Below are 72,089 nucleotides of genomic sequence, written 5' to 3' on the forward strand. Positions count from 1 at the left end.
CACAGCCTGCTCTACAGTAGGGCTTCTGGCCCAAAGGTAGGCGTTGGTCAGGACAAATACTTTCAGGTCAAGCTGCCATAGAATCACCAGAACATTTCCTAAAACAAGATTGAGGGATGACTGCTTTACCTCAGAGCAACACACACAATGCTGGAGGAACTCTCCCCACCGTTGAGGACATCTTCAAGATGCCCAAGAAGGTGGCATCTTTCACTAAGGACCCTTACCAACTGAGACATTCCATATTCTTAGTACTGCCATCAGGGAGGAGGTATAGGAGCCTGAAAAAAAATTATTCATCTGCAGAATGTGGGCTTCACCTGCTAAGCCAGCTTTTATTGCCCATCCTTAGTTGCCCTTGAGAAGGTGGTGATGAGCTGCCTTCTTGAACCGCTGCAGCCCCTGAGGTGTAGGTACACCCACTTAATGATTCAGAAATAGCTTTTCCCCCTCCACCATATGATCTCTAAACTGACCATGAACCCATAAATGTGTGGCATGGTAACGTAATGGTTAGCACAACATTTTACAGTGCAGGTGACCTGGGTTCAATTCCTTCCACTGCCTGTAAGGATATTCTTCCCATTATTCTTGTATTTTATAGTAATTTTGTGACTTTACTCTGTATTGCTCCCACAGCAAATTTCATGTCATTTAAATCAGTGATAATAAACCTGATTCTGATTCTGAAATCGTCCATGCCGACTTGCAAGCGTGCCCAGCAATCGAGTTCCACCTGCCCGTATCCCTCTAAACCTGTCCTAACCACATACTTATCTAAATGGCTTTTCATTGTTGCTGAAGGTTAACTTGCAAGTTGAATGTGTGGTGAGGAAGGGGAATGCAATGTTAATTTCAGGACAACTAGCATATGAAAACAAGGATGTAGTGTTGAGGCTTTATAAGGCACTGGTGAGGTCTCACTTGGAGTATTGTGAGTAGTTTTGAGCCCCTTATCTAAAAAAAGATGTGTAACATTGGAGACGGTTCAATGGTGGTTCACAAAAGCAATTCCAGGATTGAAAGGCTTATCATAGAAGGAGCATTTGATGGCTCTGGGCCTTTACTCACTGGAATTCAGAAGAATGAGGGGTGACCTAATTGAAACCTATTGAATATTGAACGGTCTTTTTAGAGTGGATGTGGAGAGGATGTTTCCTATGGTGGGGGTGTCTAAGACCAGAGGACACAACCTCAGTATAGAGATCGTCCTTTCAGAATGGAGATGAGGAGGAATTTCTTTAGCCAGAGGGTGGTGAATCTGTGGAATTCATTGCCACAGGTGGCTGTGGAGGCCAAGTCATTGGGTATATTTAAAGCAAAGGTTGATAGATTCTTGATTAGTCTGGGCATGAAGGGATATGAGGAGAAGGCAGGAGACTGGTGTAAATGGATCAGCAAAGATCAAATGGCAGAGCAGATTTGATGAACCAAGTGGCTTAATTGTGCTCCTACATCTTATGTTTTTATCGTCTTATGTGCCTGCCTCAGCTATCATTTCTGGTAGCTCATTCCAAATACATACCACCCTTTGTATGGAGTTTCACTGATGTCCCATTTAAATCTCTCTTCTCTGATCTTGAACCTACACTCCCTTGTTTTTAGCACCCCTTCTCTGGGGTAAAATATCCAGCTGATTTCACCTTGTCTAGGTCCCTTTTGATCAGTTAAGACTTCAATCAGGAAGATCTCTATTCACTCAGATACATCCTAACTGAAGTTTATAAATTTAAGAGAGCCATAGATAGAGTAGACAGACAGAATCCAAAGATAGAAATGCCAAATACTAGAGGACATAGCTATAAGGCGAGAAGGGGAAAGTTAGCAGGAGATGTGTAAGTAAGTTCTTCACACGGGGAGTGGTGGATGCCTGAAATGCACTACCAGGGCTGGTGCTGGAAGCAGGTACAATAGAGGAGTTCACGGGCATTTAGACAAGCACATGAAAATGCAGGGATGGATGAATCTAGATCATGTGCAGGTGAAATGGATTAATTTAATCTGTCTTCATCCTCAGTGTAGACATCTGGACCCAAGGGCCTGTTCCTGGGTCGTACTCTTCTATGTTTTTCACAGAGTTACAAAGTTATAGAACATCAAAAGTTCAAAGTAAATTTTTTATCAAAATACATATACTATGATATACTACCTTGAGATTTATTTTCTTACAGATATTAACAGGAAAAAAAGAAATATAATAGATGTTTATGAAAAATTATACATAAACTGACAAAGACTGACAAATAACCAACATGCAAAAGAAGACAAACTGTGCAAATAAAAAGTACTGAGAATGAGTTGTAAAGTATCCTTGAAAATGAGTCTGCAGGACATAGAACCAGTTTAGAGTAGTGGTGATTGAAGTTATTAACTTAATTCAGGCCACCGAACAATTTGCTGGAAGAATTCAGTCACCAAGCAACACCTGTGCTGGTTTTCAACTCAAAGCATTGACAGCTCCTTACCCCTCTACCACTACAACCCCCCACCACAGATTCTGTTCACCCTGATGAATTCCTCCAGCAGACTGTGTTATTCCAGATTCGAGTATCTGCAGCCTCATGTCTTCATGGAAACAAGCCTTTCAGCCCATCTCCTCCATGCTGACCAAGGCACCTTTGTTGAGCTAGCCCCATTTGTCTGCTTTTTGGCCGAATCCCACTAAACCAGTGGTTCCCAATCTGGGGATCACAGACCCCTCAGTTAATGGTAGGTGTAGATGCCATGAGAAAGGTTGGGGAACCCTACTCTAAATCCGTCCTTTCGTACTATCCATGCTCCCGTCCAAATGTCTCTTAAATGATGTAAATGTATCATTTCCTGTGGCTGCATGGATAACTTCACATGCCTCAACTCTGAACTGATCACATAACCTGCAGACTCACTTTCTAGGACTCTGCAACTCGTTCTCAGTGTTGTTTATTGATTTATGCATTCATTTATTGTAATTAAGCAGCACATCTTCTTTTGCACGTTGGATGTTTGTCAGTCTCTGTAGTTTTTCCATTGGTTCCATTATATTCCTCAGGTCTGCTGTGAATGCCTGCAAGAAATATTGCATATGGTGACATATTTGTATTTTGATAATTAATTTACCTTGAAGTTTTGGACTTTATAATAGAGCTAGGGGGGATCTGAGGGCGAAAATTTGATACAGAAATTTGTCAGATGTACATTGAAGCATACAGTAAAATGCATCATTTTGCGTCAAAACAAATTAGTGAGCATGTGCTGAGGTCAGCTTGCAAATGTCGCCACACAGCACACACCAGCACAGCATGTCCACAACTCACCAACCCTATCCCATATGTCTTTGGAATGTGGGAGGAGAGGAATCCCCACGGTCATGGGGAGAATGTATAAACTCCTTACAGACAGTGGTGGGAATTGAACCCCAGCCTTACAACTGGTGCTGTTACAAAGTTATGCGTCACCTTAAATGCTGAAGTTATAGATGCTGTATACAAATTTCACAGGATTTACAACAAGATGGATGGATGAATTCATGGCCCAGAAGAGTATGATCTCATTGCCATTACAGAAACATAGCAATGCAGTGTCCACAGCCAAAGTCAAGGTCAAAGCAAATTTATTGTCCAAGTACGTATATGATGCCATGTACTCCTTTGAGATTCATGTTCTTGCAAGGATTTACAGGAAAGTAAAGAAATATAACAGAATTAATGAAAAATAAACAAAGACTGTCAGATAACCAATGTGCATAAGATCCCTAGAAAGTGAAAGGTTTAGAGTTGGGTTGAGTGAAGTTATCTCCACTCTGGGTCAGGATTCTGATGGCTGTTCCTGACAGCGAGATGAGAGCATGGCCAGGATGGTGAGCGTTTTTGATGATGGATGCTGCTCTCCTTTAGCAGTGCTCCGTGTAATCGTGCTCAACGGTGAGGAGGAAATATATTCCAGGAAATTCAGAAGCACAGAGATTAGTGTAGGACTATTGATTAGGATAAAGGTTAGTGAGATAACAAGAGCGATCATGACTGGATCATGATGTAGAATCAATTTTAGTCAAGCTGAGAAATAACAAAGGACAGAGAGCATTTGTAGGAGCTATCTTTAGGTCATTAAATAACAGTTGTAATATTAGGTGTGATATTAGGTGTGACATAAATCAAAAAATTAGAAGTGTGTGAGAGTATGTGTGTAACAAGTGTAATGGAAGTCATGGGAGACTTTGACCTACAATGTAAACTGGACATATTCAATTTGGTCTAACAAAAGGTGGAAGATGACTTTATGGAGGGTATACAATTTGCTTTTCTAGATCAGTATTTGAGGAAACAGCTAAAGAGAGAGCTACACTCAATAGCCACTTTTTAGGTACACCTGTATATCTGCCTATTACTGCAAATTTCTAATCAGGCAACCATGTGGCAGCAACTCAATGCATAAAAGCATGCAGATGTGGCCAAGAGGCTCAGTTCTTGTTCAGACCAAACATTAGAACGGGAAAGAAATGTGATCCAAATGGCTTTAACTGTGGAATGATTGTTGGTGCCAGATGGGATGGTTTGAGGATCTCAGTAACTGCTGACTTACTGAGATTTTCACACATAGTTCTCTAGAATTTACAGAGAATAGTGCAAAACAAATATCATCCAGTGAGCGAAAGTTCTATGAGTGAAAGCACCTTGTTAATGAAGGAGGTCAGAGGTGAATGGCCAGACTGGTTCAAGCTGACAGGAATGTGTTACAACAGTGGGGTGGAGAAGAGCATCTCTGAACACTCAACACATTGTACCTTGAAGTGAATGGGCTACAGCAGGAGAAGACCACAGACATTTACACAGTGGCCACTTTACTAGGTACAGGAGGTACCACTAAGTGTATTTTGGATCTTGTTTTATGTATTGAAAAGTTAATTGATAATCATGCTATCGAGGGCCCTATGGGAAAGAGAGGTCATAATATGATGGAATATAACTTTTTTGAAAGTAATGGGGTTCAAGCCTAATTGAAAGCCTTCAAGCAACACATTCAAAATGCTGGAGGAACTCAGCATATTAGGCAGTATCTCTGAAAAGGAATAAAGATTTGACATTTTGGGCTGAGACACTTCATCAGGACCCTTCATCGGCCTCAGCCCAGAATGTCGACTCTACTCCTCTCCATAGATGCTGCCTGACCAACTGAGTTCCTCCGACATTTTGCATCTGTTGTTCTGCAAAACCTCTTGTGTTTATCAAAAACTTTGAAGATAGCTGATGGGGAGAAAAATATAGCAATTTTTTTTACTTTTTATGATTAGGAAGGAGGTTAGGTGGCCATCCCTGAAAGCAATGCGATGCCTCCTATACTTCCACTTCATTTCCAAGTAATCTATTGTCTCGCCCCGTAATTGCACCTTGGTTTACCTACCACCCACCTATACTAGGGACAACATACAGTGGCTATCAACCCAATAACCTGAGACACAAGAGATGCTGGAAACCTGGCTCATAACACACACAAGATACTGGAGGAACTCAGCCGGTCAGGCAGCAATGTGGAGGAAAACAAAGCATCTCTGGCAAGATTTATGATATTGACTGTTCATTTTCCTCCATGCTCCCTGACCCTCTGCATTCCTCCAACATCTTGTGTGTGTGAACCTAATAATCAATATACCTTTGGAATGTGCAGCTATATGTGGGAAAAACACACAGTCACAGGGAGGACGTGCAAACTCCACACAGTTAGTACCAGGAGTCAGAGTCCGATCCAGGAGCTGTAAGGCAGCTATACTGTCTACAGCAGCATCGTGTTGCATATATAATATACAGTGCCTGTTATATACGCCAGCGGCCACTTTAACAGGTACCTCCTAATGTTCGTGGTCTTCTGCTGCTGTAGACCATCCAGTTCAAGTTTCTATGTGTTGTGTGTTCAGAGATGTTCTTCTGCACACCAGTGCTGTAACATGTGTTGTTTGAGTTACTGTCACTTTCTGTCAGTTTGAACCAGTCTTGCCATTCTCCTCTGACCCCTCTCATTCACAGGGCGTTTTCTTCCCCAGAAATGCCGCCTACTGGATGTTTTTTTTTGTTTTTGCACCAGGCTCTGTAAACGCTAGAGATGGTTGCATGTGAAAATCCCAGGAGATCAGCAGTTTCTGAGATACTCAATTTGGCAGCAACAATCATTCCATGGTCAAATTCGCTTAGTTCACATTTGTTCTCCATTCTGATGTTTGGTCTGAATAACTGAACCTTATTGACCACGTCTGCATGCTTTTAGGCATTGAGTTGCTGCCACTTTATTGGCTGATTAGATGTTTGTAATAGTGAGCAGGTGTGCAGGTAAAGTGATAAATACTAACTAATAAAGAGGTCACTGAGTGTAGGTGTGTTGTGTTGATTGTTAAAGCAAACAATGCATTTGACTGGATGTGATAAATAACTAGATCTGAATCTGAATGCAGTCCCACTCAGTTAACAGCTTTCTTCTCAATCAACAAGTGCCCTTTACTCAGAAGAACAAAGTACAGTACTGGAACTAGTCCTTCGGCCCTCAATGTCTGTGCAACCATGATGCCAATGCAAACTTATACTATCTGCCCATAAATGGTTTATGTTCCCCATTTCCCTGTCAGTTTACTTGTTTATCTTCTTTTCTTTATCAATCTTTTTATTGATTTAAAATGAGCATATATACAGACAGGAGGAGAATTATCTCAAATATGTCTATCAATATCAATACAAACAGAAAGTGAAATAAGCATTATCAAAATCATACATAGTGTTAAGCTGGTATATAATATATAATAAAAAAGACAATGAATTCTCCTCTTATCAGTTCATGAAGAAAGAAAAAAACTTTTAAATTATTGATGGAAAAAGAGAATAAAATGGCGGGCACAAATAGATGAGTTATTAACCAAATAAAATTTTTTACTCCATTGACTATCTGAAAATGACCCTTGAAATTCCAATTCCCAAGCACATTTAAGTTTATTGTTAGATATCATTCGTAAATTCAACAGCTGTTAATAAATTATAGCTATCAGCTCTTTTTGAAGTAGTTTAAGATGAAAGAGAGCATCTGTCATATTAGGCGGATAAGCAGAAGGATCATTTGGCAGCAGACCACGTAAAAAAATTCCTAATTTGTAAATTTCTAAAAAAGTGTACATTAGATAAATCATATTTATCCACTAACTGAGAAAAAGACTTTAAACAATCCCCTAAAAACAAATCTGAAAAAGTTGTTATTCCCTTGGTTTTCCAAATTAAAAAGTCCTTATCCAAAATTGATGGTTTAAAAAAATAATTTAAATAGATATTACTAGAAAGAACAAAATTATTTAACTCAAAAAATCTACGAAACTGAAACCAAATTCTTAAAGTATGTTTATTAATAGGATTAAAGTCTTGTCTACTAATCTTAGAAAACAAAAAGGGAAGAGGAGCACCCAGTAAAGAGGCCAAAGAGAACCCCTTCACCGAGTTTGCCTCCAAATCCAACCATGAAGGACATTCATGTATGTCTGAGTAATGAATCCAAAAAGTAATATATCAAATATTAATTGCCCAATAATACATTCTAAAATTTGGCAAAGTCATACCACCATCCTTTTTTAATTTCTGCAATAAAGGTTTATCCAATCTAGGATTTTTATTATTCCAAATATAAGATAAGATTATAGAGTCTATTCTATCAAAAAACGTTTTTGGGACAAAGATTGGGACTGCCTGAAATGTGTATATGAATTTCAGTAGAGCTATCATTTAACTAGCATTAATTCGACCTATTAATGATAACATCATAGGTGACCGTTTAGAAAGCATTTGTTGGGTGTAATCAATTAATGGGAGAAAATTATATTTATATAGGTCCTTAAAATTTTTTAGTAATTTTAATGCCAAGATAAGTAAAGTAATTTTTAGCAATACTAAAGGGTACCTCATGATATTGATCTGAGTAATTATTAATAAGAAATAACTCGCTTTTATGTAAATTTAATTTATATCCAGAAGAACTACTGAATTCAGAAAATATAGATAGCATAGAGGGAATAGATTTCCTGGGATCTGAAATATAAACTACCAGGTTCTCAGAGGATATAGAATCAGTGAAAAATTGACATAAATGAGGTGTAAGAATTTCAATGAAAGTCTTATAAAATTCCACTGTATATCCATCCGGCCCCGGAGCCTTACCTGGTTGGAAAGAGGATATTGTCTTTGCTATTTCCTCTTGTTTAATAGGTGCATCTAATGTATTCATACCTTGGATAGAAATTTCAGGTGCATTCAATTTTTGCAAAAATCTCTTCATAAAAGTAATCTTGTCTGAAAATTCAGATTTATAAAGGTTAGAGTAGAAATCCATAAATACCTTATTAATTTTGTAAGGATCAGTTTGCTTGTTTAAATGTCTCTTAAATGGCATAGTTCAGGAAAGGGTCTAAAGATATGGACAAAACAAGAGAGTGGGTAAGAAAATAGCAGATGAACTATAATGCAGGGAAGCTCTAAATGCCTTTGAACATGAACCCAGCAGCCTGTCTTAGCCAACAGGGCAAAGTCAAGGTTAAGGACTCCCCTCAGTCATGATAAGATTATTAGACATAGGAGCAGAATTGGACATTAATCGTGTCCAAACAAAAGTGGGAATAATGGGGGTCTTTTCTGGCTGGCTGCTGGTTAATATTGGTGTTCTGCAGGGGTCAGTGTTAGGACCACTTCTTTTCATGTTATATGTCAATGATTTGGATAATGGAACTGATGGCTTTGTGGTCAAGTTTGCAGATGGTACAAAGATAGGTGGAGAGGCTGGTCGTGTTAAGGAAGGAGAGAGTCTGAAGAAGAAATTAGACAGATTTGGAGAATGGGCAAAGAAGTGGCAGATGGAGTATAGTGTAAGGAAGTATATGGTCTTGCACCGTGGTAGAAGGAATAAAGGCATAGACTATCTTCTAAGTAGAGAGAAAATTCAGAAATCAGAGATGTGAAGGGACTTGGGAGTCCTTGTACAGAATTCTGTAAAGGTTAACTTTCAGGTTGAGACATTGGTAAGTAAAGCAAATGCAACGTTGGCATTCAATTTGAAAGGACAGGAATATCAAAGCAAGGATGTAATGCTAAGGCTTCCTAAGTCTGGATATGGTAAATGTTTAATACTAGAACAGTGCGGATGAGGCTGATACTACTGAGGCACGAAAAAAGATGAATGGACTAGATTCATCCTAGTGAATGGGTTATTGAATGAGATAAGCTAAGCAGAATAAGGCAGCATTGTGTTTAGGTAACATTAACATTTTAATATCTGGATCAGGAGTTCCCAACCATTTTTTATGTAGTGGATCCCTACCAATAATCAAGGGGTCCATGGTCCCCATGTTGGAAAACCCTGATCTAGAGGCTTTGCTTACCACAGAGAACAAATAAAGATGTCAGAAATAAGTTACCAGTTAGTCAAAGGGATTTTAATTCACTGTAGAATACATGAACTGACATTGCCAAAAGCATCAGCAATTTCGATCTCAGTCCCATATGTTTGCGTACAATCCAGATCAAATACACTGTTATTGTAAGGACATCTGATTATTCAACAGTTGCCAATAGCCTTTTGCTTAATTTTGCTTTTGAGGGACAGTATGAGAGCAATGCAGGAGGTCGTGCTCAGCATAGCCACCTCAAAGGCTCAGACAACAATATCATAAAACATAGGAGCAGACGTAGCCAATCAGCCCATCCAGTCTGCCAGCCATTCCATCATGGCTGATTTATTATCTCTCTCAACCCCATTCTCCTTCCTTCTCCTATTTTAGTATATTCTTATTATCATTTATAGTAATTTTTATGTATTACACTCCTGCTGCAGCAAAGCAACACATTTTACAACACTCATCAGTGATAGTAAACCTGATTCTGATTCCAGCTGGGAGGGTTCTATCACGCTCCTCGTTTGAGAGGCAGAGAGGTTGTGCTGAAGCAGGAGTCAAGGATCTGTTCAGCTTCATCGACTTGAGATTGATGAAGGCAGCTTAGACACTCAATACTTACTGACTGAGAAGCTCTCAGGTGTCAGTGAAGAGTTTTAAGAATAAATGCACAGCAAAGATGAAAGAAAGCAAAGGGACATCTGATAGTGATCATGTGATGTTCCATTGTTTCCTAAGTTCCTTTTACAAAAATATACTTTATTCATAATATATGCCACCATACAATTAGGACATGCCATTATCTTCAATCACTGTAGTAATTCAATGCATATGTCAACAACACTATTGTTTCATTAAACCTTGCACCGGTGGAGTTCTGTTGTACATAACTCCGTGGCAGTGGGGGTCTGGAGTATGGTCATTCTCCGCAAAGTATGCTGAGAAGTTTTGGGCCCCTTGTCGAAGAAGGGATGTGCTGACATTGGAGAGGGTCCAGAGGAGGTACACGAGAATGATCTCAGGAATTATAGGATTAACATATGAGGAGCACTTAATAGTTCTGGGCTGTACTTTAGAAGAATGAGGGTAGATCTTAGTGAAAGCAATCAAATATTGAAAGGCATAGATAGAGTGGATGTGGAGAGGATGTTTCCTATAGTGGGGAAGCTAGACCAGAGGGCACAGTTTCAGAATAAAAGGACGAACATTCAGAAAAGAGATGAAGAGCAATTTCTTTGGCAAGAGAGTGGTGAATCTGTGGAAATCATTGTCAAAGATGTCTATGAAGGCCAGGTCAATGGGTATATTTAATGTGGATGTTGATAAGTTCTTGATTAGCAAGGATGTCAGAGGGTATAAGGAGAAGGCAAGAGAATGAGAGGGATAACAAATCAACTGCGATGGGATGGCAGTGCAGATTTCATGGGCCAAATGGCCCAATTCCTCACCTATGTGTTATGGTGCTCAGAGGAGAATATTCACCACCATCTTCTCCAACCAAGTGGAGTCATAGAGTGCTACAGGCCCTTCAGCCCAACTTGCCCATGCCAACCAAGATGCCTATTTAAGCTCATTCCATATACCAGTGTACCGCCCATACCCCTCTAAATCCTTCCTACCCATGTACCTATCCAAAATGGACATGCATACTAAATTATGAGGAGTATGGACAGGGTAAATACATGCAGGACTTATCCCCTGTGATTGGGTGACAGTGAAACTAGAGATCATTGGTTAAGGGTAAAAGGTGAAATATTTAAGGGACTCTGAGGGGAATTTCAGTCAGAGGGTGCGAGGGTGGAATGAGTTGCTAGCGGAAGTGGTGGATGAGGTTTAATTGACAGTTGAGAGAAGTTTGGATAGGCATGTGGTCAAGAGGGGTATAGAGGGCTATGGTCTGGGTGAATGCAGATGAGCCTAGGCAGAAAACCAGATCAGCACAGACTAGATGGGCCGACAGGCCTGGCTTCTGTGCTGTAGTGGTCTATAACTCTCTGACTATAGTGAATTCACACAATAATGTTTTCTTTAACTTGAACATAGAGACAACCACCCTAACCCTAATCCAGCCTGTCTTGTTGAGAAGGGCCATCCCTCGAATCAGGAATATTCACAGTTTGTTTTCTACTTCCAGCCCAGGTGCCTAAAACTGGCTGGAGGCTGACTCAGTCTGCTCAGGCATTTTGAGCAGAGGCATTAGTGTGTTGCTCTAGGTGACACATTCTATGTGCATTTTGCAAGGGCACTTTCATCTCCCAATCACACTCAGCTGCCAAGCAGCATCAGAGGAGGAGAATGAATGGTCAATGTTTTGGGTTGACCCGGACTGAAAGGTGGAGAAGGGATAGCCAGTACAAAGGTGAAGGGGAAGGGGGTGGGACAAGAGCTGTAGGTGATAGATAGATCCAGGTGAGGAGGTAGAGAACAAGCAGGCAGAGGAGGAAGGAGTGAAAATAGCGACAAGCTCAAGGTGATAGATGGAGGTGAAAAAAGGTATTTTTTTGGAATGAGGGGTACTGACACTCATCCCTCTATCATTCAGACTAGGTGAAGAGTCTCAATCCAAACTGTCCATTTTCCTCCATGAGCACTACTTAATTTCCTGCTCTCTTTTTTGCACTTTTTATTTATTTTTGTTATACTACTTATCGTAACATAGTGTCTTGCACTGTACTGTTGCTGCAAAACAATAAATTTCACAACATATGTCAGTGATAATAAACTTGATTCTGATTCCACAGAATTCCTCCAGTATCCTGTGCCCACAATTCCAGCATCATCTGTATCTTGTGTCTCCAAGGTGTTGAAATATTTGCATAAAATGTAATAATCCCGATGAGCTGCTGGAAAGCTGGCACAGAGATGACAGATCCAGCCCAGTGCTGGCTGCGTTTCAGCTGGTGCACAGTTCAGCCTCATTCACAGCCCCACTGCCGGAGCAAAGCGCACCAGAACGTATCAACAGATGTACCAGCCCAGTTCCTCTAAATATCCCTACCCCACAAATACAAAGCTACACTCACACACACACACACACACACACACACTCTCACTCACACACACACACACTCTCACACACACATACACACTCACTCATACACACTCACACACACACACTCTCACACACACACACACACACACACACTCACACACACACACACACACACACACTCTCACTCACACACACACACACTCTCACACACACATACACACACTCTCACACACACATACACACACACACACTCACTCATACACACACACACACACACTCTCACACACACATACACACACACACATACACACTCACTCATACACACACACTCACTCTCACTCACACACACTCACACACACACACACATGCACTCTCACACACATACACACACACACTCACTCATACACACACACACACACACACACTCTCACACACACATGCACTCTCTCACACACACACTCACACTCACGCACACACTCTCACTCACACGCACACACTCACACACACACACTCACACGCACATACACACACATTCACACACATACACTCACATGCACTCTCACACACATACTCTCACACTCACACACACACTCACACATACACACACACACTCACACGCACATACACACACACTCACACATACACTCACACACACTCTCACACACACACATGAACACACACACACACACTCACTTATGCACAGTACTGCATTTGTCAACATGGAGCAGAGAGCGAGGTTGTAATTCTGGGGGGATCAAGGTACGTTGGGAATAGTGAGGGTGGAGCGCTGTGGGAGGTGTGTGGGACAGGAGGCAGAGGTGCGGGTGGCTCGGATTCAGATACAGCCAGTCCTGAGTCACTATTGTTAATTTTATTCCAAACAATTGTTAATTGATCATTACGGAATCTTACAGAATGTCTCGCTAGTGCTTCCTGCTCCCTTTCCCTTTTTCCAAACACGATTCCCCTCTCCCTGCTCCTTCGCACTCTCAGTCCGCCTTAGAGATCTATATCAGAATCCGTTTATCATCACTCACACGTGCCATGAAGTTTTTTTTGCAGCAGCAGAACAGAGCAATACATAAAATTACTGCGGTCCTGGGGTATTGGTGTACAATAACATACAAAAGTCTATGTATATGTGCTTAAGACTTTTGTATGTTATTGTGCACCAATATGTACACAGACTCATACACATACACACGTGTACAAACCCCATTTCCAGAAAAGTTGGGATATTTTCCAAAATGCAATAAAAACAAAAATCTGTGATATGTTAATTCACGTGAACCTTTATTTAACTGACAAAAGTATAAAGAAAAGATTTTCAATAGTTTTACTGACCAACTTAATTGTATTTTATAAATATACACAAATTTAGAATTTGATGGCTGCAACACACTCAACAAAAGTTGGGACAGAGTTAAAATAAGATTGAAAAGTGCACAGAATATTCAAGTAACACCGGTTTGGAAGACTCCACATTAAGCAGGCTAATTGGTAGCAGGTGAGGTATCATGACTGGGTGTAAAAGTAGCGTCCATCAAAAGCTCAGGATGGGTTGTGGCTCACCCCTTTGTGCCAAAGTTTGTGAGAAAATTGTTAGTCAGTTCAAAAGGAACATTTCCCAACGCAAGATTGCAGAGAATTTAGGTCTTTCAACATCTACAGTACATAATATTGTGAAAAGATTCAGAGAATTCAGAAACATCTCAGTGCATAAAGGGCAAGGTCGGAAACCACTGATGAATGCGTGTGATCTTCGAGCCCTCAGGCGGCACTGCCTAACAAACCATCATGCTACTGTGACAATTATAGCCACCTGGGCTCGGGAGTACTTCGGAAAACCATTGTCACTTAACACAGTCTGTCGCTGCATCCAGAAAAGCAACTTGCAACTGTATTACGCAAGGAGGAAGCCATACATCAACTCTATGCAGAAACGCCGGCGAGTTCTCTGGGCCTGAGCTCATCTCAGATGGACCGAAAGACTGTGGAACAGTGTGCTATGGTCAGATGAGTCCACATTTCAGCTAGTTTTCGGAAAAAACGGGCGTCGAGTTCTCCGTGCCAAAGATGAAAACGACCATCCTGATTGTTATCAGCGAAAGGTTCAAAAGCCAGCATCTGTGATGGTATGGGGGTGCATCAGTGCCCACGGCATGGGTGAGTTGCATGTATGTGAAGGTACCATTGACTCTGAGGCGTATATTAGGATTTTAGAGAGACATATGTTGCCATCAAGGCGATGTCTCTTCCCGGGACGTCCATGCTTATTTCAGCAGGACAATGTCAGACCACATTCTGCACGGGTTACAACAGCGTGGCTTTGTAGACACAGAGTGCGTGTGCTTGACTGACCTGCTGCCAGTCCAGATCTGTCTCCTATTGAAAATGTATGGCGCATCATGAAGAGGAGAATCAGACAATGGAGACCACGGACTGTTGAGCAGCTGAAGTCTTACATCAAGCAAGAATGGACAAAATTTCCAATTGCAAATCTACTACAATTAGTATCCTCAGTTCCAAAATGATTAAAAAGTGTTATTAAAAGGAAAGGTGATGTAACACAATGGTAAACATGCCTCTGTCCCAACTTTTATTGAGTGTGTTGCAGCCATCAAATTCTAAATTTGTGTATATTTACAAAATACAATTAAGTTGGTCAGTAAAACTATTGAAAATCTTTTCTTTGTACTTTTGTCAGTTAAATAAAGGTTCACGTGAATTAACATATCACAGATTTTTGTTTTTATTGCATTTTGAAAAATATCCCAACTTTTCTGGAAATGGGGTTTGTACATTCACATACAGACACACACACGATATGCAAACACACACAAGCTCATATCTGCAGTTCTTTTTCACAGGCTCACTCCTTATATTTTGTACATCATCACATGCATACACAGGCAGGCACACACACATTACCACATGTAGATATGCGTACACTTACACAGTTCTGTGTGCGCACGGAGGGTGAAGCCGCAATTACACCTCAACCCTCCCCCCTCCCACACACCTCACTACTCCCGCCGGGTGAAAGTCACAGCCTTCTGTCACCTCTCAGGACAGAACCTGCACTTCCCACTCTGATCCTGAACTGTCTGAGCTCCACAACGGAGGAGAGAGTCGGCTGAGATTGCCAGTGTTAATCAGAAGAGAGCGTCGACCCCAGTTACACCGCTCCTTCAGAGCCAGTGCATTTTCCACTTTATAAGCACTCTTAAATAAAACAGGCACGTCCCATAATATGTAATGAGTTAATAGTTCAGATTTCCTGTAGGTTTTGTCTTCTAGCTGACTTCAAAGAAATCTGAATTTAATTATAATTATAGTTCAAGCGTAACAGTTTAAGAATAGAATATATAGAGCATTACAGCACAGAATGGTCCATGATGTTGGGCTGACCTAAATACAAGTACTCCACCATCTACCTCACCTTTCCCTCCTATACAGCCCATAACCTTCCGATTTTCTCTCATCCATCTGTCTACGTGAGGGTCCCATTGTATCAGCCTCTACCACCACACCCAGCAGAGATTTAAGGAGATTAGCTCTATTTGTCACATGTACATCGAAACATACCAATGACTCATTATTTGCATCAATCAAACCAGCGAGGATTATGCAATGTGGCCCACAAGTGTTGTCACATCTTCAGCACACCCACAATTTACTAATCCTAACCTGTACATCTTTGGAATGCGGGAACAAACTGGAGCACCCTTCACCTGGACTGAAAGAGCCAGTGTAAAGGGGTGGAGAAAGAGCTGGCGACCAACAAGTGGATCCAGGCAAAGAAGGCAGATGGAGGAGGGGAGAGTGGGCACCGGCTGGTAGGTGATAGGCAGAGATGACAATGGAGAGGAAAGTGGACTATGGAATCAAGGGAGGGAGCTGGGAAGGGCGGAGTGTGTGAGTGATGGGCAAATGGAGAGGTTGGAGAAAGGGAATGAGACAGGATGATTGGGAGGGGAGGGTAGATCAGGAGGAGAAAGAACAATACAAACTCACAGAAAACAGCGAGGTGGATCCAAATTCACCTAGAACCGTTCCTGGATTGTTCTACATCACTTCAAAAATGTGACCTAGTTCATGCACACGAGAAGTGATCTCAGCCTCGGATGAGCATCATTCCATGAGAACTAGTCAACATTGTCCTGGGACATCAATACTGATGGACTGGGATCCTGTTTGGGTGAGTTCCTCCATCCCTCACAACCACCCAAACTCATTGATCCAGACCCCAGTGCTCTGAACCAACCCTCAAGAGCTCCATCTGACCTCTCACCCACCCTGATCACATTCATCCGGCCACCTCTCCTGTTGTCTGGCTTTGATCCTGGGAGTAGACCACTATTCTCCTAAGTCAGGTCCAAACAGGACATTGCAGCATACAAGTAGCACATAGCAATCGTGAGGTACTGGAATTAGTTTATTATTGTCATATGTACCAAGTGCAGTGAAAAGCCTGTCTTGCACATTGTTCACACAGATCAAGCCATTACACAGTGCATTGAGGTAGAACAGGGTAAAGCAAAGCAAAACAATGCAGAATAAAGTGTAAAATCTACCAGAAGCAGTGCAGTGTAGGTAAGCAATATAATGAGGTAGATTGTGAGGTCAAGGGGCCATTTTATCATTAAAGAGATTCATTCAAGAGTGTGATAACAATGGGATAGAAGCCAATCTGGTGTCATGGAGCTATAGAACACTGCAGCACAGAAACAGGCCCTTTGGTCCATCTAGTCTGTACCAGGCAATTAATCTGCCTAGTCCCATTGACCTGCACCCAGTCCATAGCCCTCCATATCCTTCCCATCCATGTACCTATCCAAATTTCTATCAAGTATTGAAACTGACCCCTCATTTACTGGCAGCTTGTTCCCTCCAAGTGAAGAAGTTACTCCCATTCTCCCCTTAACCATTTCATCTTTCACCTTTATCCATAACCTCCAGTTGTAATCTCACCAAACATCAGTGGGAAAACCGTGTTTGCATTTACCCAATTTATACCCCTCATAATTTTGTATGCTTCAGCTGGTCCAGATCCTGCTGCAAGCTCTGATAGTCTTCCTTGCTATTCATGACACCCCCAATCTTGGTGTCAACCGTAAGTTTGCTGAACCAGTTAACTACATAATCAACCAGATTATTGATATAGATGACAAATAACAAAGGACCCAGCACCGATCCCTGTGGCACACCACTAGTCACAGGCCTCCAGTCAGAGAGGCAACCATCTACTGCAACTCTCTGGCTTCTCCCGCAAAGCCAATATTTAATGCAATTTACTCCTTCATCTTGAATGCCAAGAACTGAACATTCTTGATCAACTTCCCAAGTGGGACATTGTCAAAAGCGCTGCTGAAACCCATGTAGACAACATCCACTGCCTTGTCTTCATCAACATTCCCACTAACTTCTCAAAAAACTCTGTAAGATTGGTTAGACATGACCAACCATGCACAAAGCCATGCTGAATATCCCTAATCAGTCCCTGTCTATCCAAATACTTATATATCTGGTACCTTAGAATACCTTCCAATAACTTACCCACTACTGATGTCAGGCTCACCAGCCTATAATTTCCTGGTTTATTTTTAGTGCCTTTCTTAAACAGCCGAACAGCATTAGCTATCCTCCAATCTTCCAACACCTCACCTGTCACTAAGGATGATTTAAATATCTCTGCTATTGCCCCTGCAGTTTCTGCACTTGCCTCCCACAGGGTCTGAGGGAACACCTTGTCAAGCTCTGGGGATTTATTCACCCTAACTTGTTTCAAGATAGCAAACACCTCCTCCTCTGTATAGGGTCTATGACCTCGCTGCTACTTTGCCCCACTTCTATAGACTCTGTGTCCATCACCCGAGAAAATACAGATGCAAAAATTCCACTTAAGGTCTCCCACATCTCTTTTGGTTCCACACATAGATTGCTATTCTGATCTTTCAGAGGACCAATTTTGTTCCTTGAAATCCCTTTGAACTCATCATATATGCAGAAGTCCTTAGGAATCTCCTTCACTTTGTCTGCTAGAGCAACCACACGTCTTCTTTGAGCTCTCCTGATTTCTTAAGTGTTCTCTTGCATTTCTTATACTCTTCAAGCCCCTCATTTGTTCCTACCAGCCTGCACCTAATATGCACTTCCTCCTTTTACTTAACTAGGGACTCAATATCTCTTGAAAACCAAGGTTCCTGAAAACTGTTCTTTTCACCTTTTCTGATAGGAGCGTAAAAACACTGTACTTCACAATTTCACTCTTGAAGGCCTTCTACTTACTAAGCACACCTTTGCCAGAAAACAACCAATCCCAATCCACAATTGCCAGATCCATTCTGATACCATCAGGATTGGCCTTTCTCCAATTTAGAATCTCAACCAGAGGACCAGACCTATCCTTGTCCATCATTACCTTGAAACTATTGGCATTAGGCACAATAGCACAACTCTGTACAGTAAATGTTCAGTTTCCGCTGCTGCCTGTAAGGAGTTTGTACCTTCTCCCCATGACCAAGTGGGTTTCCGACCACAGTACAAAGATGTACCAGTTGATTGATCATTTTAAATTGTCCCATGATTAGGTGAGGATTAAATCCAGGTGGGGGGGGGGGGTCATTGGACAATGCGGCTCAAACATCAGAAGGGCCAATTCCTTACTGCATCTCCATAAATAAATAATCACTAGATGCAGTGTTCCCCTACACAAACTTCTGCCAGCTGCCCCGCCTCATTCCCTGCTAGATCTAGTATCACACTCTGTCTAGTTGGGTCTTCTCTGTACTGATTATGAAAACTTTCCTGATCACATTTGACAACCTATTTCGCATCCAGCCCTTCTACAGTATGGGAATCCCAGTCAATGTGTGGAAAGTTAAAATCTCCCACTATCACAGCCTTATGTTTCTTGCAACAGTCAGACCTCTCTCTACAATTGCTCCTCTAAATCCCGTGAACTGTTGAGTGGTTTATAATATAATCCCATTAATTTATCATACTTTTCTTACCTCTACTATAAAGGCTCACAAGAGGAGCTCTCCAGTCTGTCCTGACAGAGCACTGACTTGAAATTTTCCCTGATTAGGAACGCCGGCCTTTCCCCTTTAATCCCTCCTGCTCTATCATGTCTAAAGCAACAAAATCTCAAAGTATTGAGCTTCCAGTCCTGCTCCTCCTGTGGCAATAATGTCATAATTCCAAGTGCTGATCGATGCCCTGAGCTCACATGCCTTTCCTACAATACTTCTCCCATTGAACTTTACACAGCTCAGAGCATTAGTCCCACCATGCTCAACTTTTTGATTTCTGACTTTGTATGTAGGCTCAATAGCATCTTTCTCCACAACCACTCCACTATCTGTTCTGGCATTCTGGTTCCCATTCCCCTGCAACTTTAGTTTCACCTCCCCCACCCCGCCCCCACATACCCCCATGCAATACTAGCAAACCTTCTCACTGGGATTTGGTCCCTCTCTAGTTCAGGTGCAAATCTTCCTTCTACACAGCTCAGCTCCTACCTTCCCTGGAAGAGAACCCAGTGATTCAAAAATCTGAACCCCCCCACCTTCTGCACCATCTCCTGAGCCATGTGTTAAACTGTTTGATCTTTCTATTTCTGACCGGCGCGTGGTATGGGGAGCAATCCTGAGATCAAAACCCTGGAAGTGCTGTCCTTTAAGTTAGGACCTAATTCCCTGAACTCACTGTGGTGAACTACATATACCTGTCTGGACACGCCCTCCTGCTGACTGCTCCTGTGGCTCCTCCCACAGACCTCTGTATAAAGGCGATTGGAAGCACTGCTAGTCCCTCAGCCTCCAGGATGTTGTGTGATGGTCTCTTGCTGCTGACAGTGCTTTCTTCCAGCTAATAAAAGCCTATCTCTCGCCTCACGTCTCCGAGAGTTATTGATGGTGCATCTCTCACTTTGTAGGACATCATCACCTTCCTCCCATGTCTGTGGTTCCGATGTGAATCACAACCTCTAGCTGCTCATCTGCTCATGCTGTGGACACGATCTGAGATGTTCCTGATCCTGGTACCCAGAAGGCATCAAACCATCCAAGAATTTCATTCTCATCCACAGAGACCTCTTCCTGTTCCTTTAACCAATGAATCCCTTATCACTAGTGCTCGCCTCTTCTCCCCTTTGCTCTTCTGAGCCACAGAACCATACTCAGTGCTAGGGACCTGACTGCTGTGGTTATCATCTACTATGTCATCCCCTACAATGGTAACCAAGGTGGTGCACCTGTTACTGAGGGGAACGACCACAGGGGTATTCAGCACCAGCTGCCTATCCCCATCCCACTCCCCGATGCTCCTGACTACTTCCCTGTATATCCTGCTTATCAACCCCTCAGCCTCCCAAATGATCTGGAGTTCATCCAGTTCCAAATCCATTTCCTTAATGCGAAGTGTTGGAAGCTGCAACTGGATGCACTTCTTGCATGTATAGTCATCAGAGACACTGCCTTCCAGCATTCTGCATGAGGGTCATTCCAGTATCCTGTCTGGCAAAACCACTGCTCTAAATGTGCAATTAGTAAGAATAAATAACAAAAAAAAAACTCCCTACGGCCTATGCCTGTCCTAAGCCTCGATGAGCCAAAGCCTCAACTCCCAACTCACACAATGGCTGCTCCACTTAAACTTAACTTCTTTTTATTGGTCCTTGCCAAGTGCCTAATTATGGGCAATCCAATGTCTCCTTGGGAACTGTGGCACACAGAAAATACCAACTGTCCCTGCTCACTACTTTTAAACTCTCTCTCCCTCGACATAATCCAGTGTCTCCTTGGGACCGTGGCTTACAAGAAGCCTATATTGAGGAGGATCTGTGATGTTATATTCTGTGTTCTTCTTTAACACCAACTACAGGAGATACTGCCTCCCCCCATTTGTGTCATGCCCTCTCCTCACTGGTATGGAGGCCTGAAGTCCCACACCAACAGGTTCAAGAACAGCTATCAGATTCCATCAGATGCTTCAACTGACCTGCTCAACCCTAACTCTACCGCAGCAATAGAACACCTGACGTGTGCATCAAGTTGCTCGTCTTTAGAACAATTGCAGTCAGTGACGTCTGACATACTTACTATGAGCACCCCCTTTTGATCGAGAGAGGTACTGCCAGAGTCGAAGCTAAGTTTATTGTCAGATCTGAATCAGAATCAGTTTTATTATCACTGACATATGTTGTGAAAAGTGTTGTCTTCTGGCAGCAGTACTGTGCAACGCATAAAAAGAAATTCAATAATATGAAAGGAATTTCAATACATAAAAAGAATTCAAGAAATCAATAAAGTGCAATAGAGGAATAGTGAGGTAGATTTCATGGACTATTCGGAAGTCTGATGGCAGAGGGGAAGAAGCTGACCCTGAAATATTGTGTGTGGGTCTTCAGGCTCCTGTACCTCTGCCCTGATGGTAGTAAAGAGAAGAGGGGATGGTGAGGGTCAATATTAATGCATGTGAATTTTTAAGACATCCTCAATGCTCAGGTGCATGAACAAAATATTGCAGCAGCATCACTGGCACATAGTGTCATATCAGCAGCATTCTTAAGAAAAGCATAAAAAAGTAAAGATAGTACACAATTTTTACAAGAAAACACAATTACAACAAAAAAGTCCATAAAAGTACAAAGTGGTCCAAGTGGTCATGGTTTCTAAACCAGAGTGATGAGGGTTTCATGGGAATTCCAGCGATTACCAAAAGGGAACGTTTGGACTTATAGCACAGAAACAGGCCCTCCTACCCACTGAGTCCACGCTGACCGTGACCACCCATTTACACTGATCCTACATTTACCCAACTTTAAACTGTCAATATTCTCACTACCTCTCCATTGCCCCCTCAATTCCAGCACTCACCTGCACATCGGCAACAATTTACAGAGGTTAGCACTGAAACAGGTTTCTTCGCCCAAAGCTATCAGACTCCTCAATACCCAAAGCCTGGACTGACACCTTGCCCTACTGTCCTGTTTATTATTTATTGTAATGCAAAGTGTGTGTGTTTATGTGTTTGTTTACATGTGTGTGTTCATATTCAAACATGTGTGTATCAGAACCAGTTCTTCTGTCACCTTGGACCACGTCCTCACTCACAGAACCAGGATGGAAACAAGTCACCCTCAACACTGTACCAGCGTCGGGGGATCTTCTAACTGGCTGCAGGCAGAGCACACTCTTAATATGGTCTCTAACAAATGTAGAGTTCAATCTTCTACAAGTCAGGATGGTAAGATACTGCAAGCTACTTCTGTGTTCCAAACGTATTTTTATTGCTTTGCTAAGTTTCTTCAGAGTACTTTGAGAAGACATGGGTGAATTCATCAGGCATATTTGAGTGGTTTGTTGTTTGTTTAGCGTGTGGGTGCAGCGTATCGAGTGGCTGGGTGTGTTTGAATCAGATTAGCTTTATTTGTCACATACACATCAAAACATACCCTGAAATGCATCATTTGCATCAACGACCACAGAGTCGGAGAATGTGATGGGGACAGCCAATAAGTGTTGTAATGCTTCTTGGTGAAAACATAGCAGCATGCCCACAACTTACTAACCCTCCCTAAACTAGTACATCTTTGGAAAGTGATAGAAACTGATGCACCCAGAGGAATCCCACGTAGTCACAGGAAGAACTTACAAATTCCTTACAGACAGTGATAGAATTGAACCCAGGTCATTGCAGCTGTAAAGTGTTATACTAACTGCTACACTGTGCCAACCATTGAATACAGCATTGAGAGGGCATGCAGAGGAGCTTGCCGTATGTTGGCTGGAGGATTTCACATTGAGGAGTAGCAACATAGTGACCATATGAAAAATTGGTCTGAAATGGAATGTCCAGAGATGACAACCAAATTCCTGGGAATGCCTCTTTAAAATTCCATGAACTTGCGCAATAAAGGAAATGCACTCAAAATGCTGGAGGAACTCAGCAGGTCAAGCAGCATATGTGGGAATGAATTATCAGTCGACATCTTGGGTCGAGACTCTTCTTCAGGACTGGGAAGGAAGGGGGAAGATGTCAGACTTACAGTTGGGGGGGAGAGGAAGGATGACTAGCTAGAGGGCGAAAGGTGAAGTCAGGTGGGTGGGAAAGGTAAAGAGCTGGAGAAGAAGGAATCTAATAGGAGAGGGGAGTGGACAACGATAGAAAGTTAAGAAGAAGTGGCACTAGGGGGAAGTGATAGGTTGGTGAGGAGAAGAGTTAAGAGTCCAGAGTGGGGAATAGAAGAAGAAGGAAGGGAAACAAAAAAACTACCAGAAGGAGAGAGAAATCAGATTAGAGGCTACCCACATGGAATATGAGGTGTTGCTCTCCACCCTGAAAGTAGCCTCATCATGGCATAAGAGGAAGCCATGGACTGACAGGTTGGACTAGGAAAGGGGATAGGAATTAAAATGGTTGGCCACCAGGAAATTCAGCTTTCAGCAAATGGAGATGAAGTGCTCGACAAAGCAGTCCCCCAACTTATGCTGGGCCTCACCAATGTAGAGGAGGCCGCATCAGGAGAACTGGCTACAATAGATGATCCCAACAGATTTGCAGGTGAAATGTTGCCTCACCTGGAAAGACTCATTGGGGCCCTGAAATGAGGTAACGGAGGAGGAAAATGTGCAACAGTTTTATCACTTGCAGGGATAGGTACCAGGTGGGAGATGAGTGGGTAGGGAAAAATGGACATGGGAATCATAGAGGAGCAATCCCTGCAGAAAGCGGGGGGGGGGGGGAGTAGGGGAGGTAAAGGTGTGTTTGGTGGAAGGGTCTCGTCGAAGATGGTGGAAGTTGTGAAGAATGATATGTTGGATGCAAAGGCTCATGGAATCGTAGGTGAGGACAAAGTCATTCTATCCCTGTTAAGGTGGCGGAAAGATGGGTGAGCACAGAATGGAGGAGATGAGGGTGAAGGCAGCATCAATAGTGGGGGCAGGGAAACTCTGTTCTTTGAAGAAGGAGGATACTTCAGATGTCCTGGAAAGGAAAGCCTCAACCCAGGAAGCGATGTGGTAGAGACGAAGGAACTGAGAAAAGGGAATAGCAATTTAACAGGAGACAGCATGGGAAGAGATATTGTCAAGATAACCAGGGGAATCGGTAGGTTTATAAAAGATGCTAGACAGTTTGTCCACAGAAATGGAGAGGGCGAGATCGTGAAAGGAGGAAGAGGTATCAGAAATGCACCGAGTAAATTTTAAGGGCAGGGTGTAAGGAATTTTGCTAGTTTGTAATCTGTAAATATAGAAATGGCAAAAGGCTATAATGAATGAAAACCACCAACGTTCCATGTGCCCTGTTGACCAGAGGAATGGAAACCTGTCAGACTCCTGTGAGAAATTTGTTGTAGATTCTGTTGTAGATACCAACACATTACCCTGAGATTTTTGCCTTTACTAAGCTCTTACCTCGAATACACTCAGTGGCCACTTTATTATGTACACTTCCACACCTGCTTGTTAATACAGATATCTAATCAGCCAATCATGTGGCAGCAACTCAATACATAAAAGCATGCAGACATGGTCATGGGGTTCAGCTGTTGTTCAGACCAAACATCAGAGTAGGAAAGAAATGTGATGTAAGTGACTTTGGCTGTGGAATGATTGTTGGTGCCAGACGGGGTGATTTGAGTAACTCAGAAACTGATGATCTTTTGGAATTTTTATGCACAACAGTCTTCAGAGTTTAAAGAGAATGGTGCAAAAAACAAAAAAAAAATCTTCCAGTGAGTGGCAGTTGTATGGCCGAAAATGCCTTGTTAATGAGTGAGATCAGAGGAGAATGGCCAGAGTTATTCAGTCTTACAGGAGGGTGACAGTAACTCAAATAACCATGAGTTACAATAGTGATGTGCAGAAGAGCAGCTCTGAGTGTACAAAACATTGAACCTTGAGGTGGATGGGTACCTAATAAAGTGGTCATTGAGTGTAAAGTTCTGTTCTATTCCCACACCTCACAGCACAAACAAAGGTACTGAGAGAGGTTGGCTTCTAATTCTATCAAAATGAAGACATAAGGAAACGTAGATGCTGGGATGAAGGGTCTTGATCCAAAATGTCTCTATAGATACTGCCTAACCTGCCGAGTCCCTCAGATTTTTGTGTCTTGTTCTTAGTTCTACCGGCTATATGATATCCACATGACTAGGAAACACTGCCTGCAACTTTGGTACAGCAAGTGCTCATTAAACCAATGTGATAATGGTCAAAATGATCTTCTTAGAGACACATGATACTGTAGATGCTGGGATCTGGAGCAATACACATGATGTTGAAGGGTTTCAACAGGTCAGTGAGCACTTGAGGAGACAAATGGACGGTTGATATTTTGGAGTGAATAGGTTCTCATCAATGTACTTATTGCTAGAATGTTATTGGTAGAATAAATATTGGACAGGATCCCAGACCAGACTTGGCTGCTCTTTTAAGAAGTGAATCTGATTCCACAAGTCACCTGAAGTTTGGCATCTCTGATGGTCCAGCAGTGGGAAAGTTAGACGTGATATTTTTGACAAGGGATGAAGCTGGATTTCAACACAGGAACTGTTATCTCCATAAACCACACAAATGACTTATCCATTCCTGTAGTAGCAAGAACCATAATCCATGTGACATTCCCCAAATGGCTGGACAAGGCAATCATAATGCAGTGTGTTTCTAAACCAACTCAGAAAACTGGCACATTGTTTTCTCTGAAACTCCTCACGATCCTAATCTGTGCTAATGTATAATACAGGACAGACACCAATAAAGCAGAAATCATAAACTTTGTTATAAAATTAAATTGATTAAAATATAAATGCATTTTGCTTTTCTGCTTCTGAAATGGGGTTGTCTAGACCCAGCACCACTGGGGAAAGGGAGGTATTAGGGTGATAGAGCTATACAGAATGGAAACAGGACCTTTGGCCCAATGCATCCATACTGACCAATGTGCCTAGCTGAGCTAGTCCCATTTGCTTAATGTTGCCTATATCTCTAAATCTTTCCTACCCATGGACCTGTCTAAATGTCTTTTAAAAACTGTACCCACCTCTACCACTTCCTCTGACAGCTTGTTCCATTTTGCCACCTCCCTCAATGAAAATATTATCCGTCAGATCCCCTTCAAATCTTTCCCTTCTCACCTTAACTCTATGCCCTCTAATTTTAGATTCCTCTGCCCTTGGAAAAGCATTGTGACCATTCACCTTATCTATGACTCTCGTGATTTTATCAACATCATTGGGTCTCACCTCAGTTTCCAGGACTCGGGGGAAAACAACCCTAGTCTCTCCAATCTCTCCTAATAACTCAGGCTTCCCAGTTCTGGTAACATCCATGTGAATCTTTTCTGCAGCCTGACCAGCTTAAAGACATTCTTCTTCAAGCTGGGTGACCGGAATTGTACCTACCATTCTAAATGTGGTGCCACCAATGTCTTGCACAGTTGTAATCTGATATACTGACCTTCGTACTCAGTTCCCTGACTGAAGAAGGCAAGTGTACTAAACGCTTTCTTCACCACCCTGTCCACTAGTGTTGCCACTTTCAGGGAACCAGTTACTTGTTTTACTAGGCTCTTCTACAACACTCCCTAGGCATCAACATCTCAGAGGATCTATCCTAGGCCCAACAGATTGATGCAATCACAAAGAAGGCATGCCAGCAACTCTACCCATTAGAAGTTTGAGTGGGTTTGGTATGCCACCAAAGACTCTAACAAACTTCTGTAGACGTACAGTGGAAAGCACTCAGGTTGCATCACAGCCTGGTATGGAGTTTCCAACATGCAGGATCAAAAGAGTCTGCAGTGTGTTGTAGCCTCAGCCAGTTCCATCACAGGCACACCCTCCCCACCTTCGAAGATAACTTCAAAAGGTGATGCCTCAAGAAGGCAGCATCCATCATTAAGGACTATCACCATCCGGGACATACCCTCTTCTCATTACTACCATCAACAAGGAGGTACAGGAGTCTGAAGACACACACACACAACACTTTTAGAACAGCTTCTTCCCCTCTGCCATCAGATTTCTGAATGGACCATGAACCAATGAACACTAGCTCAATATATCTCTCTTTCCTCTATCTATCTGTCTAGTCACCTATTTGTTTATTTGTTGCTTGTTTGTTGAAACCTGTAGTAATTTTTATGTCTTGGACTTCACTGCTGTGGTGAAACAACAAATTTCAGGACATCATGTCAGCGAAAATAAATCTGACTCTGATTCAAATTCCTCAAGGTCATTTCATTTAGGTCTGTCTCTTGATTTATCTTTCTAAAATACAACACTTTGCTCTTGTCCAAGATAAATTTTACCTGCAATTCCTTAGCCAACTCCCTCTTATACTCTTAGAGAACCCTCCTCACTGTCTACTACATCACTGCAAATTTTCTGGCCAATGATTTGGTTATTCCAAATGTAGCATTTGCCTGTTTTATTTCTTGCCTCATGTTTAGATGTGAAAACTATCTTGCTCTGATTTCAATTTAAAATGCCTTAACCCTTACCGTGTTGAATGAACAATCATGGTGTCATTAATAGTCCATGCCTTGCTACACAGGCATTTATTTCATTTGAAACCTGAAGCATTGCTTCTATTTTTCTCTCCACAGATGCTACCTGACAAGCCAAATATTTCCAGCATTTTCTTTTTATTTTGCTTCAGTTTTCCAGCCTTTCTAGTTTGCTTTGATTGTCATGTAGCTTAGAAAGTCTTTATTGAGATAGTATATATAAGCTCTAAAATTTGATAGGCACAGATGGAGAGAGGAGAAAATAAATGAATTATTTAAGGGCTAGCTAGTTCATTGCAAAATGAATCTGTCCTTTTCTGCAAGTATTTTATATGTCAATTTTGTCATATATCTTTGTAGTTGGGTGATTGAGTTTAAGAGCTGTTGCAGCTCTATAAAACTCTGGCTTCACCACACTTGGGAGTGTTGTATTCAGTTTTGGTTGCCTTATTATAGGAAGGATGTGGAAGCTTTGGAAAGAGAGCAGAGGAGATTTACCAGGTTGCTCCCTGAACTAGAGAGCATGAGTAAAGGTTGAGTGAGCTTGGGCTTTGGAGCAAAGGAGGATGAGAGGTGACCTGACTGAGCTGCTCAAGATGATAAGAAGCAAAGATTGAGTGGATAGCCAGAGACTTTTAATTTTAAGGTGATTGGTGGAAAGTATTGATGGGACTAAAATATAAGAGCAAAGATGTGATGCTGAGGCTTTATAGGGTAATAGCCAGACTGCACATGAGTATTGTGAACAGTTTTGGGCCGCTTATCTATGAAAAGATATGCTAGCATTGGAGAGGGTCCAGAGGAGGTTCACAAGAATGATTCCAAGGATGAGAGGATTAACATATGAGGAACATTTGATGGCTCTGGGCCTATACTTGGGGGGAGGGTGGATTTCACTGAAACCTATCGAATATTGAAAGGCCTAGACAGAGTGGATGTGAAGAGGATGATTCCTATAGTGGCTGAGTCTAGGTCCAGAGGGCACAGCTTCAGAATAGAGGGATGTCCTTTTAGAAAAGAAGTGAGGAGGAATTCCTTTAGCTAGAGGGTAGTGAGTCTATGGAACTCATTGGCACAGATGGCTAAGGAGGCCAAGTCAATGAGTATATTTAAAGTGGAAGTTGATAGGTTCTTGGTTAGTCAGGACATCAAAGGGTATGGAGAGAAGGCAGGAAACTGGGGTTGGGAGGCCTAATAAAACAACCATGATGGAATGGCAGAGTGGGCTAATTCTGCTCCTGTCTTATAATCTTATAGGAGGTATGTCAGAGGTAATTATTTTTCACATGGTGAGTATTGGGGGTGTGGAATGCACTGCTGGGGATTGGTGGTAGAAGCATCTTATAATCTAAGGGACTGTAAAAAGAAGGGCAGTTTGGTAGGCTTGGATGAGCATGCAACACCACCAGCTCACCAATGCTCATGACAAACGTTGACCCATATCCTAGCCACTTGTCCACCATATATCCACTCTCAGAATATAATGACAGGGAGCCAATTGATGCAGCTTCTGGGCACAATAGATAGTCAGGTGGACATCCTGCACCCACTAAATAGAGCTTAATCGCTCAATCTGCAAAGGAGCACCCCAATATTGATCATGTTCTAGTGTATACAGTGTTGATAATCATTTAAACCTCTTCACTTTTTGTCTGGCTGGAGATTTATCTATCTGCAAACCATCAAACCATTTAACAGAGCATAGTTAAGATACAGATGTTCTCAACTCATTTCACAGTGAAAGGACTTTCCAACAATCCGTGGACAGATCATAGCTGAGTCCCCAAACGTTTTAAAGACTGCAGCAGAGGACCAAGAACATTTTTCAGTGTGAAGAACTTCCATTCCTAAATTGGTCATAAAGGATTTATTACAACACCAATGGCTGATTAAAAAATAAAGTAAAAATATATTTACACGCATTTAAATCCATTCACAAGGACAAACAATAAATATTTGCATGGGCTTAGTTTTATGCAAATAACTTAATTATGAAGTGAGAGGCAAATCAAATTAACAACGTACAAATATCGACGATGACCCGTGTTATTTGAAATTGGAACATCTTTGTTGAGAAAACATCTTTTTGAGCTGAGCGACCTCAGCAGAGAGTGAAGCAAGCTGATTCCTGAGGATGCTGTTTTCAGATTTGATGCTGGAGTCCTCGTTTGGATGGTTCTTTGGGCAGTTTGAAATTGCTTGGCCACCACCCTGGGCTCCAACGTGGGCTCTCCAAGAAGGTGGAGACAAGCCAGCCCTGGAGCCCTTGTCAGAGTGAGGCATTACAGTGTTGGTATAACACCCTTGCAGTTGATCGCTGACCTGACCAGCTAACTGTTCCGGAAGAGTTCTGGGGGTGGAATTACCCACTGCCATTTGAAAAACTCTTAGCCTCAAATCAACCTCAGTGCTCTCTTCCACCCCAGCTCCTATCTTAAACCGGAGCTTATGGGGCAAAGATTTCACCATGTCCATTCTTTCTTGGGATCTCGCTGGCTTAGTGTTCTCATTGGAGCCTATTCTAGCAAGGTCCACCTCCACGTCACTAGGGGAAGAGAGCTGAGCTTCAAAGTGGTCCTCGCGGTTCGGGGATAACTTGCCTTGGTCACTCAGATGGTCATCAAAAAAGACAGGACTTCCAATGTTGGAACTTCCAGGGGTGGAGATACCAGAATCCTCAGACACCACACTGGACTCTTGTGCTTCTGCCCCAATAGATACCCCTCCCTGCTGGTTATTAGGTGGGAAGCTTTTATTATCCACAGGATGAGCAACATAACCATTCACAGCCATGGCTGCAAGAGGTCCTTGGATGCCATTTGTGCAGCAGAGAGATGATGGATTACTTGGAGTGACTGGCATCTCTGCAGGGTCCTTTATGATACCAAACCTGAACTTCAGAGCCAAGAGCTCAGCTTTCAGTCTGGCATTTTCTTCCAGTAAGGCAAGGACCCTCTGCTCAAGGACCATGTCGTTGACCCGCCGCTTCTCACGGGACCGCTTGGCTGCCTCATTGTTCTTCTTACGCTTGTCCCAGTAGCTGCTATCCTTTTTCTCTTCTGGGATGAACTCTCGCTTCCTCCGGTTGGCGGAGCTGGTATCCTTGGGCTTGGCCTGCCTCATGCCCAGCAGGGATCTGGCCAAGAGGCTGTTGGTGCTGAGCAGGGACATGGCTTCTTCGGTGAAGGACACGTGTGGGCCACACAGCTCCAGCGAACGTGGGCGGGGCTCATTTTCCTGGAGTTGGTCTGCCCTCACTTCTCTTACCTCCTGGCAAGGCTTGGCTGCAGACACGTCCATCCTGACTGATGGAAATGCCTGTCTCTGATAGAAGGGCTCAATGTTGAACAAGGGATCTGTTAAAATAACATAGAAAAATAGATGGTTAGAATGCTATACATTATTCCCTAAGGCTTACTTCAAATTCAAGTTCAAGTTTATTGTCATTCAGCCATACACCTATATACTGCTAAACAAATTAGCATTCCTGTGGGGCCAATGTGCAAAACGTAGTGAATATAAGACATAGGTGTAGAATTAGGCCATTTGGCCTATCAAGACTGCTCCACCATTTAATCATGGTTGATCCTTTTTCTCCCTCTCCTCTACCCCACTCCCCGGCCTTCTCCCCATAACTTTACATGCCGTGTCCAATCAAGAGCCTATCAAGCTCTGCCTTAAATACACCCAACGACCTGCCTCCATAGCTGCCTGTGGTAATAACAGTCACACACATGACATGTAGTTAAAATCCTGTACATGTCACAAAATAATATTAGCACAAGTCCTTAAGAATCACAGCCTTTAAGCCTACTCCAACACTTCCTTCCCACATAGCCCTCCATTTTTCTTTCATCCATATGCTTAACTAAGAATCTCTTAAATGTCGCTAATGTATCTGCCTCTATCACCAACTTCGGTTGGGCGTTCATCGCACCCACGACTCTCTGGGTAGAAAAATCCTACTTCTGACATCCCCTTATAATTTCCTCCTCCCACTTTAAAACTACGTCCTCTCATATTGCTGCCCTGGGAAAAAGGTGCCAGATTCCACTCCATCTACGCTTCTTATCATCATATACATCTATCAAATCGCCTGTCATCCTCCTTTGTTCCAAAGGCCAAAGCCCATAGCTTGCTCAATCTTTCCTCATAAGACATACTCTCTAAACCAGGCAGCATCTTTGTAAATCTCCTCTGCACCCTCTCTAAAGTTTCTACATCCTTCCTATAATGAGGCGGCCAGAACTGATCAGTGGCGTGTTTGTCATCCAACTCTTTTGCATGTATCGAAATTCTGATACCCTTCTTCCCTTCATCAAATCTCTCTGTCTCGATCTCTGAAGACAAACTGTCCACTGACATCTTTTTATAAAACTACCGATTCCCACAGTTATCTGGACTATACCTCTTCCCATCCTGTCTCCTGTAAAAATGCTATTCCCTTTTCTCAATTCCTTCATCTGTTCCCAGGATGAGGCTTTCCTTTCTAAGACATCAGAGATGTCCTCCTTCTTCAAAGGCAGGGGTTTCCCTTCCTCCACCATTGATACTGCCCTCACTGACTTCTCTTCTATTTCCCAGACATTCCCGCTCACACCATCTTTGCACCTATCACCCCATGAGCCTTTGCATCCAACATATCATCTTTGTAACTTCCACCATCTTCAACAAGATCCAAATACCAGACACACCTGTACCTTCCACCGACTTTCAGTTTTCCACAGGGATCACACCCTCTGTGATTCCCTTGTCCAGTTGGCCCTCACCACTAATCTCCTTCCTTGTATACATCCCTGCAGGCTACACCTGATCATTTACCCCCTCCCTTACCACAGTACAAGGCCCCAAAAAGTCTTTACAGGTGAGGCAACCTGTGAATCTGTTGAGGTCGTCTATTGAATCTGGTGCTCCTGATGTGGCCTCTACACTGGTGAGATCCAACATAAATTGAGGGACGGCTTTGCCAGGCACCTCTGTCCAGCTGCCAAAAATGTAACTTCCCGGTGGCCAACCATTTTAATTCCTATCCCCATTCCTGTTCTAACAAGCCAGTCCTTGGCCTCCTCTTTTGCCAGGACGAAGCCACTCTCAGGGTGGAGGAGCAACACCTCGTATTCCATCTAGGTAGCCTCCAACCTGATGGCATGAGTATTGATTTTTCCAATCTCTGGTGATTTTATTTCCTTCTTCCCTCTCCCTTCCTCTTCTGCTATTTCCCACTCTAGCCTCTTACCTCTTCTCCTCAGCTACCTATCATCTCCCCCTTGGTGCTGCTCTTTCTTCCCTTTCTCCCATGGTCCACTCTCCTCTCCTATCAGATTCCTTCTTCTCTACCCTTTACCATTCCCACCCACCTGACTTCTAGCTAGTTATCTCTTCCTTCCAACCCCCCACCTTTTATTGTAGTGCCCTCCCCCTTCCTTTCCACTCCTGAAGATAAGTCTCTGACCGAAACATCGACTGGTTATTCACTTCCATGGATGCTGCCTGACTTGCTGAGTTCCTCCAGCGTTTTGTGAGTGGCAGGTATCAACTGGGCCAAGTAGAAAACCACATCAAATAACTCTCACAGGCTGGAGATGTTGGAACCTGGAGCATTAAACAAACTGCTGAAGGAACTCAAAGTCAAAGTTGAGTTTACTGTCAGGTAAACAATGTACAGGTGCAATGAAAAACTTTCTTGCAGCAGCTTCACAGGCACATAGCATCAGATATGCAGCATTCACAAGAAAAACATAAGCTAAGCAAAAATTATACTGAATTACACAAGAAAGAACACAATTAGAACAACCATTGCAATGCAAAGTAGTCACAGTGTTGCCACATTGAGGTAGTGCCAGATGAATGAAGACCAGAATGGTTGAAGGGAAGGAGCTGGTTTGAACCTAGCAGTGCAAGACTTCAGGCTTCTGCACCTCCTGCCCCCAACAGGTCAGACAATATTTGTGGAAGGAAAGGGACGCTTGTTGATTCATGTCGAGACTCTGAGAATGTAGAACAGAGATAGGCAGTATAAAGAAGTGAAACGGAGGGGTGATGCAGGGCACGGCAGGTGAAAGGCTGAGTGGTTCTTACAGACAACAAAACAGGAAACAGAAAGCACATTATTTTAAAATAAACTTTTAAAAGGTTATGTGGTACAAAATAAAGAATGAAACACACATACACTCAGTGGCCACTTTGTCAGGTACCTCCTCAGATGAGCATATCTTTGCGGTCTTCTGCTGCTGTAGCCCATCTACTACAAGATTTGATGTGCTCTACATTCAGAAATGCTCTTCTGCACACCACTGTTGTAACGTGTGGTTATTTGAATTACTGCTACCTTCCTGTCAGTTTGCACCAGACTGGCCATTTGCCTCTGACCTCTCTCTTTAACGAGGCATTTTCACCCACAGAACTGTCACTCACTGGGTGCTTTTTTATCACATCATTCTCTGTAAACAATCGAGACTGTGTGAAAATCCCAGGACTGAGGTACCCAAACACCAACAATCATTCCACAGTCAAAGTCACTTAGATCACATTTCTCTTTAATGTGAGAATCTGAGACTGAGACTGAGTCCAGATGAGGAATATCGATCAACACTCCATTTCCTCCACAGCCGCTGCCTGACCCACTGAGTTCTTCCAATGCTCTGTCTATTGCTCCAGACTGCAACTTTTGCAGTCTCTTGTATCACACATCTATGATTAAAATAGAAGCTGATATATCATAAATAAACTTATTTTTTAAATTACATATATCTTGAAATGTCAATGTGAGTAAATAGGGTGGTTTAGAAACGATATGAGGTGCGTGCCTTTATTGGCTGTTGTGTAGGATACGAAAGCAGGCACAATCATGCACTGGTTAGGCCATACCTGGGGTACTGTGTGCAGTTCTGATCACCACACTAGTGGAAAGATGTAATCACACCGGAGAGGTGCGGAGAAGGTTCGCCAAGATATTGACTGGATTGGAACGTATCAGTTATAAGGCGAGCCCGGATAGGCTGTGTTTGTTTCCTGAAGTGCAGGATGCTGAAGGGGTGACCTGACAGAGGTAGAAACCTATGAGGGTTTTTTAATGGGGGTGTCTAAAACAAGAGGAACTAAGTAGAAAGAAAGAAGCAGGAAATTTAGAGAAGGGGAGATTTTCACACAAATGTGGCTGGAATCGGGAATACATTGCCTGATGAAATGGTGCCATAGAGTTATAGGACAGCAGAGAAACAGGCCCTTTGGCTCTTCTAGTCAATGCCATCCTGGTCTTCTGCCTAACCCCATTTACCTATACCCAGAGCATGGCCCTCTATGGTTCTTCATCCATGTGCCTATCCAAACTTCTGTTAACTGTTATATTTAAGGGAATGTAACAAATGAGGCAGGTGCTCTCACAATACCTAAAAATCATCTCAGCAGGCATCTCAATTGCCAATTCATGAACCACAACAGTGTAAATGGGGCTAGTCAGAGAAACTGCAGTGCAGCTGAGCAATAAACTGCAAGATCATAACCAGGTGGATTGTGAGGTCAACAGCCCACTTCATCAATCAAACCTACATTATTTATCAAAATAAACTGAAACTGAGAGATCTGTTGCAGTTCTCTTCAATTACCAAGTCATGGCATTTAATAATTTTGATTAAGAATTATGAGATATAGCTTGAATCTCGGACTTCCGTCCAGCTGAATGATTGGCAGCTTTTGAGACCAACTTTCCTGTCAACAATGCAGTTGACAAATATTGGGTTACACTGAGAATATTGGAGTAGGTTTATGATTGTCATGTCGACCAAAAGACAGTGAAACAATTGTCTTGCGTACAGTTCAAACAGATGAGGTAATCTTACATCAGGTCATTGAGTTATTGATATTGGTGTATCATTGTCACGGGGACCAATGTACAGGGAAAGTGTTTTCATACAGATCAATTCATTACACAACACTTTGAGGAAGAACAAGGTAAAACAATAACAATGCAGAATAAAGTGTAACAACTGGCAAGATCATAACAAAGTAGATTGTGAGGTCAAGAGTCCATCTTATTGTTCAACCATCTGATAATAGCAGGTTAGAAACTCCTTGAGCCAGCAGTCATTGGCAAAATATTTCCAGCTGAGAGGTTTGGACAATGAAAGCCTGTTGTAATTCTCAGTAGGGATACTATTTTCGATCTAAATTCAGCTGTATTGTTCAGACTACGCCAAGTAATAGCTGCTACCTAAAACCCCTTTCACAGCATCTCTGGGAAAATCTGATGGGGAAGGAATCTTCTTCTTCTCAATTTAACCAAGTGAGTCAGAGGAAAGTCTGATTTACACCCACTTGAAGTTATATACTGAATCAGACTTATATTAGAGTAATATGATAATAAATGGGAATAATATATTACATACATCAACTTAGCTGGTATGAAAATCAAAGTTGAAACCTTACTCAAAGTTTGTTGGTGTGTTAAATTGCATATAACAGAAATAGTAATGTGATCACTCAAGTCGTGTATGATGTTTTCTCAAGGGGTTGCCTATTGATGGGTCCTCAGGTCGCTGAAGAGGCTGATACGGGACCCACACATATTCTGGGGCAGTGTAAACGCGAGTTAAGCTGTGGTCGTGGCTAGTGGTCAATAAATATTACAGAAAATACAGTAACGGCCGTTATATTAGAGCAATTACGACATTGGATATCGAAGAATCGGCAGTAATGGGAGTAATTAGAGAGAGTACACTGTTACGGGAGTTAAGGTGAGGTACTCGAGGTGATGTTATTGTAATAAAGCCAAGGAATCTTGTAATAAATATTACAGCAAGCTTAATTATTTTATGGGCAATAGATTCCGATAAATCATTGTTAAGTTTTCTGAAAATAAACAGGACCACCATATTCTGGAAATCTGTAATAAAGCAGGAAATGTTGGAAACAAAGGGTCAGTCTATGAAGAGCGAAAGAATTTAACTTTTCAATTTACTGATCAAGAGTGTTCCACCTGATACGTTAACCGTATTTTTATTCCGCAGAAGCTGCCCGACCTATTGTGTATTTCCAGAATTTTCTACTTTTACCGCAGTTCATGTGTCTAGATAATTTGTAGTAAAAATGGTAATTATACATTAGGTTAGAATAAGTACGACAGCGCACAGGTAATAATAATAAATGCAAATAAGTGATAATTAACTAGAGTTAGGAGTCACTTGGAAGATTCTATAAGTTAAAAGTCTTTGCCAGCATCACCGTTCTCTGTTTAATACACAACAGTCACGTTAACGAGAGCCCCCAGGATACTGGGGATTCGACCCCAACCCACCAACACGAGTGGCCAGTATTTCTTGAGGACTGGACACTGAGGTATTTCCCCAGAACAGGTCGGCCACTTGACACAAACCCTGGCAGCTCACCGACACTCTTTGTGAAGAATTTACGCTACAACCAGCCAAGGCTACAAACATCCACATAAGTTTCCATTAAACTCAATCTCGCCTCCTTCCCAAACATGTGCCAGTCGGTATCTAATTAAAACGCAGTCTTATTACTCCCCGCATTCTCCCTCACATAAACTCGCCGTTAGTTCAAACTTACTTAGTCTCCCCGCTTCACTTGGCTGCTGAATCAACATTTTGGATAAAACTAAGTTTTGATCACTAAAGAGACTGAAGGGAAAAAGGCAAACTCACGACTCTCTTCGTCTTCCTCCACCACTGCTGGTTCGGGGTTCCAGCGCAAAAATATCGTCAATCGCCACAGTTCCGAGTATATAATTCTCCTTCCTCGAAAGTAGATCTGTCCGGTCAGCAGGAGTTATCTAAGCTGTTGCAATGCTTTCTTTCCCCTAATGTTACCCAATCATGAAAAAGAACTCCTCCCACCGAGGCAGAAGTAAGATTCATTCCGCCTTCCTTACACTATTTCTGTAACTTACTCCTGCCCTTTCTGTAGTTTATTTTCCACTGTGCACTGATCTGGAAACAGCGTTCTTGTAGAATAAATTGTAACTTGTAGCATTTTGTTTATGTTTTGTAGTGTGTACTGCCGCCGCAAAACAACACATTTTACTGCATACACGTCAGTGATAATAAACCTGATCCTGAATCACTCCGAGAGAGAAACAAATGCACGCTGAGACACTTCTATTAACCTTCTGCGTATTTGCCTCTCCCCTCTCCCCTCTCCCGTCCGGCAGCGAGTACCCGCGACTCCCATCCTCCCAGACTGCGCAACCTTGGATCTTTCAGTCTACCTTCAGAACCAGAATCAGGTTAATTGGCACTGACATTTGTATTTTTGTGGCAGTTACAACGAATTATTACAAGTTACAATAACAATAAATAGTGCAAAGAGGAATAGAAAGGTGAGTTCATAGACTGTTCTGAAATCTGATGGTGGAGTCTTAGAGGCTGTTCCTAAAACGTTGAGTATGGGTCTTCAGGCTCCTGTGCCTCCTCCCTGATGGTATTAATGAGAAGAGGGCATGTCCTGAATGATTGATATTGCCATTGAATAGGTCAAATGGTGGGGAGGCTTGTGCCCATAATGCAGCTTGCTGGGTCCACAACCCTCTCCATCTTTTTCCTGATCCTGTGCAGCGCGACTCCATATCATTGGTGATGCAACCAGTCAGAACGCTCTCCATGGTGCATCTGCAGAAATCTGCTAGAGTCCTTGGTGGCATACAAGACACGAGCTGCTTGACTGTGTAGGTGGTTGCTAAAATCTGGGAAGAGTAGAGGTCGTGGAATAAATTACCTGGGAGAATGCCCTCAGTGGCCACAGAGTGAAAGTACGTGGTCTTCTAAAGCCCATTCACTTCATGGTGCAATGTGTCATGCGTTCAGAGATCTTCTTCTCTGGCTCAGAACCAAGGTTGTCCTGCCCTCTGTGTGAGTGGGGGGGGGGGGGGGGTTGGAGAAGGGCTTGTTTTTCTGTTGTTGGCATTGATGTTGTTGCTTGTGTTGTTTTGCTGAACGTTGTGGGCATGCTATGTTGGTGTCAGAATGTGTAGTGACACCTGCACATCCTTGGTTGTGATGGTTATTAATGCAAATGAAGCATTTCACTGTATGTTTCAATGTACATTTGATAAATAAATCTAAATCTGGAGGTCAGATGTTATTCCTTGGTATATAGGAGAATGAGGGGTGATCTTATACAGGTGTATAAGTCTATGAGGGGCAGAGATAGCGTGAATGTGCACAGGCTTTTAACCAGCATAGAGAAATCAAGAACTGGAGGGCAAAGGTTTAAGGTGAGAGGGAGAGATTTCAAATTCAAGTTCAAGTTCAGTTTATTGTCATTCAACTGTACACATGTATACCGCCAAATCAAACAACACTCCTCCGGACCAACGTGCACAACTAACTCACCCACACAACAGGTAAAGTAATATTACCACAAGTAAATTTACAAATAATAACGTGCATAGGTGATCAAGTTAAAAAGTAAACAGTATAACACTACTGAGGCTTCATACGTGATGAGACAGTATGATGAGGTTCATCCATGATAGTGGGGTGTTCAATATTCTTACAGCCTGGGGGAAGAAGCTATTTCCTATCCTAACTGTTCTTGTCCTAAGCCTCGGTATCTCCTGCCTGATGGTGGGGGGTCAAGGAGATTGCTGGACGGGTAGGAGGGATCATTGACAATGCTGAGAGCCCTGTGTACACAGCGCTCCTGATAAATATTGCTGGATGTGTGGAAGAGAGACCCCAAGGATCTTCTCAGTCCTTGCAATCCTTTGTAGGGATTTGTGGTCAGATGTCTTGCAATTCCCATACAGAGAGTGATGCAGCTGGTCAGGACATTCTCCGTGGTGCTGTTGTATAGTTTGATTGAAATGGCTGGGGCCGGGGAGAGCCTCACTCGCCTCAATCTTCTCAAGGAAAGGAAGAGTCACTCTCTTCATGAAGAAGTCGTGTACGTGCAGTGAGGAGGTTTCATAGAAGGATGATGTGTATGTTGAATGAGTTGTCAGAGGAAGTGGTTGAGGCAGGTACAATGACAGCTTTGAAAATACAGTGGATTTCTAATTTATGGAGCAGAATTAGGCCATTTGACCCATCGAGTCTTCTCAACCCCATTTTGCTACCTTCTCCCTGTAAACTTTGACACTCTCACTAATCAATAACCCAGCAACCTCTGTTTTAAATATATCCAATGACCTGGCCTCCACAGCCATTGGTGGCAATGAATTCCATGGATTCACCACCCTCTGGGTAAAGAAATTCCTCCTCATCTCTGTTCTAAAGGGATGTCCTCTATTTTGAGGCTGTGGCCTCTGTTCTTAGACTCTCCCACTATAGGAAACATCCTCTGCACATTTAATAGGCCTTTCAATATTCGATAGGTTTCAATGAAATCCCATTCATTCTTCTAGACTCCAGCAACTACAAGCCGAGAGCCATTAAATGCTCTTCATTCATTAATCCTTTCATTCCTGGGTTCATTCACGTTAATCACCTCTGGACCCTCTCCAGTGCCAGCACATTCTTCCTTAGTTAAGGAGATAAACCTTCTTGTGTGGGCTCCCCCTTGAATATCTGGCACTCAGGGCTGCTGGCCGGTTCCAAAAACTCCCTTTCAAATGACTTGCCTCCACACCCAGAGCCATCAAACTAACTCTTTTCATGCCTTGCACTGTACTGCTGCTGCAAAACAGCAGATTTCATGACATACGTCAGTGATATTAAATTTGATCTGATTCTAATTCTGACAAAGTGACGCATCCCAAAGCTTTGTTCCCAACTTTCAGCGAACAAGTACTGATTCAAAGAGTTATGATTCAGCTCAGACCATCTTTGGCTCAAAACAAAATTGAGTTGAGGGCTTGTTTCTGCAGGAAAAGAATGTAAAAACTGGGGAGAAGAATGTGCTAACAGAGGTGAGTCACTGGCACAGGTTTAATGAGAAGTTAGATGAACAGGTGGGTGGGAAAAGGGTGAGCGTGAGGTAAAGGAGTATAGAAACAAGCCTGAGAGAAGCCTAACACTAATGGTCTATTTCTCTGCTATTGTGAAATTATTTTATCCTCTGCAACTAACATACCGTAAGGTGTAAATTATACTGTAAGTAAGTTTAACCTTACTCAGAATGAGAGTCTGGTTTACAATGTCTTCACCTTTCTGTCCATCCTTCGGGGCCTCCCACCCACTCTCTGCCTTTCCCTCCTTTCATCTTGCTGACTGCCTCATTTCAATTTCCCTCTCATTTTCAGTCTAGTTTGTTGTTTCTATTTCATTCTCACCACTTTCACTTCCCTTTCCTAAGTGTTTCTCTCTCCCCGCCCTCTTCTCTCTCTCCCTCTCTCTCTCTCTATCTGTTTTCTCTCCCCCCTCATTCTTCTCCACCCCTCTCTTTCTCTCACTCTTTTCCTCTTTCTCTTTCTCCCTTTCTTTAATCATGTTCTCCTTCCCTCTTTTCCTTAACAAGAAACACTTTTTGAGTATCTACAACTTTGCTATAAGATAAACCCAGTCTGGCCTAACTCCAGTGAGCATTAGTAATGTACAGAGTGGCTTTAAAAGTTGAGTCAAGCCAAGACAAATTTATTATTATTTAACTATATACATGTATATAACATATATAACCATATAATAAATATAGAAACGAGATGTTTCTTTGAACCAGGATGTAAAGCACAGTACTACACATAAAATATGTAAAGCACGATAACTTCTGGAGGCAAGAGACTTGCCTTTGAGGAGAGTCTCCAATAAAAATATGCCCCCATAACAAACTCCTCACTGTACCACAGTACTCAGGAGAATATTCCTACACAGAACCGCACATCCCTCACAAACCCACCAGCCACACCAGTACACCCCTCACAACCCTGCCACCCACACCAATACACACCTCATAAACCCATCAGTCACACCAGTACGCCCCTCACAAACCTACCACCATCACCAATACACACCTCATAAACCCATCAGTCACACCAGTACGCCCCTCACAAACCTACCACCATCACCAGTACACCGCTCACAAACCTACCACCATCACCAGTACACCGCTCACAAACCCACCAGACACACCAGTACACCCCTCACAAACCTACCACCATCACCAGTACACCCCTCACAAACCTACCACCATCACCAGTACATCCCTCACAAACCCACCAGCCACACCAGTGCACCCCTCACAAACCTACCACCATCACCAGTACACCCCTCACAAACCCACCAGACACACCAGTACACTCCTCACAAACCCACCAGCCACACCAGTACACCCCTCACAAACCCACCAGACACACCAGTACACCCCTCACAAACCTACCACCATCACCAGTACACCCCTCACAAACCCACCAGCCACACCAGTACACTCCTCACAAACCCACCAGACACACCAGTACACCCCTCACAAACCCACCAGGCACACCAGTACACCCCTCACAAACCTACCACCATCACCAGTACACCCCTCACAAACCCACCAGCCACACCAGTACACTCCTCACAAACCCACCAGCCACACCAGTACACCACTCACAAACCCACCAGCCACACCAGTGCACCCCTCACAAACCTACCACCATCACCAGTACACCCTCACAAACCCACCAGACACACCAGTACACCCCACACAAACCCACCAGCCACACCAGTACACCCCTCACAAACCCACCAGCCACACCAGTACACTCCTCACAAACCCACCACCATCACCAGTATACCCCTCACAAACCTACCACCATCACCAGTACACCCCTCACAAACCCACCAGCCACACCAGTACACTCCTCACAAACCTACCACCATCACCAGTACACCCCTCACAAACCCACCAGCCACACCAGTACACCCCTCACAAACCCACCAGCCACACCAGTACACTCCTCACAAACCCACCAGACACACCAGTACACCCCTCACAAACCTACCACCATCACCAGTACACCCCTCACAAACCCACCAGCCACACCAGTACACTCCTCACAAACCCACCAGCCACACCAGTACACCCCTCACAAACCCACCAGACACACCAGTACACCCTCACAAACCTACCACCATCACCAGTACACCCCTCACAAACCCACCAGCCACACCAGTACACTCCTCACAAACCCACCACCATCACCAGTATACCCCTCACAAACCTACCACCATCACCAGTACACCCCTCACAAACCCACCAGCCACACCAGTACACTCCTCACAAACCCACCAGCCACACCAGTACACTCCTCACAAACCTACCACCCACACCAGTACACCCCTCACAAACCCACCAGACACACCAGTACACCCTTCACAAACCTACCACCATCACCAGTACACCCCTCACAAACCCACCAGCCACACCAGTACACTCCTCACAAACCCACCAGACACACCAGTACACCCCTCACAAACCTACCACCATCACCAGTACACCCCTCACAAACCCACCAGCCACACCAGTACACTCCTCACAAACCCACCAGCCACACCAGTACACCCCTCACAAACCCACCAGGCACACCAGTACACCCCTCACAAACCTACCACCATCACCAGTACACCCCTCACAAACCCACCAGCCACACCAGTACACTCCTCACAAACCCACCAGCCACACCAGTACACCACTCACAAACCCACCAGCCACACCAGTGCACCCCTCACAAACCTACCACCATCACCAGTACACCCTCACAAACCCACCAGACACACCAGTACACTCCTCACAAACCCACCAGCCACACCAGTACACCCCTCACAAACCCACCAGCCACACCAGTACACTCCTCACAAACCCACCAGCCACACCAGTGCACCCCTCACAAACCTACCACCATCACCAGTACACCCTCACAAACCCACCAGACACACCAGTACACCCCACACTAACCCACCAGCCACACCAGTACACCCCACACAAACCCACCAGACACACCAGTACACCCCTCACAAACCTACCACCATCACCAGTACACCCCTCACAAACCTACCACCATCACCAATATACCCCTCACAAACCCACCAGCCACACCAGTGCACCACTCACAAACCTACCACCATCACCAGTACACCCCTCACAAACCCACCAGACACACCAGTACACCCCACACAAACCCACCAGCTACACCAGTACACCCCACACAAATCCACCAGACACACCAGTACACCCCTCACAAACCTACCACCATCACCAGTACACCCCTCACAAACCCACCAGACACACCAGTATACCCCTCACAAACCTACCACCATCACCAGTACACCCCTCACAAACCCACCAGCCACACCAGTACACTCCTCACAAACCCACCAGCCACACCAGTACACCCCTCACAAACCCACCAGACACACCAGTACACCCCTCACAAACCTACCAGCCACACCAGTACACCCCTCACAAACCCACCAGACACACCAGTACACCCCTCACAAACCTACCACCATCACCAGTACACCCCTCACAAACCCACCAGCCACACCAGTACACTCCTCACAAACCCACCAGCCACACCAGTACACCCCTCACAAACCCACCAGACACACCAGTACACCCCTCACAAACCTACCACCATCACCAGTACACCCCTCACAAACCCACCAGCCACACCAGTACACTCCTCACAAACCCACCAGCCACACCAGTACACCCCTCACAAACCCACCAGACACACCAGTACACCCCTCACAAACCCACCAGACACACCAGTACACCCCTCACAAACCTACCACCATCACCAGTACACCCCTCACAAACCCACCAGCCACACCAGTACACCCTTCACAAACCCACCAGCCACACCAGTACACCCCTCACAAACCCACCAGCCACACCAGTACACTCCTCACAAACCCACCAGCCACACCAGTACACCCCTCACAAACCCACCAGCCACACCAGTACACTCCTCACAAACCCACCAGCCACACCAGTACACCCCTCACAAACCCACCAGCCACACCAGTACACCCCTCACAAACCTACCACCATCACCAGTACACCCCTCACAAACCCACCAGCCACACCAGTGCACCCCTCACAAACCCACCAGCCACACCTGTACACCCTCACAAACCCACCAGACACACCAGTACACCCCACACAAACCCACCAGCCACACCAGTACACGCCACACAAACCCACCAGACACACCAGTACACCCCTCACAAACCTACCACCATCACCAGTACACCCCTCACAAACCTACCGCCATCACCAATATACCCCTCACAAACCCACCAGCCACACCAGTGCACCACTCACAAACCTACCACCATCACCAGTACACCCCTCACAAACCCACCAGACACACCAGTACACCCCACACAAACCCACCAGCCACACCAGTACACCCCACACAAACCCACCAGACACACCAGTTCACCCCTCACAAACCTACCACCATCACCAGTACACCCCTCACAAACCCACCAGCCACACCAGTGCACCCCTCACAAACCTACCACCATCACCAGTACACCCCTCACAAACCCACCAGACACACCAGTACACCCCTCACAAACCCACCAGCCACACCAGTACACCCCTCACAAACCTACCACCATCACCAGTACACCCCTCACAAACCCACCAGCCACACCAGTACACCCCTCACAAACCCACCAGCCACACCAGTACACTCCTCACAAACCCACCAGACACACCAGTACACCCCTCACAAACCTACCACCATCACCAGTACACCCCTCACAAACCCACCAGCCACACCAGTACACTCCTCACAAACCCACCAGCCACACCAGTACACCCCTCACAAACCCACCAGCCACACCAGTACACTCCTCACAAACCCACCAGACACACCAGTACACCCCTCACAAACCTACCACCATCACCAGTACACCCCTCACAAACCCACCAGCCACACCAGTACACTCCTCACAAACCCACCAGACACACCAGTACACCCCTCACAAACCTACCACCATCACCAGTACACCCCTCACAAACCCACCAGCCACACCAGTACACCCCACACAAACCCACCAGACACACCAGTTCACCCCTCACAAACCTACCACCATCACCAGTACACCCTTCACAAACCCACCAGACACACCAGTACACCCCTCACAAACCCACCAGCCACACCAGTACACCCCTCACAAACCTACCACCATCACCAGTACACCCCTCACAAACCCACCAGACACACCAGTACACCCCTCACAAACCCACCAGCCACACCAGTACACCCCTCACAAACCTACCACCATCACCAGTACACTCCTCACAAACCCATCAGCCACACCAGTACACTCCTCACAAACCCACCAGACACACCAGTACACCCCTCACAAACCTACCACCATCACCAGTACACCCCTCACAAACCCACCAGCCACACCAGTACACTCCTCACAAACCCACCAGCCACACCAGTACACCCCTCACAAACCCACCAGCCACACCAGTACACTCCTCACAAACCCACCAGACACACCAGTACACCCCTCACAAACCTACCACCATCACCAGTACACCCCTCACAAACCCACCAGCCACACCAGTACACTCCTCACAAACCCACCAGACACACCAGTACACCCCTCACAAACCCACCAGACACACCAGTACACCCCTCACAAACCTACCACCATCACCAGTACACCCCTCACAAACCTACTGGCTACACCAATACAACCTTTGCAAATCTACCAGCCTCACCAGTACACCCCTCACAAACCCACCAGACACACCAGTACACCCCTCACAAACCTACCACCATCACCAGTACACCCCTCACAAACCTACTGGCTACATCAATACAACCTTTGCAAATCTACCAGCCTCACCAGTACATCCCTCACAAAGCCACCAGCACACATGATTACATCCTTTGCACTTCTAACAACCCAAATCAAAGCACCTCTCACAACCTCAACACTGCACACCCTCAATACACCCCTCACAATTCCACCAGTCCCTCACATTCCCACCAACCCTCACCAGTGGAGTGATGTCAGCCTCCGCACGGTTTTGGTTTGCCTGCTTACCTCAGCTTGGTGTTCTGTGCCCTTGGATGGGGCTGCTGTCTTCTGCCGAAGTTCTGCCTGGAGGTATCCAGTGGGCTCCCACACTCCTCTGAATGCTGCCTCTCCTATTTGTGCTGAACCCTCCCTCAGACAGGGGGTAGGGAGGGGGGGCGGCTAGGAATAGAGAGCCACCTGAAGCATGTCTGAGCTGCCAATCAAGATGCAGCGTAGCCTTGGCAACTGCATCCCCCTGACAACCAATACATGTGTGCATGGGAGCGAGCGTTGTGTCAGCCTCCTCGATCGCCATGACAACTCATGACGTCAAAAGAAGCCAGAAATAGCCTCGCAATTTGCGAATGTTATTGTGTCTGTTAGTGAATGCTCGTAAATCTGAACAAGTGTGACTGCAAATAGATGGTCTGGGAGCATATTATCAAATTTGCTGGTTATTCTTTAACCATCCCACCCCCTCTCTAATTTTTTTGTTCCTGAGCTTATTGCCATGTGGGGACAGCTCTCAGACCAGTTGAACATACAAAGATTTACAAATGATATTTAATTGCTTTAAACTAGTCAGACACCTGGTATAAGGGTGTCTGATTCACAGCTATGTTGGTTATGTGTGTGTCTATAATTGGCACTGCAGACTGCTATAAATAGCAGAAAACGCAGGGTCCTCTGATCCGTTTCTGGGACTCAGATACGCACTGACAGGACTTGATAACAGTCTTGTCATCATACCTCCCCAGTGCTAGTGTTAAAATTTATTTTTATTCAGAGTGCCAAGCAGGCCCTTCCAGCCCTTCGAACCGTGCTGGCCAGCAACACCAACAACCCCGATTTAACCTTAACCTAATCATGGGACAATTTACGATGACCAGTTAACCTATGCAGTACATCTTTGGACAGTGGGAGGATACTGGAGCTCCTGGGGAAAACCCATACATTCCACAGGGAGGATATACAGAGACTCCTGACAGAGGATTCTGGATATGAACTCTGATCCCTGAGCTGAAATAGCGGCAGTGAAGGCGGAGGAAGGCTGCAGCAGTGAAGGGTGGTCAGTCATCTTATGTGCCATGCCACTGGACACCGAGCACAACCTGTCAAGGACTGTGAGGTAGCTGGCTGGGCAACAGCTTCTCCGTGTTAAACAAGGTGTTGCAAATGTGTTCTTCATTCTGGAAATAGCCGCTTAGAACATCATAATGGACTCGAGTGATCACCCTACTATTGATGTGGTGAAACGATTTGTTTGGATGGCATACAAAACAAAAGGTTTCCACTGTACCTCAGTACATGTGACAATAATTAACCAATTACTAATTGACCAGTTTAAGATTCTAACTCTCCATCTCTCATCCCTTCAGTTCTGTGACAAGGACTGAGGACCAAAGATCAACTTTATTCACCATATACATTTACATGCATTGTGAATTTGCTGTGACTTGCAACAAAAATACAACATTCAACAATTGGAAGAATAAAGAATTATAAAAAATAATCTTAGAAGTTGAAGTACAGATATGGATTATCTACATAAAGCCAGAATATATTAGCAAAGTAGGCAGCATGATACAAAGAGGCTTAAAGTGTTTAGAATGCAGTGCATACACTGGGGTAATAGATTGGGGAGGGGTGGCTAACTAGGCCTGAGGCCACAGACCCAGAAATGCCAAGTGATTTTCTCACTTAGGAAACTAATTGCAGGAATTTCGCAGAAGGTTTCGCAGGTAGTGCCAAACCAACAAGGATAACTTCACTCATCACAGACAACAGATGCTATGTTACCTTTCTGCAAGACATTGCTGAGGCCGTACCTGGAGTACTGTGACAGTTTTAGTTACCCTTTTATAGGAAACATTTATTAAGTTGGAAAGAGTGTGAAGAAGATTTACGAGAATGTTGCCAGGAGTCATGAACCTGCGTTATAGGGAGAGATTGGAGAGGCTGGGACTTTATTCAGTGGAACAGAGAAGATTTAGAGTTGATCTTCGAGAGATGCATAATATCACAAAGAGCATTGACAGGGTGAATGCACTTTGTCTTTTCCCTTGGGAAAAGGCAAATATTTAATATGAAATGGAAAAGATTTAAAAGAGTTTTGAGGGACAACTTCTTCCTACAGGAGGTAGGGGTCTGCTGGAGTTTATGGTTGAGGCAGGTACAATAACAACATTTGGAAGACGCTTGGACGGGTACGCAGATAGGAAAGATTTAGAGGTTATATGGGCCAAACACAGGAAAATGGAACTAGCACAGCAGTGTAGGGGTTAGTGTACCACTTTGCAGCATCAGCTTTCGCCGTCTGCGGTTCAGTTCCAGCCACTGCCTGTAGGGAGTCTGTCCATTCTTTCCGTGAGTGTGCGGGTTTCCACTGGATGCTCCGATTTCCTCCCACATTCCAAGCACAGACGGGTTAGGACTAATGGGTCGTGGGCAATCTATGTGGGAGCCAGAAACTTGTGGGCTGCCCAGCGCAATTCTCGCAGATTGATTTGTTGCAAATGACGCATTTCACTGTGTGTTTCGACGTACGTATGACAAATAAGGCCCATCTTTAGCTTAGACGGCCATTTTGGTCAGCATGGATGAGTTGGGCCTTAAGGTAAGTTATGTGACTCTGTACCTTCATTGATTTCACCCTTGAATCCTCTTGGGGACTGACCTTCCCCAATTCCACAGACTCACAACCCCCTCAATAAAGACATTCCTGCTCATCACACTCTATTTCCTTTTCCTATGGCGACACATTATTAAACAACCTCACTCTATACTCCAACTGCCCCTTTATGTCTGCTTGAAGAACTCATCTAAATCCATTCACAAACTCCTTACATCATCCTTACGTTCGCTCTCCCACCAGCTTTGTATTGATGTGAGTTTAGTACAGAACATTGAGCTTCGAACAGCACAGCACAGGAACAGGCCCACTGGCCCACAGTGTTGTGCCACACGAAATAAATCAGTAATCAAATGCCCAGCTAAACTAATCTCTTCTTGACTATACCTCTTCTCACCCTGTCACTTGTAAAGATGCCATTTCCTTTCTCAGTTCCCCCGTCTCCACCGCATCTACTCTCAGGATGAGGCTTTTCATTCCAGAACAACTAAGTTGTCCTCCTTCTTCAGAGAAAGAAACCTCCCTTCCTCCACCACCAACACCAGCATCTCTTCCATTTCGTGCACATCTGCCCTCACCCCATCCTCCCACTGCCACACCAGGGATAGGGTCCCTCTTGTCCTCACCTACAACCTTTCAAGCCTCTGCATTCAGCACATAATTTTCCATAACTTCCGTTATCTCAGACGGGATCCCACCACCATCTTTCCCTCTACCCCCCCCCCCCCCCCACCCAACTTTCTGCTTTCTGCAGGGATCATTCCCTCCACAACCCCCTTGTCCATTCTTCCCTTCCCACTGATCTCCCTTCTGGGAGCAAGTGCCACACCTGCCCCTACATCTCCCCTATCACTACCATTCAAGACCCAAACAGTCCTTTCAGGTGAGACAACACTTCACCTGTGAGTCTGTTGGCATCATCTATTGTACCTGGTGCTCATAGTGTGGCCTCCTGTATATTAGTGAGACCCAACATCGATTGGGAGAGTGCTTTGCTGAGCACCTATGCTTCATCTGCCACAAAGAGTGGGATTTCCCAGTGGCCACCCATTTCAATTCTACATGTCAGTCCACGGCTTTGTCTACTGTCACAATGAGGCCACACTCAGGTTGGAGGAGCAACACTTTATATTCCATCTGGGTAGCCTCCAACCTGATGGCATGAACATTGATTTCTCAAACTTCCGGTAATCGCCCCCCTCCTCTCCTTCACCATTCCCCATTCTTGTTCCCCATACTCTTCTTACCTGCCCATCACCTCTGGTGCTTCTTCCCTTTCCCTTTCTTCCATAGTCTTCTGTACTCTTGTCAGATTCCCCCTTCTCCAGATCTTTATCTCTTCCACCAACAACTTCCTAGCTCTTTACTTCACCCCTTCCGATTGCCCCATTTCACCTATCACCTGCCACCTTGTTTTTCTTCCTCTCCTCCCCCCAATATCTTATTCTGACTTCTTCCCCCTTCCTTTCCAGTCCCGGTGAAAGGTCTCGGCCTGAAACATCAACTGTTCATTCCCATCCAGAGATGCTGCCTGATCTGCTGAGCTCCTCCAGCACGTTGTGTGTATTAATCCCTCCTGCCTACACAGTGTCTACACCCTTCCATTTCCTGCATACTGATGTGCCTATCTAAGAGTTTCTTAAGTGTTGCTAAAGTATCTGCCTCTAGCACCATGCCAGGCAACCACTGCTCTCTGTGTAAAAATCGTACCATTTCCTTTAAACTTCCCACCTCTTGCCTTAAATAATGCTCTCTAGTACTAGACATTTCCAACCTGGGAAAAATGTACTGGCTGCCTATCTATGCCACTCATAAACTTATAAACCTTTCTCAAGTCTCTCTTCAGCCTCCTCTGCTCCAAAGAAAACAACACAAGTTTGTCCAGCCTCTGCTTGTAGCACACATCCTCTAATCCAGGCAGCATCCTTGTAAACCTCTTCTGCAGCTTCTGCAAGGCCCTGACATACGTATATCTTACCATTTTCTCTGTGTTACTGCATAGGCTGTAGGTAGGTAAGGCCTTTTAAGTTTAGGTTGACAGCTTGTTAGCAATGGAATGTAAGGTCCACCTTATTATGTATCTTTTGAAAATCTATCTTTCATATTTCCTTACAACACAGGATTGCTTTCTGCCCATCAATCGCATACTAGCTAACCTGGATATTCTAGCATCCCATTTATTTTGCTGTAACTTATTCTATCTCCTATGCCTACTAACTCCCCCGAATCTTCCCCCAGCCAACTACACTCAATCAATTTACAAACAGCCGGACAACCCCCCCCCCCCCACCAACCCACAAATCTTTAAGATGTGGGAAGAAATTGGAGCATCCAGAGGAAACTGATCTGGTCTCAGGGAGAATGAGCAGACTCCACACAGATAGCACCGGAGGTCAGGAAAGAAACTTTTTTTCTCTGGAACTTGGAAACAGCTGCCCAGATTGACTAATTCTATCTTTCTTAAATATATTTGCTGAGGGTGAATCTGATGAGAATGACATATATTGCAGTCCTGAACTGCCCTTGAAATGATTAGCTTGTTGGGTCATTTCATGGGACAACTAAGACTCATCCATATGGCAGACCTGGAGTCATCTACGAGCTGGAACAAATACAGTGATTTGATTTCCTTCCCTGATCAATCAAACAATGAGAATAGTCCAATTACGTCCAACTCCATTACTAGAGTTACAGATTGATAGTTACAGAGCACTGAATTGGCAAATTGGCAAATCAGTAGTTCATTATTGTTACATGTACCAAGGATTTGCCAACCATCCATAGAGATCAATTCATTACAACATTGAGCATTCAGCTACACTCAGTGGCCACTTTCAGACATACAAGAGACTAGGGATGCCGGAATCTGGAGCAACATGACCTGAAGCGTTGGTTCAGATGTCTTGATGGGAAACGTTGACATTCTGCTGCCTGACCCATTGAGTTTCCCCAGTGTTATGAGAGAGACTTTTCATTCATCTTTGATTTGTTTCAAAAACTTTCCCAGTCCTCACAGACTTCTTGCCAACATTCTAAACCTTAAACTATATCTCTCCTGAGCCTCCATTGCTGCTACAGAGGGAGTTTTGATTTGTTAATGTAATATAAGTTTGTTGAGGATTATGTATTACCTTAAATGTTTGCCATTTGATGTAAGGGAAAATTTTCTAATCTAACTTCCTAAGCAGCTTTGCCAACTCTTTACATATGAGTTTATTTGTCCAATATCCCCTAGCTCAGGCCAGTGTTAAGGGCTCAAGCAATTCTTTTCCCACCTTGTCTCATTTCTTTACCCATCAGGGACTATAATCCAAAAATAAAACACTGCAGATGCTGGAAATCTGAAATAAAGCAGGAAATAATTCGAGGGTAGGTCCTAGAAGCAGGATTAACACTGCAGGCGGATGTCCCACCTCTGAAGAAAAGCTGTTAACCTAAAACATTCACTCTTTCAGTTTTTACACATGCTGCCTGACTTGCTGAGGATTTCCAGCAATTTGTCCTATGTGTTCTCAAAGTACAATGGTGTTGTCCCTAGTTCTCATTTCTGAAGATTTAGTAACCTCAAAAACAGAGTTTACTCATGTTTCTAGTTTTTGGCTGCTCTGTATTGAGACACTGCACTGAGAACTTCCTTATTCTGAGAACAAGACCATGCAAGCTGATCATTGTGGTTGACTTGACACAGGGCTCGAATGTTGTGTAATAGTGTGCTGTGAGAGCCCTGCACTGGCGCAATGCATTTGTGTGTGATGCTGGTCCAAATGCCCTCCTCCTCTCTCCTTGAGAAGTATTTGGGATGCTGAGGTGATCCTTCATGCTGGCAGCTCTCTCAGGGCAACATGCACTTCGGTTGTTGATAAAACAATGTACTTCGCTATATGTTTTGATGTACGTGTGACAAATAAAGCTAATCTCTTTCATCTTTAATCGTCAAGGCTCTGGAAGTGCAACATACTAGATAATGTGGTGGTGCCTGAACATGTAAATTGGTAAACTTGTACCAAGATACAGTGAAAAAATTTGATTTGCATACCATTCGTACACATTATGTCATCTCATTGAGGTAGTACAAGGAAAAGCAATAACAGAATGCAGAATGAAGTGTTACAGGGTGATAACAAGGTGACTTTGAGGTCAGGAGTCCATCTTATCATGCTAGGGACTGTTCACAATGGGATAGAAGCTTTTCTGGAAGCTGGTGGTGCATACTTTTGTGTATTTTGCCTGATGGAGGGGGAGAAGAGAGACTGCCCAAGATGGGAAGGGTCTTTGATTATGTCGTAACACACAAACTGCTGGAGAAATTCAGCATATCAGGCAGCATCTATGGAGGGCAATAAACAGTCAATGTTTTAGGGTGAAACCTTTCATTAGGACCCTTGCCTGGAATGGTAGAATGGATACAGGTGATAGAACAACCCACTCCTGCTCTTTTCAATGTTTCTATAAATCTGGCTGCCTAGAGCAAGGGTAGCGAACTTATGGATGGCATGCCCAAAAATTTTGTTGGCATGATATGCTTGATCCTTTAAACCCCACCCATAATAAAAAGAAACATAATGATCGTCTTGGCCAGAAGATTTGTTTATTTATTTTGAGAGTCGGCATGGTAACTGTCCCTTCCGGCCACCCAATTACACCCATATGACCAACTCACCTACTAGCATGTACCTCTTTGCAATGTGGAACAAAACCAGACTGCCCGGAGGAATCACCCATACTCGTAACAAGAACATACAACCTCCTCACAGACAGCAGTGGAACAGAACCTGGGTCACTGAAGCAGAAAATTACTTTTTACAGGAGTCCATAATTATTGCTACTAATTTTTTAATCAATGATTATCGCTGCTCAAAATTACCATGGCATGAGAGTATTTTTTAGAATATTATCGCCAATTTAGGCACACACTCTCAAAAAAGGTGTTTTTTATTCACCAAAATAAGCTTTTTTTCATAAAAGTAGGATTTCCAAGAATAAATGTGCAACACCTCTCTATTCTTTCATCCACAGACAATGTGTTTAGTGCTAAATTACATTTTTTTAAAAATACCAATAGTACTATTGTCACTCATGTGGCCCCCTGGGATGATACACTGCTGTTGTAATTGAGGGGCTTTCTCATCCGAACTGGCCCCTCCCTCTCTCCAGTCATGGAAGAACCCTCTACTGTGACCTTTCCTCTCCGGGCCCTTGCAGTGGCTTTGCAAAGCTTCACTGCATCCCTCAACACACATTCCCGCAGCCTGGAATGTGCCAGTTGGCAGCATTCAACTACAGACATCTTGATGTGCTGGAAGACCAACAAGTTTTGGGCAGAGCAAAGATCACTGAGTTGATGTCTGTCTCGGTGTATGTCCTTGGGAGCAGCCCTGAGATCAGAGACTCCTCTGTCACACAGCTGCCCGAGCTGAGCCGTGGCACTGGCCCTCAGATCTTTCTCCACACCGTCTCCGCAAACAGTCTTCAAAGAGATGAGCAACTGTCTCGTCCTCACTGTTCAGGGAATGTCTGCAGAATGCTCTGTGCTAACACTGGGTGGACTTGTGGTCAGAGTTGTTGGTCTGAACAGCAGGTAGTGCAGCAATGTCCAGCTGGCCAGACCATTCTTAGCAATATCGGGTTCAGATAGAGCATAGTGGTACATTGAGCCTGTGTACTTAGGATCCACTTGTAGCTTGATGCAGTCACACATGAAAGTGATCATCAGGGTGAGGGCAACATTTTTGCCCACCCCCCCCCAGTTGTCCAGGGACTTGTGCGTTGTGATCCATCTGACCCAATCCATCTTGGATCCCCAGATAAATCCAAGCTGGAGGAGCAGAGGACGAGCACCTGCACCAAGTACAGCAGCCCTGACAGCACCTCATACCTGATGATGAGGTTCTTTATCGAGTTACCGATAGGGAGCACCCTCCCCAGAGCCCCATTCTGTTTTACCTTCCCAGTCTGCTTCGGCCAATTCTTGTTCCCCACCTTGGCCTCTCCGAACCAGATCCCCAGCATTTTCACGTAATCGGAGCAGCTGGTGAAGGGGACTCTGGATTGGCCAGGCCACACTCTTCAAGTCATTAACCTTGGCCCTTGATGCCAACCCAAACTGGTCACAGAAGCTGATCAATCTTCAAACTGACTTTGGATCTGAGCAGAAGATGGTGGCATCATCCATGTACAGGGAGGTTTTCATTTGGGTCCCTCTATAGCCCACGACATCATCTCTCTTATGCTCTCATCCTTCCTGATGGTTTCAGCAAAGGGTTCTATTTAGCACACAAATAAGATGGGAGAGTGGGCAGCCCTGCCTGAATCCAGACTTGATGGGGAAGCTATCTGTTTCCCACCCATTGATTTGGTCTGCACGACAGATGTTAGCTCCAAATCCTGATTCCCACCCCACAGCCCATTTTAGAGAGTACATCCATCACGTAGGTGTGTGATATCCTGTCAAAGGCTTTCTCCTGGTCCAAGTTCACTCAGACCAGAACATCCATCACGTAGGTGTGTGATATCCTGTCAAAGGCTTTCTCCTGGTCCAAGTTCACTGGGCAGGCTTCCATAAGACCATAAGACATAGAAACAGAATTAAGCCATTCAGCCCATTGATTCTGCTTCGTCATTCCATCATGGCTGATTTACTATCCTTCTCAGCCCCATTCTGCTGCCTTCTCCCCATAACCTTTGACACTCTGATTAATCAAGAACCTATCAACCTCCACCTTAAAAATACCCAATAACTTGGCATGCACAGCCGTCTGTAGCAATCAGTTCCACAGATTCACCACCCTTTGGCTAAAGAATTTTGGTAGTCTCTCGATTCTGAGGCTATGCCCTCTGGTCCTAGACTCCCCCACTATAGGAAACATCCTCTCCACATCCTCTTAAAGCTAGGCTTTTCAATATTTGATAAGTTTCAAAGAGATTCCCCCCACGCCCCCCCCCCAAACACCTAGTTCTTCTAAACTCCAGCGATCACAGGCCCAGAGCCATCAAAGGTTACTTATTTGTTAACCCTTTCATTTCTGGGATCATTCTGGTGAATCTCCTCTGACAGTACATCCTTTCTTAGATAAGGCGCCCAAAACTGCTCTCAGTACTCCAAGTGTGGTCTGACCAATGCTTTATAAAGCCTCAGCATTCCATTCTTGCTTTTTTATTCTAGTCCCCTTGAAATGAATGCTAACATTTCATTTGCCTTCCTTATCACCCATTCAACCTGCAAGTTATAGGGAATCCTACACAAGGACTCCCAAGTCCCGTTGACCTCAGATTATTGAGTTTCCTCCCTGTTTACAAGATAGTCTACGGCAATGTTTCCCAGCCTTTTTTTTAGCCCAATGCCCCCCAAAAGCACCTTCATACTTGCCAACGTCCCTCTTACGCGCAATATACTTTCTGGTGCCCCCATAGTGTAAAAACTTGTCTACAATATGCTAACGTGAGAAAAATGATTCAGCTGTGTCTTTGCAATTACATGTCAATTACATGCCTGCGGGAGATGGCTTGCAGCGAGAGAGAACAGTGCGCACGCACAGATCCATATTCACGCATACCAACAGTCCATACGTGGTGCTAAGGGGAGTCATTGCTCTAAAAAAAATAGATCCATAAATTACACTTCCTCCCTCTTTAGATTAATGCAACATAAAACTGTGGATACACAAAACATTTAATTTCCCTTTCATAACCCACATTCCAAATAAACATCTGCGGTGGAGAATTACCCTCCTCGTCCATAGCCTTAATTGACTTTCTGAATGTTTGGATAAGTCTTTCAGCTAACCCATTTGTTGCTGGGTAGTGAGGAGCTGAATTGAAATGTCTGATGCCATTTGTCTTTATGAACAGTTGGAGTTCTTCTGACATGTATTGTGGTTCGTCGTCACTCGTAGTTTGTTCTGGTAAGCCATTTCTGGTGAAGGTAGTCCTCAGAGCAGACACAGGCTTTGCTGAGTTTGTTGACTTCATTGGTATAACCTCTAGACGCTTCGAATGAGCATCCACAGCAATCAGAAGCATGAAGTCCTTGAATGACCCTGCAAAGTCAATATGTACTCTTTGCCATGGTGAAGACAGTCACTCTCACGGGTATAACGGTGCCTGTGGGGGTGCATTTTGGACTTTTTGGCATCCCAAACAGCTTTTGGCCAAGTCTTCAATCTGTTTATCAATTCCTGGCCACCACACATACTGTGGTTCTGGGCGAGACTCTTCACCCTGACCGTCTGGTGCAGAGTTTAGAGGGAACCACAACACGAGATCCACACATCAGTGTTTCCTGACATACTGAGAGTGGGATTCATCTCTCTGGAAATATAGGTTACCATCAGCTGGTCATCTTTGCATGGTGATTTCACAGACTTTTGACAATGTCAGGTCATTCCTTGTTTCCCTTTGTATTTCCGAATTTGTATTCAGCAACTGGCCCACCAATGTGGTGTGGAACACTTCTGCTGGGTCACAGTATGAAGACTTTTCTTCTTCAGTTGCCACCAGTGGAAGACGTGACAAGCCATCAGCATTGCTGTGTTGTTTGGTACCCTTGAACTCCATGTCATAAGAGTGTGCTCCTAGGAATAGTGCTGTGGTGAACTACATATACCAGAGTGGTTTGCTCCCAACAGACCCCTGCTGACTGCTCCTGTGGCTCCTCCCACAAACCCCTGTATAAAGGCGAATGAGGCCTGAGGCCGGCCCTCATTCTCCAGGATGTTGTGTTGTTCATTCTTCCAGTCAATAAAAGCCGATATCTCACTTCTTACGTCTCAGAGTGAGTTATTGATGGTGCATCAAGTGCCCAAAATTGTAACCATCAGAGGAATTCCCTTCCTGGGATTGAAAATGGACACAAGGGGCTAGTGATCTGTCACTAGTGTAAACTCTTGTCTGTAGAGGTAGTGGCGGAAGTTCTTTATTCCCTATACTAGTCTAAGAGCCTCTCAGTTGGTCTGTGCGCAGTTGTGTTCTGCGCTCATCAGTGATTTTGAAGCAAACACAATTGGACATTCAGATCCATCTTTTGTATTGTGTGACAAAACGGCTCCAATGCCATCAGGGGGACATGTCACATGCCAGTCTTATGGGCAGAGATGGGTTATAATAGGTGAGCAGTTCATGGGATGTTATTAGTCTTTTTGTTTCCTTGAATGCCTTTTCATATCTTTCTAACCATTCCCACTTTGCTCCTGTCTGTAACAGTACAGAATGCAGCACTGTAGCAATGTTGGGAGAAAATGGTGGTAGTAGTTTACAAGGCCCAAGTATGACCTGAGTTTGTGACACATTTTCCAGCTTGGATGCCTGTAGCACTGCTTCAGTCTTCTTTTGTGACTTACATAAGCCGTACTTGTCAATGACATGTCCACAATATGAGATTTCATTCTTGAAAAACTCATATTTCTCTTTCTTTGCAAGCAGACCACACTCATTCAGCCTGGTAAGCACTTTACCAAGGTTCTGGAGGTGCTCCATCTTTTTTTGCCAATCACAATAATGTCATCAGGTAACCGTGTTCCTGGGATATCTTGGAGCACTTGGTCTATTGCTCTTCATTAAATTGCTGGAGCTGATGTGACGCCAAAGACAAGACGATTACACTGGAATAGTCCCTTGTGAGTGTTGATTGTGAGGAACTTCCTGCTTGACTCCTCAATCTCTAATTGCAGATAGGCTTGTGACATGTCAATCTTTGAAAACCTCTCACCACTTGCCAAAGACGCAAAAATATCTTTGATTCATGGCAGGGGATACTGTATAGAAAGCAGCACTGGCTTGATGCTCACTTAGAAATCCTCAAGTATGCCAGTGGCTCTGGCCTTCCCTTTCTTGATCACCGGGACAACGGGCATGGCCCAACTGCTCCACTCAACATTGGACAGAATTCCAGACACCTCCAAGCTCTGAAGTTTAGCATCCACTTTTGCATGTAGTGCATAAGGTACTGGATGTACTTTATGGGATATTAGTGTTGCTGCTTCATTCAAATCAATCCCAGCTTTCATACCTTCAAGTTTGCCAATTCTCTTCTCAAACACCTTCTTACTGGCATTAAGCAGCTGTGACAGTCTCTGATAAGTGCTACCATATGGCTGCAGTTGCCTGTTGATGCTAGATTTAGAGCTTTGATTGAGTGCCAGGCTAGTTGGATTTTTCTCAACCATTCACATCTGAAAAGTGCTAACACTTCGGTTTTCAATACAGAAAGCTCTAACGGCGGTCTTTGCCTTCCATACGTCATATTCATCTTCAGTTTGCCTTTGGGAAATACTTTTTCACCTGTGTAAGTCATTAGCATCACTCGGATCTTCTCTAATGATATCTCAGAAAAAGTCTGTTGAAGTTAGCTTTTGAAATTATAGACAAAACTCTGTATCTGGCTCTATTTTCAGTTTTACACCTGACACATCTATTGTGATCCATATGATTTTATGATCGTTTCAGTAATAATATGCCTTTCTAGGCACATCAGTTCACTTTTCTCAGACTCAGTGTTGTCCAATTCTGATTTACACTTGGTTACTTTATTCATTTGCTTAGTTGTGCGCTTGAAACTTTTCAATCGGTTCTGCTTTATGTCTGCTTTGTACACCTGTAAAGCAGGCTTACTTCCTGTAAACTTTTTCTTTGAATGAACATTCATTTGTATCATGGGGGGGGGGGGGGATTTGACACATTGATAACATTTTTGCGCCATTCAGGAACATTTTGTGCATTTTACATTCTAGCCTCTAGTTCTGCTATATCCTTTGCTGCAGTCTCTGACGATATTGTAATGGTCAATCCCCATTTTAAGATTAGGTCTCTTCTTGCCACTAGCCTCTTCTGAGTGCTTTAACTATGGATGCCATGTATGAACCCTTAATGCATCAGAAAGTTCATCCCTACAGTCACAGAAGTGGGAAAGTTTGCACACTTCTGTGGTGTTACTAGTTTGCGTAAGAGACTGTACATCTTAAGGCCCATTAAGCTAAGAAGCATGGGGACTTTCATTTGTTTCTCCGCGTTGTTCATGTTGCAATACAGTTCCATCCTCTCAATATACAACTTCCAGTCTTCATTAGCGTTATCAAATTTGTCAACTTGCCTGAATGAAGACAGCACCACATTATTTTCACTTTCACTTTGCTAGTTGCACCTTTCACTATGTTCTATGCAGGCAGCCACTCAAGCGTCTCTTTGTTAGTGTCCATGATGACCTTTGTACTGTTTAACTCTCACTGTTTTGTCCATTAGACCATAAGACATAGGAGCAGAATTAGGCCATCTGGCCCATCGAGTCTGCTCCGCCATTTATTCATGGCTGATCCTTTTTTCTATCTCCTCATCAACCCCAGTTCCCAGCCTTCTCCCCATAACCTTTAGTCCCATGTTCAATCAAGAACCTATTAATCTCTGACTTAAATATACCCAATGACCTGGCCTGCATGGTTGCCAGTGGTAACAAATTCCACAAATTCACCACCCTTTGGCTAAAGAAATTTCACTACATCTCTGTTTTGAAAGGGCGCCCCTCTATCCTGAGGCTGTGCCCTCTTGTCCTGGACTCTCCCACCATGGGAAACATCCTTTCTACGTCTACTTTGTCTAGGCCTTTCATTATTCGAAAGGTTTCAGTGAGATCTCCCCCCTACCCCCATCCTTCTGAATTCCAGTGAGTACAGACCCAGAGCCATCAAATGTTCCTCGTATGATAACCCTTTCATTCCTGGAATCATCCTTGTGAAGCTCCTCTGAACCCTCTCCAATGCCAGCACATCTTTTCTAAGATGAGGGGTCCAAAACTGTTCACAATACACAAGGTGAGGCCTCCCCAGTGCCTTATAAAGCCTCAGCATCACATCCCTGCCTTTGTATTCTAGACCTCTTGAAATGACTGCTAACATGGCATTTGCCTTCCTCACCACTGACTCGACCTGCAAGTTAACCTTCAGGGTGTTCTGCTCAAGCTCTCCCAAGTCGCTTTGCATCTCAGATTTCTGGATTTTCTCCCCGTTTAGAGAATAGTCCACACATTTATTTCTACTACCTAAGTGCATGAACATGCTTTTTCCAACATTGCATTTCATTTGCCACTTTCTTACCCATTCTCCAAATCTGTCTAAGTCCTTCTGCATCCTACATCACACACAAAATGCTGGTGGAACACAGCAGGCCAGGCAGCATCTATAAGGAGAAGCACTGTCGATGTTTCGGGCCGAGACCCTTCGTCAGGACTAACTGAAAGGTAAGATAGTAAGAGATTTGAAAGTAGTGGGGGGAGTGGGAAATGCAAAATGATAGGAGAAGACCGGAGAGGGTGGGATGAAGCTAAGAGCTGGAAAGGTGATTGGCGAAAGTGATACAGAGCTAAAGAAGGGAAAAGATCATGGGACGGGAGGCCTCGGGAGAAAGAAAGGGGGAGGGAGGAGCACCAGAGGGAGATGGAGAACAGGCCGAGTGACGGGCAGAGAGAGAGAAAAAAACAAACAACTAAATATGTCAGAGATACCTGTTTCCTCAACACTACCTGCCCCTCCACCAATCTTCATATTATCTGCAAACTTGGCAACAAAGCCATCTATTCCATCATCTAAATCATTCATATATAGCATAAAAAGAAGTGGTCCCAACACCGACCCCTGCGGAACACCACTAGTCACTGGCAGCCAATCAGAAAAGAATCCTTTTATTCCCACTCGCTGTCTCTTACCAATCAGCCAATGCTCTAACCATGTTATTAACTTTCCTATAATACCATGGGCTCTTAACTTGGTAAACAGCTGCATGTGTGGCACCTTTTCAAAGACCTTCTGAAAGTCTAAATTTACAGCATCCACGGCATCCTATTTATCTATCCTACTTGCAATTTCCTCAAAGAATTCCAGCAGGTTAGTCAGGCAGGATTTTCCCTGAAGGAAACGATGCTGACTTTGTACTATCTTGTCCTGTGTCACCAAGTACTCCATCACCTCATGCTTAACGATTGACTCTAACATCTTCCCAATCACTGAGATCAGGCTAACTAGTCTATAATTTCCTTCCTGCTGCCTTCCTCCTTTCTGAAAGAGTGGAGTGACATTTGTAATTTTCCAGTCCTCTGGCTCCATGCCAGAGTCCAATGATTTTTGAAAGATCATTTCTAATGCCACCACAATCTCTAATGCTACCACTTTCAGAACCCTAGGGTGCAGTTCATCTGGTCCGGGTAACTTATGTACCTTTGGGTCTTCCAGCTTTTTGAGCACCTTCTCTCTTGTAATAGTAACTGCACCCACTCTCTTCCTTCACACATTACAACATCACACATACTACCAGTGTCTTCCAACATGAAGACTGATCCTACCTCATTTTCTAGCGGTCCTATGTCCACTCTCATTTCTTTTATTTTTAACATACTTGAAAAAACTTTTACTATCCACTTTGATATTATTTGCTAGCTTGTTTTCATATTTCATCTTTTCCCTTCTAATGATTTTTTTAGTTGGTCTCTGTAAGTTTTTAAAAGCTTCCCAATCCTCTATCTTCCCACTCAATTTTGCTTTGCAGTATGTCCTTTCTTTTGCTTTTACAATAACTTTGACTTCCCTTGTCAGTCACTGTTGTACTATTTTACCATTTGAGTATTTCTTCATTTTTGGAATACACATGTCCTGCACCTTCCTCATTTTTCCCAGAAATGCACACCATTGCTGCTCAGCTGACATCCCTGTCAGCACCTCCTTCCCATTTACTTTGGTCAACTCCTCTCTCATACCACTGTAATTTCCCTTACTCTACTGAGGTACTGCTGCACCAGATTTTACTTTCTCCCTATCAAATTTCAAGTTGAGCTCAATCATATTGTGATCACTAGTTCCTAAAGGTTCTTTTACCTTAAGCTTCCTAATCACCTCCGGTTCATTACATAACACCCAATCCAGTTTAGTTGATCCCCTAGTAGGCTCAATGACAAACCGCTCTAACAAGCCATCTCTGAGGCATTCAATAAACTCATTCTCTTGAGATCCATTACCAACCTGATTTTCCCACTCAACCTGCATGTTAAAATCTCCCATGACTACCATAACATTTCCCTTTTGACTCGCCTTTTCTACTTCCTGTTGTACTCTGTGTTCCACCCCCCCAGCCACTGTTGGGAGGCCTGTACATAACTGCCATCAACATCCTTTTACCCTTGCAGTTTCTTAACTCAACCCACGATAATTCAACATCTTCTTATCCCATGTCACATTCTTCTACCGATTTGATGTCATTCTTTACTGGTAGAGACACGCCACCCCTTCTGCCTACCTTTCTATCCCTTCATTATAATATGTAACCTTGGACATTCAGCTCCCAACTACAACCATCCTTCAGCCACGATTCAGTGATGGCCACAACATCATACCTGGCAATCTGTAACAGTGCAACAGGATCATCCACCTTATTTCTTATACTATGCGACAGTTTTGTCCCATAACCATCAGTGCAGTTTGTTGATATTCTCTGACATTCAGGTTCATACTCATCAACAATTGGTTGTGTCTTTGCAACTACGTATCAATGAAATAAAAGAATGCATGTGGGAGATGGCTTTGACTGGTGTATTCACATTGCATGGAGAGAGAGAGAGAGAACAGTGTGCATGTGCAGACAACAAATCAATATGTATTTGTAGACAATCGTCCATATGTAGTGCTAAGGGGAGTCAGTGTTCTAAAAGAAATTGATCCATACATTACAGATTCTGCTTCAAATTTTTATTTGTCTTTAAACCCAGCTTACACAGTACCTGTGCACTGTACAGCAGCTTTGATATCAACGTGATCCTTGAGCTTGATGGTTTGTAGCAAGAGTTGAAATATCTGGTTCAAGTTGTGACAGCAAAAGCCTCAAGTTCCCACACGTAACTATGTCCAAGCAGTTTCTGTTTTTTGTAGTTCACTTCATTGAAGCCTGTTTCAACAAGGTAGGTGGATGGAAGTGCAATAAAGGGCAGTTTGGCTCATCTCCAAAGACCAGGAAGCTTTGTATGACAGTGTAGCCACATCCCACAAAAGCTGACATTTTTGAAAAGTATTTCTGATTCTTTATCATTCTGAATTTCGATAATTTCTTTTTGCAAGCTCTCTTCCTGTTCTCCCATCTTGCAATGAATTGTGTTACTTACCCAGGCCAGAATTTCCAGATCGTTCAAATCCTTGAATCAATTCGGAAAATTCTTCCTCTGTGACTGCAGGTGTAAGCAGTACTCTTGCAAATCACCATCTGTGAAAGAGAGTGCCATACGTTCCATTAGGGAAACTGTGAGAATTTTCCCAATGTTTTGCTTATATATTTTCAATTTTCCGATAAAAGTAGACACTACACTTTTTGCCTGGATTAAATTGAAATTCTTACCCTGCAGTTTCATATTTAGGATGTTCATTTTATCATACAGATTAGCTAGCTATGCCACATCTTTACGTAGAAGTTCAATCTTGTTTCCCAAACTCTTGTCGACTTTAAACAAAATTTCAACCTTAGTGTTAAAAAGATCAAAGAAACATTTTAAGCAGCAGCCTTTTGGTAGCCAAAGCACTTCTGCGTGAAGAAGAAGAAAGCATTCAAACTCTTTATCATTATCTTGTCATAATAGTGAAATATTCTGCTCTTTAATGAATGAGCTTTAATTTTGTTGCTAGCAGATATTACAAGAGTTATGCTTGGCTGAGGTTTTTGGCTGCAAGATGTTGATGATAAGTTACACAATAGATTGCAAACAGATTTGGAATTTCTTTTTTCATAAATACCACTAAACCAGCATGGCAACCTGTTGCACAAGAAATCATGTTCCTAATCAGAATACTTTTATCCTCAATATACATTTTGAGCTCCTTGTAAATTGGTTCTCTGTTGATATTTGTTTTTAACTTTTTACAAAAGAGAATCTCTTCATAAACTTTTCAACTTTTGAAAAACTGTAGATATGCCATAAGCAATGTCTCGTCTCACACAGTCGACTCATCCAGTCGTATCCAAAATTCTATTTTTTGTCACTCTGTGCATAGTTGATACTCAATGTCTTCACTCATTTGTCAATACAACGAGCTACAGAGTCATTACTCAGAGGAATTGATTTTAAACTACTGTTATCCATTTTGAGAAGTGGTGAACACTTCTGATACAACAAACATTCACCAATTGGAAATATTATAAGAAGCAATGAGACCACTATCTAACTCTTCTTTATCTTTCTTAACAAATGACTCGAGTGTGCAACACTTTTCAAATACTTCTTTCATCTCCTGGAACTGAGTAATACCATGAGTAGCCTTTTCAGAGTGTCTTCTACGGAATCGTTCTGGCAATCTTGATGGTTTCATGGTATTGTTAGACACTACAGTGTTACAAATAAAACACATGGGATGTCTCTGATCTGACAGGAATGGAATAAAACCACACACCAGGTATGCAACATTGTATTGACACACCGTCGTTTCTGTTTCTCAGTAGGATTAGAATCCAAGGCTTCACCACTTACAGACTCATAAAGAACATGCCATACATATTTATCCATCACTAACAAGGCTAAACTAAAAATAAAAAACTAAACTGAGAATGCCTTTCGGAAATTGACGGTGGCAGTGAGTTGACGTGGATGGAATGATGGTAGTGGCACATAAAGGAACGGTGAGGCAAAGATGAAGGCACTCACAACACCGAACGTTACAGTGACAAGGACTCACTGATTGGTTTGGTTCTGGCCAGCTTTGCGTCCATAGAACTGTAGAGAAAGTTGAGGGGGTGTACACAACTTACCAACTGTTAAATTGCATGAACTCGTTCCGTGCCGTGAGTCAAGGGGAAATGCTGGGCACCCTGGGTGCTGATTTATGCATCTCCAATAATATCTGTTCAGTTGGTAAGGTGGGATGAGATTGCCGCGTTTCAGACACGTTGTGACGACGAGTGCTCACCACCTGCAGAGCTACAGTTCTTCCTGTGTTCCAGTGCCTCATCCTTTCTTTTTGGAAATGCCTGCTCTACTACCGGTCAGTCAGGTCTCGTGCCTCAAGTTAGGGTGCTGCTTCCTGCCCCCCCCCCAAGAATCTTTAACACCCCCCAATGACATCTATTTCCCATTGGGAATCATTGGTCTACACTTTTATTCCTTCAGCCAAAGTGTACCTCCATACACTTCCCAGCACTGTATTCCAACTGTCCCTTTTTCTCCTCCTCCTAATCTGTCTGCTACCCTGCTTCCTCAACACTACTTGCCCCTCCATCTGTCTTCATATCACAAAACCATCACTTCCTTCATCCAAGCCATTGTCATATAATGTGAAAAGAAGCAGTCCCAACACCAGTCCCTGGGGCACACCACTAGTCTCCAGAACCAACCAAAAAAGGGCTCTTTTATTCCCACTTCTTTCTTCCTACCAGTCAGCCAACAAGTCCACAGCATGGGTGAATGATGAGTTTGTGGCCTAAGGTAGAAGGAGATGAGTTATACAGATCTCGTTACATGCACATGCAGGTCAGCTCTTTGAGTGATTATGCAGAAGGTTTGAAGTTAATAACTCACCTCCTTCTACCTTAGGCCACAAACTTATCAATCACCTCTGATGTGGACACTTTCTGGAGGTCCAAGATCCATATGCTCCACGACCGCTGGACTAAGTGTGTAAATGTAGGAGGAGACTATGTTGAAAATTTAATGTGCTAAGTTTTCTAAAACTGACTCCTTCTACCGTAGGCCATGAACTTATCAATCACCCCTCGTACTTCCTCAAAGAATTCCAGCAGATTTGTCAGCCAAGACTTCCCCTTTAGAAAACAATGTTTTGGCCTATTTATCATGTGCCTCCACTCCCACCACCCTCCCCGTTGTCCTACACATAGATGCTGGCATCCCTAAGCAGTGCGAAGATGCCAATGATCTTCCTGCCAGGTACAGCACAGGTTTGGTCCGGAGCAGACTTAACCTGATTGGTGATGGCCTTGGACAGGATTTTGTAGTCTACACTCAAATGCAAAATGGGTCTCCAATTCCTAATGTCATACTTCTCCCTCTTCTGCTCGTAGATGGGGTTAATGTTGCCCTTCCTCATGGAGTCTGACATGTTGCCAACTAGAAGCACAGAACTGTAGATTTCCGGCAGATCTGTCTGGAAGCACTGTTCTGGCCTGAATGGTCAAGGGATATTATCGCAAAGACAGGAGCCCCTGGAGGCAAACAATGCAGGAAGCCTCAGGCCAGCAAAGGCTGACCTTCAGCTGCACTGGATGACAACTGGCACTTTGGGGCAAGGTGGTTAGGTAGGTCTGATGTCAGGAACTGAAGCTGTCAGCTGCCAGCATTGACCCCACCCCACCACCACTGTTCATGATACAGATGTCTTTAGGACGTGAATTTGCAGATTTTGCCAGCGACATCTCGCTTTACCGTCACCCACCCACCCACACCACTCTGTATGTTCAAAGTTCCTTTCTCTGACCCAGCCACTCTCTAGCTGGCCATCCTCAAACAAGGCACTGCTCCAGAGAGCTCAGTAGGAGTGAGGGTGTGAGTGTGAGGGGGCCCTGTGAGGAGATGTGTGTGTGAAAAGGCTGAGGGTGAGAGTGTGAGTGTGAGGGTGTGAGTGTGAAGGGGTGTGTGAGGGGTTGAGTGTGAGTGTGAAGGGGTATGTAAGGGACTGAGTGTGATTGGTGTGAACGTGAGGATGTGAGAGTGAAGGGCTGTGTGGGGGGGGGGCTGAGTGTGTCTGGTGTGTGTGTGTGTGAAGAGATGTGAATGTAGTGTGAATGGTGTGAGGGTATGAGTGTGAAGGGGTTGAGTGTGAAGAGATGTGTGTGTGAGGATGTGTGAGTGTGAAGGGGTGTGTGAGGGGCTGAGTGTGATTGGTGTGAGTATGAGGATGTGTGTGTGTGGAGGGCTGAGTGTGAGTGGTGTGAGTGTGAAGGGGTTCAGTATGAGGGTGTGAGTGTGAGGCGATGTGAGTGTAATGTGCTGTGTTCTGAGTTATTCTGCTGAGCTCTGTGGGCATGATATTTTGGTGCCGGAATGTGTGGTGATGCTTGTGGGCTGCCCACAGCTCTCCCTTTATGTGTTGGTTTTCATGCAAATGAAGCATTACGTTGCATGTATCGACATACCTGTACATGTGATAAATAAATCTGAACTAAGTCCAGTGCCCACAGTCTCGGGATGGATGGATATATGTTCTGGAGTTTTACCTTTAGCATTTTCTAACAGAAGTCCTCGGCCCACCAGACTTGGTTAAAGCTGCTGCTTAGTGAAAGCTATTCCTGTTTGTTTCATCGATCTAAGAAGCAGAGGGATGTACTAATTGTACTACCCTTGTGTTTCTCCTCAATCCTTTTGGTGCCTGAAGTGCCATAAAGCCAAGGGGGTTATGAAGGAAGAGTGGAATTTGCTTTGTGAGCACTGACAGAATTCTTAGAGGAAGAGCCTGGAACTCAGGCCAACATCCTTCCCTCAAACATCAGAGACAGGAAGGGTGGCTTGTTTCTGCCTTATATGGACTCAGGTCTTCAGAAACATCCTTTGTGTCTTTTAATGTGAGATAGTTCCTCTGATATAGAAACTAAACATTTACGGTCTTGTATATTTCAGTGTAAGATGGTTATTATATGCAAATCATTTTCTCAGAAATTAACTAATGATCTGTAAAGCTGATGATACAATTTTCAATCCTCAACAACTTTCAATTCCCTGGCCCTGATCGCCTAATTTTTCCCATGGATGTCTAGACTCCATGCACTTCTATTCCCCCCATCAAGATGCCTTAAAGCTCCCTGTTCTTCATTTGGTTCATTTCTGACATCTCCTTCCCCTTTCTTGATCTCTCTCCATCCATCTCTGGAGACAAACTGTCTACTGTCATCTTTTATAAACTTACCGATTCACTCAACTACCTCTTTCCACCCTGCCTCCTGTAAAAATGCTACTCCCTTTTCTCAGTTGCTTTGTCTCCTCTGCATCTGTTCCCAAGATGTGGCTTTCCTTTCCAGATCCTCCTTCTTCAAACAACAGAGTTTTCCTTCCTCTACCATTGATGCTGCCCTCACCTACATTTCCTCCATTTCCTGGACACCTGCACTCACCCCATCTTCCCACTGCCTTAACAAGGATAGAGTTCTTCTTGTCCTTACCTACCACCCCATGAGCATTCACATCCAATGCATTATTCTACGCAACTTCTGCGACCTCCAAACAGATCCTTCCACCAAACACACCTTTCCTTGCCCCCGCTCTCTGCATTCTACAGTGATTGCTCCTCCGCGAATCCCTTGTCCATTTGTCCCTTGCCACTAATCTCCCTCCTGGCACCTATCCCTGCAAGCGTCCAGACAGTCTTTCCAGGTGAGGCAACACTTCACCTGCAAATCTGCTAGAGTCGTCTGCTGCATCTGGTGCTCCTCGTGTGGCCTCCTCTACACTGGTGAGACCTGAAATAAATTGGGGGAATTCTTTGTCAAGCACCTCTGCTCTATCTGCCAAAAGCAGAGTTTTCTGACTGCCAACAACTTTAATTCCTCTTCCCATTCCTGTTTTGACAAGTCAGTTTATGGCCTCCTCTTGTGCCAGGATGAAGACACTCTCATGGTGGAGTAGCAACACCTCATATTCAGTCTAAGTAGCCTCCAATCTGATGGCATGAACATCGATTTCTCTTTCTTCTTCTATTTCCCACTCTGGCCCTTTACTTCTTCTCACCTGCCTATCTCCACTCTCATTTTTTGATGACTTTGGGCTTTGAAGTTTCAAGTTTCAAGACCCTGATATAGGAGTATCCTTATGATCGAGCACAATAAAAGTTATGGTCTTCCAAAACTCTCAGTTCAACTAACAGTTTCCTTGCATTCAGATTGAAACCCCAACAATTGCTCAATTATGTACATCTTTGAAAGTCCATATTTCACTCAGCTAGTGTATTAATATCTAGTTGTTTCATTGGTTAAAGGTTTTGTCTGAAGTAATGTGTTTTTTAAAATATTAAACTCAGTGGTGGTCAGCAAAATGAGATTTGGAACTTACGACCAGAAGACCTCCGAGATACAGTAGCAAAACCTACCTCTGAACCACTGAACACAACATGCTATTCAACCCTTTGAGTCTGCTCCCCTATTTGATCATCGCGGATTTTCTTCTACCCTTGACCCTTAACCCCCTTATGAAACAAGAACCTATTAATCTCTGCCTCAAGTACACCCAATCACTTGGTCTCTCCCGCCTTCTGTGGCAATGACTTCCATGGATTCACCCTCCTCTGGCTGAAGAAATTCCTCCTCACCTCTGTTCTGAAGGGATGTCCCTTTATTCTGAAGTAGTCCTTCAGATCCTAGCCTGTACTGCTGATGGAAAAGACTTCTCCATGTCCACTCTGTCCATGCCTTTCAGTACTTGACAGGTTTTAACGAGATGCCCCTCACCCTCCTGAACACTATAAATCCTCATACAATAAGCATTTCATTCCTGGGATCATTCAATTTCCTCTGGACTCTCTCTGGGGCCAGCACATCCTTCTTTAGATACAGGGCCAAAACTTGCTCACAATATTCCAACTGCCATCTGATCAATGCCTTATAAAACCTCAGATCGTATTTAGAATGTGTATGGAAACAAACTAATGGCGCTTTTCAAAAGGTTATTCAAATACTGGTGAAGAAATTAGCAGAAAGGTATGGAAATGGTTGAATAGAGAAGCCGTTTTCAGGAAATTTCATGTTTTGTCGCAGCAATACAGTGCAAGACAGAAATTACAATAAAGTTCCAAAAAGATAAATAAATTGTGAAGAGAGGAAAAGTGAGGTAGTGTTCGTGAGTTCCTGTAACATTTACAAATCTGATGGTGGAGGGGAAGCAGCTGTTTCTAAAGTATTGAGTGTGGGTTTTCAGGCTACTGGAACTGCTACCCGATGGTAGTAATGAGAAGAGGGCATGTTCCAGATGGTGATGGTCCTTAGTGATGGATGCTGCCTCTTTGAAGATGTTTACCATGGAGTGTCAGAGGCTGAGGTGAGAACCAATAGAAATATACGCAATTATGGGAGAGAGGCAGATATGGAGTAAATAGGTGGAGTCATTTTCCAAGGCTGGAGATATTAAATACTAGAGTATAAAATACTAGAATATAAGATATTTGGACTTCACCATGAGCAATAGAGCACTGAAGAGTACAGTAGAACAAAGGTTTCTGTGAATCCTGAAAGTGGAGAGACAGGTAGATAGGATCATAAAGAGAATTTTTGGTATACTGCCCTTCATAAATCATAGTATTGAGTGCAGGAGTTAGGATGTTATGCTGAAGCTGTATAAGATGTTCGTGAGGCCTAATTTGGAGTACTGTGTGCAGTTCTGGTCACCGACAGAAAAGATATCAATCAGATTCAAAGAGTGCAGAGAAAATGTTCGAGGATGTTGCTAGGACTTGAAGACCTGAGTTATTGGGAAAGGTTAAATAAGCTAATCTTTATTCTCCAGAGCATAGGAGAGTAAGGGAAGATTTGATAGAGGCATGCAAAATTATGAGGGGTAAATGCAAGCAGGCTTTTTCCACTGAAGTTGGGTGGGACTAGACCTAGAGGTCATGGGTTAAGGGTGAAGTGAGAAAATGCTTAGTGGAACCTCTTCACTCAGAGCGTTGTGAGAATGTGGAACAAGCTGTCAGTGGAAGT

The 72,089-nt window shown here is 43.8% G+C and overlaps 1 protein-coding gene across 3 annotated transcripts; it reads right to left on the minus strand.

The window, feature by feature from the left end:
- Positions 1-29,745: 29,745 nt before the first annotated feature.
- On the minus strand, positions 29,746-46,967 carry nfil3-6 (nuclear factor, interleukin 3 regulated, member 6). 3 transcript variants are annotated; one of them, XM_073069053.1, is made up of 2 exons: positions 46,844-46,967; positions 29,746-31,249 (listed from the first exon to the last, which is right to left on the minus strand). In XM_073069053.1, exon 2 carries the CDS (start codon positions 31,191-31,193, stop codon positions 29,940-29,942), a length of 1,254 nt encoding a protein of 417 aa, XP_072925154.1. In that variant the 5' UTR covers positions 31,194-31,249; positions 46,844-46,967; the 3' UTR covers positions 29,746-29,939. The 3 variants fall into 3 exon arrangements, with proteins under 3 accessions (XP_072925154.1, XP_072925152.1, XP_072925153.1); XM_073069051.1 differs by lacking the exon at positions 46,844-46,967 and adding an exon at positions 37,458-37,968; XM_073069052.1 differs by lacking the exon at positions 46,844-46,967 and adding an exon at positions 37,553-37,966.
- Positions 46,968-72,089: the final 25,122 nt, after the last annotated feature.

This window comes from Hemitrygon akajei, chromosome 16 (assembly GCF_048418815.1).
Source record: "Hemitrygon akajei chromosome 16, sHemAka1.3, whole genome shotgun sequence".
NCBI lineage: Eukaryota > Metazoa > Chordata > Chondrichthyes > Myliobatiformes > Dasyatidae > Hemitrygon > Hemitrygon akajei.

Excerpts from the sequence above, each read along its gene's own strand:
- nfil3-6 (XM_073069051.1), bottom strand. The coding sequence starts at position 37,494 with ATGTTGATTCAGCAGCCAAGTGAAGCGGGGAGACTAA. Across the intron at positions 31,250-37,457 it reads AAGTGAAGCGGGGAGACTAA|ATCCCTTGTTCAACATTGAG; the intron begins GTAAGTTTGAAC and ends TTATTTTAACAG.